Raw genomic sequence first — 72,089 nt, 5'->3', positions numbered from 1 at the left:
TTAATCTGTGCTTCCATTTTGCAACTTACTTGATCATATTTTCTAACCTTCCTATAAAGAAGGGAATATCTATCAGTATGTAAGGGATCTGAAAAGCTGGGAAACATAATCCTAATGACAGTGTGTATTGGGAGTAGTATAAACCGAACGTCACAACCTGAATTTCACTATCCAAAATTGTTTCTTTTCTGCTTTCAGGGGAGAAAGCTATATTTTTATATGTCAGTAACAGCCCTTATGGATTCTGACCAATGACCAGTGAGAATGGTCTGCTTCCTACCTGCTTACAACCTTTTTCATTCTGCTAATTCCTGGGGCACATGGAAAGTTCTAGTAAAGGGATACTGGCGATGCTGATGCCGATGCCGATGTGCTATTTCTGCAGGCATAACGTTGTCCACATTAAGAGTTATATGCCTAGGTATACATTTGCTATGCAAATGGATTTGGAATAAAGTATATATTTATATTTTATAGATCTGCCTGTGCATAGTTGTTTACTCTTTATTGATTTAAACAGATTTTTTTTCTCTCTCTCTCGTTTGTGCCTCACAAGATCAAGACAGGTTTGAAAAGGGAACATCACCTTATTTGTATGTTGTCAAAATACCTGTTAATTTCTAGTTACATAGCCACATGCTTGCCTGTACTACCATAACTCATTAAAATTACCAAGATGGTCTGCATAGAATTGTTCCTGTTGTGGAGGATACACTAGTCTGAAAGAAATTTAAATAATCAGTCTGTCATTTAGAGATGTAACCCACTGGATTTCACCTGAAGAAATGGAGTGAACAATGGTGACTCTACAATGACACTTCTAAAGCTAAATATTTGCATTTCTTAACTGCTTCATCCATTTCACTTTTTTGTTTTCCTGTTACACTTCAACATTCTACTAAGTAAATCAGAAGAATTAAGAGTCTGAACAATTTTAGAAAGGTCTCATCCCCCTTTTATTCTTTTTTTTTTTTTTTTCCCTAGGAATAGCTTCTTGCCAGCCACTGGGATCTGTAAAGCAAGAATAAAACAATGTACATTTCCATAATAATTATAGTAGCTTTTAAGCAAGCAACAGAAATGTAGCAATTTTAATGCAACAAAGGGAAAGCTCCAGAAACTCTCTGGATTTCATCATGGCTTTCTCTTTTTAATCCATGTTTTACATGGGAATTGTTGAAAGCCAATAGAGTTTGGCACAAGTCTAGAATCCTGTAGAAATGATCAAATTTGAGTGACTATTGACCAACCCCAGAATTAGATAAGTAGCTGGCAATAGTTTCTGGTGTGTAATTGCATGACCCCTTACCTCCTTTATTACCCTTAGTTTTAAATAGAACATAACATAACAAAATAAACTAACTATCCATTAAAATTAGTAATGTTTATGCTGTTACAGACCATCTGCTTTAGAGATTATTTCTTCTATGCAACTAGTTCAGCTGCATATCATAATCTGTTATCTCCTACAACTTGTACTTTCATGATTAAAACCATTTTCAAAACCCCACAAAAACTGCAACACAGGAAAATAAGATGTTTGGATTTCTGACAAAAGTGTATAAAAAGTAAGAGAGTGTATTATGTGAAAACACTGTGATATTGAATAGAGTGTGATTTATGTTATAAATAGAGAAATACAGTGAATGTATGATGGAATGCTATGTAGACTGTTTATGACTCGTAAAATGAATGTTTTTGTTAACTTAAATTTTATTTAAGCTTATTGTCAATTTCTCTGATACGTGTTTGAATCAATCCTACTAACCTACTATAAATTACCAGAAAGTTGAATATGCTGAATGTATGAAGCATCTGAGCCTCTGAATGTTTTTATAAACTCATGTGGGAAAATATATTTTGTTCATCACTGACACATGGAAGAAATTAAAATTGTCCATTTTTATATTGTGTTACTTAGAGTAAATTGAAAAGATAGATCATATCTCAATGAAAATGTTTTCGCTCTCCTGGAACTGCCATACCTATTCACTGCATGTGGGATTCTCCAGCTTATAATGTCTCTTTAAAGTTTTGAGTGGTTATGACTATGAAAAAAATAATAATCATGAAAGCTGGTGAAAGTAGTTATGTCCACAGGAAAATGGAAAATCACTAACAGTTGTGTCACTTTTCAACAATACAGTGATAAAATACTATCATGTTGGAGTACATTGATATGATTTATATTTCATCTGGAAGTTGCAGTAGGCCTGTCATGCACACAGAGAAAGAGAGAGAAACAGATAAACAGATAGATGGAAAAAAAGAAAATATCACAGCTAAGCTCCTCTCTGCCCTGGTCAAAGCACCTAGGAAATGAATGCATGTTTAGAGGCCAAAAATCTTTCTGAACCTTTTGTGCAGCATTTAATCAGATGAACTTCCAATAACCACGGAAAAAGACTTCATCTAAACCACAGATCTCAGTGTTCAGATCTCCCTTGGACAGAGTTTTTGGAATGATGTTTTTTACCAAATCTGGTCTGCACTTAACCTTCTCACATGTCTATATATGGTCTATAGGCATTTTTTTGCAACTACTGTGTTGCAAAATCAATCTAGCAGTCTAATCCAGAACAGGTGTCCTACGAACGTCTTTGCAAGATTAAGATAGAGAGCATAGCCTTATGGTCTATTTTCGAAACTATGATTAGCATTAAGAAGCAAATCCCCCTCCATATTCACGGTGTGAAAGGATCCCATTTCAACACGTGTGCTGTTTCCCCACACAAGAAAGAGGACAGGGTGTGGGGTCAGGCTGAAGTGGCAAGGCTAAACTAGAGATTGAGGGATCAATGTGCTGCAGTGCAGAAGTAGGAGGGGGCAGCAGTCAGCAGGAAAAAAAATCTGTAACTTCATAAATTCTCCATTTAACATACCCCAGTAAAACTCCACGTGTAACACAGAGGGCAATACCCAGAAATCAAGAAATGTCAATGTTTTCATTTCCTGGCCTTGACACATCCTTTCTTTTGTTTTGCGTTTTTTTTTTTTTTTAATTTTACTTCAATTTAATATTAAAATGGTGCAAAACCAGTCTTGTCTTGAAGAACAGAAATAAAATGTCACCAAATTAAGACTCTTTTCAGTCTTTTTATCATTGTATATGTAGGCAAATATTAAAATATTTTTCTTGATTTAAAAAATCTTCCAGGTTTTAATGAGAAGGAAATCAGTTTCCAAATAGATTGGTTAACAAGATCAAAAGTAATAACAACTACAGTTAAGTGTTACCAATGCTGTTAAAATTAATTATAACTGTATTCTGGATTTCCAACGTGTTTTTTACTATGAATATTTTGGTTTGTATTAAATTGTTTGTATAAAAAGGTGGGTTTTTTTTATAAACTCATTTTATAGTTTCAATCAACATATGCCACTTTTGCTCACATGTAACCCTTGAAGGTGTAACCCAAATATTTACTACAATTAAACTGCATTTATCAAAACTTCATTTCACAAATGATCATACCTAACTGTGGTCATAACCTGTTCTCATGGGAACTAAATACTGCCATAAACCTCATAGCCTTCCTGCCTAGTGCCAGCTGCAATGCTTTAGGTTTCTCTAGCATAACAAAAACCATAGAATCATTGGAACAAAGATCTAAAAGATCATCTAGTCCAACCATTAACCCTAGTTCACCACTAAGCTACATCCTCAAGCACAGCATCTACACAGCTTTTAAACACATCCGGGGATGGTGACTCAACCACCAACTTGGGCAGCCCATTTTAACATCTGACAACCTTTTCAGTGGTATTTTTTTTTCCCCTAATCTCCAGCCTGAACCTCTCCTGGTGCAGCTTGAGGCTGTTCCCTGTTGTTCTGTCACTAGTTACTTGGGAGAAAAGACTGATGTCCACCTCAGGACAACCTCCTTTCAGGTAGGTGTGGAGAGCAGTAAGGTTTCCCTTCAGCCTCCTTTTCTTCAGACTAAACAGCCCCAGTTCCTTTCGCCACTCCTCATAAAACTTCTTCTCTAGGCCCTTCACTAGTTTAGTTGCTGTGTCTGATAGCATATAAATGTCTTTGTTAAACAATAGCATTGCTTATACACAGTTTTAAATAAAACCCCTATACTAATGGAGCAATCTTTTCTAGGGCATGTCACATTAAACCCCAATATTTCAGAGAATGTTATATATCCCTGAACACTCCCTGTTAGATTCAGGAGTTTAGTTTAGCTTAAAAATGTAAACCCTTTCATAGTAAGACATTTTTCTCAGTGGCTGATACAGTATAAGGCAATCTAAGAGCAAATGTTAATTCTTCCAAGCTCCACTTTACACTAAAGATTAAAAGTAAGTTGAAGTTTAGTATATCCATTACTTGAAAATGGCAAATTACCACTAAGTAATGCAAATACTCCCTCTGAATTAACTGGAAAGCCTTGTAAAGTTTTGCTGTAATGCACTTATATACAAACAAGATGGAAAATGACAAATACATGGCCCAAAGCACTGGACTTCAGACAAAACATATCCATCAGTGCTCAAGAGATGGTCTTTCTGCTACAACCATTAATGAAAAGAAACATGAGAAAACAAAGGGAAATGTGATTACTGAGATAAACAAAGAACCTCACTTTCCAGTGCTGCCTCATTACTCACGAATTAAGGAACATTATTAGCTGCATCTTGGGTGGCAGGTGTTAGTTAGAAACTTTTTTAGGATGTCCAAGGCATTAATCATTATTTCTGCTGAGTGTATGTCAGCTGATCATTTGATTGCTAGTACTGATATATTATGCTTCTGAAACACGTAAACAACATGTAACTCAATTTTATCCCAAATCAGCAATCAGAGTACACTTAATTTCTTTAAAAGAATATGTTGAATTATTGAGGTCTTAACTCTTGCACATGAATATATCAGTCTCCTTGCTGCAAAATGCAAATGTATAGAATCATAGAATCATAGAATCAGTCAGGGTTGGAAGGGACCACAAGGATCATCCAGTTCCAACCCCCCTGCCATGGCCAGGGACACCTCACACTACATCAGGCTGGCCAGAGCCTCATCCAGCCTGGCTGCAAACACCTCCAGGGATGGGGCCTCAACCACCTCCCTGGACAACCCATTCCAGGCTCTCACCACTCTCATGGGGAAGAACTTCTTCCTCACATCCAGTCTGAATCTCCCCACTTCCATCTTGATTCCATTCCCCCTAGTCCTATCACTACCTGATAGCCTAAAAAGTCCCTCCCCAGCTTTCTTGTAGGCCCCCTGCAGATACTGGAAGGCCACAATAAGGTCACCTCGGAGCCTTGTCTTCTCCAGACTGAACAGCCCCAACTCTTTCAGTCTGTCCTGAGGTGCTAGGAGAGGTGCTCCAGCCCTCTGATCATCCTGGTGGCCCTTCTCTGGACACGTTCCAGCACCTCCATATCCCTCTTGTAACAGGGGCTCCAGAACTGGATGCAGTATGAAATGGATGGAATAGAATTGTCATAAGGTGAACATATCATAATTTCTTAAACTGCTTTGAAATAATTTCTGGTTAATTCAAATTTGGTTGATCAGATTGGATCCTATGGTAACATACCATTTCCTGCTATTTGGGATAGAAATAAACTGCATCCCAACAAATAGGCTTCATTTAGTGTAACAAAGGTCCTGAGAGAGCCTGACAATGGAACAGTTGCAACAGTTAGTACTGAAGATGGTTTTCTTAAAATAACTTCAGGTCTAACTTTAGAGTAACGTTCCATGATGTTTGGTCTCGTAAGCTTATGCTGCTTCTCAGTGGAGTTCTATGTCCTGTTCTCAATAACTCACATGCTCCTGGTATTTAAAGCTCTGTTTCAGTCATGGCTTACATCAGCAATGTTTAAGAGTATAAGAACATGAGAACAGTTAGTGGTGATCACCAGCAAAACAAGGGAGAACTTCAAGACCAAAGCAAGAAGATAGGATATTTCTGATTTATACTATTTGAGTACTGGGACTTCCAGAGCCAGATGTATACATTATGTTCCATATTTAGTAATCTTTAGTAGATTTATTTCACAGGAAAATATCTCCCTGAAACCACTAAAGTCCACAGAACCTTTTGACAAATAGTCCAACAGCTGCAATACAGCAGCATCCTTTTGGGTCTTGTTATGAGCCTGAGTCACCTTTGGTTGATGCTACCTCATTCTTGTGAAGCAAAACAAAGAATGAACAACAAATATATCAGTCTCTATACCCCATGTATTTTCCATTCTCTATTACATTCTTTCTTAGTTGCCTCTTCTGCTGAATGAGGACTCTTACCTTAACTAATTATCCTCTGATATAAGTAGTTCCATATTATCATAGAATTATCATAGAATCATCATAGAATTATCATAGAATCATCATAGAATCAAACAGGTTGGAAGAGACCTCCAAGATCATCCAGTCCAACCTATCACCCAGTGCTATCCAATCAACTTAGACCATGGGCACTAAGTGCCTCATCCCGTCTTTTCTTGAACATCTTCAGGGACAGCAACTCCACCACCTCCCTGGGCAGCCCATTCCAATGGGCAATCACTCTCTCTGTGAAGAACTTCCTTCTAATATCCAGCCTATACCTCCCCTGGCACTGTGTCCCCTCATTCTGCTGCTGGTTACCTGGGAGAAGAGACCAACCCCCACCTGGCTACAACCTCCCTTCATGTAGTTGTAGACAGCAATGAGGCCACCCCATTATATTCCTCGGCACCCTTCACTGAAACCTTTGCAGAGGTATTTATTTTGACATGAAGTCAAGAGAGCTACAAATAATAGAATCATAGAATCACAGAATACTCATGATACAGATGCACCACAGATTTATACAGTGGAATATTCCTGTGATTTTTCATGTTCTCTCTTTCGTTGTTATCCCTAACCTTTTATTACCTTTTTGAGCATTACTGAGTGTTAAGTTAATGCTTTCATTGAACATTCCCTAAGGTCTTGGGGCAAATGTTAATCGTCTGCTCACCACTTTGGAGGTGAAATTATTATTGTTTTCTTTCACACTGTGGGAAACTCCATCATTGTACACTTATCAACACTCAATTTAATTTGACATTTTACTTCCCAGTTGCTCAGGTTTTAAGGCATTTTTGAAAATCTGCATGAGATACTCTCTTGAAAATTTTCTTATTGATAAAGTTTGTCAGCTTACTGCTCCCTTATTCCCCACCTCTTTCAGGTCATTTACAAACATATTCAATGGCACAGGTAGAGCAACAGCACAGGCAGTTACCTGTATTCACAGTTACCACAGACATTCTGCTACTCAGACATTCAAAATCATGGCTCTGCTTGCCAAGCTTTCTGTCTCTTTCACAATCTTTCTGACAGTAGGAAAGGAATACTATTAAAAAATAAATAAATGATGTGACAGAAAAAAATAGAGTATCACTTGCTTCCTTTATTTCTTAGCAATCATCTCTATCACTGGCTACATCATGTTCTTAAACCAGAGAGACAATATGGATCAGAGAGTCAGCATTTTAAAGAGGATGGCTAAATAAGATTTAAAATGCAGTTGAAGTTCAGAGACAGCTGATGTGGTACTCAGAATATTTGGCTTCCATGCAAACCCTACGTTTTATCACTTACCTATGATACCAAAATAATTTTTACACTACCTATGGGGGGAAAAAACCCAAACAGTTAAATAAACCCCAAACTATACAGAATCACAGAATCACAGAATATTAGGAGCTAAAAGGGACCTCGAAAGATCATCTAGTCCAACCTCCCTGCCAGAGCAGGATCACCTATACCAGATCACAAAGGAGTGGATCCAGGTAGATGTTGAATATCTCCAGAGATAATATTTCACAGTTTACATGTATTCACTGTAGATGTATCAAGCATTATTTTGTCCTGATTATTTCAATAAGCTATGACTTAAAATTATACTTGGGACTGGTCCTGTTTTGTCATTTTCTTATAGCAGAATATCATTTTCACTGTGTCTTGAAATCTTTCATGAACAGATTTAGCAGCTAGCTAAGCTGCTGTACTGAAAGTGAATGAGAGCAAGTTAGGACTACATATTTTTAATTATACTGAAGATCTTTTTTGATATTTATTTAGAGTTTATGTGTAGCAGTCATGTATCTTCAGAAGACAATATAGAAAGCAAGGCAGAGAAAAGAGAAATCATTATCACAAGCAAAACAGGAAAGCTCATTTGAATAATTTTCCTTATCAAGTGAGATAATTTGATAATATCTTACATATTCTGATAATGCTGTCTCCCCATTTTCATGCTGCAATTTATTCTGTGGTATGCCAGGTAGATCACCAGCAATTTGAGTTACGTGTACAGTAAGAAATGTCTTCTAGGCAGTGTGTGGAATCTATAAAGGGAAAAGGAAGGTCCAGGAAATTCATGACTGCAACACTCAATGTGAACTCCATCAGTGGCTATTAAACACAATTAATCAATCCATGCACATCAGCCCATAGAGGATTCTTCATTTTATGTCTTCGATGAGCTGTCGGCTGAAACATACCAGTCCACAGGGATTTCTTACCTTTACTTCTGATTGTTCTGCACTAGGGCAAGACAGAAGAATGGTAAATGGATCAAACTGAGCATGAATGCTTTTTCAGGCATGTAGGTAAACCAGCAAGACATTTTAAAATCTGATGAAATGATGTGAAGTATTTGGCTGGGGGAGAATATGGCAGTGGCCTCAAAAGAGATTTGTGATTCAGCAATGTCAGTGGCTTTTTCAGGTAGATCAGGGTTGTCATCCCACCAAATATTTTTGGAGTCTCAGACACCTAAAATAAAGCTTGTCAGCAAAGTCTGTGGAAGTCTTTACAAGAACGTGATGGAGGGTTCTCCTGCTACACAGGGTAGCTGGCTCCCTCAGAAACTGACTCCACAGTTTCTGCTAAGCAGCAATATTGCTATCACGTGGTTCACCAGTGGGTTAGGATATTTGTCAATAAGAATGGTGCTGCTACTTATTCCAGAAATACTGAAAAGAAGGAAATCATTGACCAATTTGTTGAGAGATGTAAGGGCAGGTCTAGAATTGCTGATACAGAAATGTGTTCCACATCTCCAGATATATAAGGAAAAAAAAAAACACAAAACAAAACAAAAGTGAGCCAGAGGATGAAGTTATGTTCCACCTTTTTTTTCAAAGTCATCTTGAATGGATTTTTTTTCAGTGAACACAACCACACCCTGGGCACTGTGGATGCTGAAGATTCTGTAGACTAGAGTAGGTCCATAAAAGAAGTCATCCTCTACTTGCTTCTCTTGAATGTCATCATAACCTCAGCCTGAGGTACTTCTGCATCCCTTCCTATTAAGCCACATGTTCTAGGAGTGAAATGTTCACAGGGAATTCGAGACAGATATTGGACCCCAGCTGCTTGCCAGAGGTAGATGGAAGAAATGGGGAGCATTTCAGGAGCCGGGACAGTATTTCTCATTCTCTTTAGAAAAGGACATAAGAAGAGAGTGAAAATGAGTTTGAAAGATGTAAGAAGTTGCACGTTTTGCCCTCCTGAACAGCACGTCAAATTCAGCTCCTCAGCCTGCCTAAAAATGACATTTATTGTCATATAAGAATTCCTTAACATATTAGTTTATTATAGAATAATTCTTTCCAACAGCTACTGAGCCAAACCATGATTCAATGGAGAGAGTGGGTGGAAAGAACACAAGACTATCTTAAAGTGTTCCCCAGTTAAGGATCTCACAAGATAAGTAATAGCAGAAGCAGTGCCCTCTTCAGAGCTACACTCAGGCAAATCCTGCCAACTGGATTTTCTTGAGGAAGAAACAATGGGCTTCACAGGGCCATGTTGAAAAGTTTTGGAGAGGGTCTCCCCAGTTAGAAAGGTTCTAGGGTTGTAGTTCTTATTTGCTAGTTCTTATTTGCTAGTTCTAATACTAAGGTCTGACCCTCTTTGAAAATTCAGAAAAAGTCTTATGGAATAAAAGAGCAGGGAAAGTTAAATGTAAGAAGTTATCTTTTTCCTTCTCCATGAATTCTGTCTCAGTCTCCACTCTGGAGTTGTTGCTGGGGGCAGTATGGGAACTTATCCCAACACCTGAGTGACCTTTTTCTGGGACACATCAAATAAAAGATTATTTTGATGTAACATTATCAAGTAAGATGCTATCTCCTTCATTTATTGGTTTAAGGGCATTAGCTCTCCTTCACAGAGCAAAAAATAATCCTTCTAGGCATTCCTTCAAGTCTGATTGGAATTATCAAGCCTTTCAAGGGCAATAATGTCCTCATCCTCAGCATTTGGACCACTGGTGGCAATGACAAAGAATCCCCTTCTCCTTCTCCTTCTCCTTCTCCTTCTCCTTCTCCTTCTCCTTCTCCTTCTCCTTCTCCTTCTCCTTCTCCTTCTCCTTCTCCTTCTCCTTCTCCTTCTCCTTCTCCTTCTCCTTCTCCTTCTCCTTCTCCTTCTCCTTCTCCTTCTCCTTCTCCTTCTCTTCCTCTCCTTGGTTTCCACCCAGACAAATTTTATGGTCAGTGTTTTGTCAATGGCTTTTGTCAGTAGTGATTTCATGTGGCATTGTTTACATACCAAAGGGATAAAGCAGAAAGAAAAGCCTGCCTCTTGAAACTGGACAAATGAGGGAGGTCAAAACTCATGAGGCTTTCATCATGCAAGACTGAGACTAACAACATCCAAAAATTCCAAGGGGGATCAGTCACCCTGTAAGAGGACAGCTAAAATTTCCTTCTTTCCCTGAAAGGCTCTCCTCAGTGGAAGTGTTTTGAGAATGTAAAAAGCATAAGGGAAGGGGAAGACATCTCTTCATATGGTGACTGAACCATGCTGTGCAGACACTGAGGTTGTAGCTGTGGTTCACATAGACTTAGGATCCAACAACATCTGGGTAACAGTGTCAGAAAGAAGAGCAGGATGACAGCAGTGGCATCTGCAGTTGTAATGTGGTACTGAATGCTGCTTTGAAGTTCTAGGTCTTTTTAGTGCAGAGAGATAATGTGGGTAGGAAAAAAAAAGTTTATCTGGTGCTTTTTCCTTATTTGGGTAGTGAGGAACCATTGAGTGAAGGTCAGGATGTTACAAGGAGCAAATGTTTGGTTATTATAATCTATCAGGGATGTAAAAATCTGTGGCATAAAGAGACAGGGACTGCTTAATTAAATATCTTAATTTATTTAACTTTTAAAAAGTCTTTGATGAGGTCATGCTAGAAGCTATGGCAAGTTGTGGAAGATCTTTAGCTCTCCAGAACTGTAAACGGTTTTCAATATTGTGAGAGATTTAGAAGATGACACTGATTTGTATTTCAGATTTTAATTCAAAATTAAGATTTAAATGACAAAAATTGACAAAATCAAGACATATCTATCTTGCAGAGAGCTATCAGTCTTTCCCCAAGCAGTGGGGAGCCAAAAGGAGGAAGTAGTCTCTTCTCAGAGGTGTTTAGTGACTGAAGTCAATGTCACTAACTGAAATAATCACTTGAAAAAAATCCTAAATCATTTAAGCATTGTGAAAAGCACTGGAACAGCTTGCCAGTTTGGGATTGAAAGACGTTTTGGAGACTATTGCTGATATGCTACCAACATTTTCAACCAGACCTAACATGATAAATGTTACACCAGAGAAGTTGTGATATCTCAGTCTTTGGAGATACTTGAAGCATGACTGGTGTTAGATGACTCTGCTCTGAGCGGGAGTTGTTAGGCAGCCTCCAGACATTTGTTTCTTCCTCAGCGACATTGTGATTCTGGAGAAATTTTCAACATATTGCAGAAAAATATTATTAACAAGCAAAGAAATCTCATTTCCTGTCTTAAGAGGAAAGTAGATTCACTTAAGTTTTGCTGATTCGGAAATATGCTTTTCTGATTGTAAATATGTTCATCTGATAGCCCTGTCTGCTCTTTCTCTAACAGTCATTCAGATTGTATAGACACATGCAGAAACAATAGTATGATCATTCTGCCTGCAGGACCAATATAAAAATAAGATGTGTGTCTCAAGCTAATGACTGGGGGAACTTGTTTGGGTAATGGCTCAGGACGCATTGATTTTTAGTGTATTGATATAAATCTTGAGTGATCAATAGTACAGCCAGTTGTAGGAAATGAATGACTGATCTTTAGACCTAAAATAATTTCAATCTAATGAGGACAAGCTATAGCCATAGTGTTATAGGGCATAATTATGCACTTTATCAAAGTGAGATTATCACGATGAGTGAGGAAATTGAAGTAAACATAATGGTGGGGAGGAAGGGGAAGGAAAGAAAGAGGTCTCTCTATATAGCAGAAAAATATTTTTAAGACCAGAGCAGAATATGGCTTAGGTGTACATGTCTACATTTTCTGCTGAGGACAAGCTTGGGCAGGTCCAGGTTGTGATGTACCCAGAGTATGTCCTCAGGATCATATGTAATAGTAAACATAAGGACTGTTTTCTTCTAAGTTTTCACTGCCAGATTGCTCACCTTCAGTCTGTCCAAGGGACAAGTCACAGGGCAGTCAGGCAGAAGGAGACTTGGAGGGAACAATGGAGTGTTTCATATTTCTCATTGCTCTAAACCAATCATCCAGGATGACAGAAGAAGGTTGTTAATGGCATGTTTTTTTTTTTTTTTTTTTTTTGCGTGTCCATATTTTAAAAAGCTTAAGATAAATTGAAAAGGGTATACAAAGACATCCAAGATTGATTTGGAAAGCTAAAAGAATGCATTATAATGAGAGATTAATGAAGTTCAGCACATTTTGCTTGATCAAACAGATGTTATGAAGATGAAGCATAGCTTCCCTGACTCTTTTTTTCACAGTTGGTGGTTCCTAAATCTAGTAAGAAAAAGGTGCAGTAATAACAAGAAAGTTGAAAATGAAGATCAAAAAAGTGAGAAGAGAAACATTTTTAATGTGACTATAATGAGCATATAGCAGTAGAAGCAGTAGAATAATTCATCTGAAAATATGATTAATTCCATGTCACTAGGACATCTAGCTATACTGACAGTCCAAGTAAGGAATGTAGGCTTTCTCTTTAGCATATGGGGAATGCATATTAATTTTTAGAGTGTAATTATGTAATTATAATATATATAGTTGAGAACACAGGGAGAAGAGAATGCTTGGTTAAAACTCAACTTTAAATTTAGATTACTAAAACTGGGAGAGGTAAATTGACCCTTGTCATCTTGGAAGTTAATATCCAGCATAGTATCAAGGGACACAATAATTTCTAACTAAATTTCATGACCTGTATTAAATATCAAGTTATAATTGATCATCATCTTAATAAATGTCTGGTCTGCTAAAATCTTTAAAAAAAACCCTGTGTGTGTGCTCTAACAGCCCACCACAGTAGTATATTTTTGAAGCTAATGAAGATGTCCTTCATGACATCCTGGTCACCAAATGGAAAAGCATGGACTTGAGGACTGGACCACTCACTGGACAAGGAATTCATTGCATGGCCCACTCAGAGAATCGTGGGCAACAGCTCAGGGTCAGTATGGGGACCAGTGATGCTTAACATCTTTGTCAGGGATATAGGCACTGAGATTAAGTGCACCCTCAGCAAGTTTGCAGATGACACCAAGATATATGGCCTGGCTGACGTTGCTGGAGGGAAGGGATGTCATCTTGAGGGGCCTGGACAAGCTTGAGAGGCAGGCCCAAGCTTTGTATTGCCCTGACTCAGATACAAGTCCTTCCACTTGGCTTTGTTGCATTTCATGAGGTTGGCATTGGCCCACCTCCCAAGCCTGTTTAGGTCTCCCTGGATGGCATCCCTTCTCTCCAGCGTGCTGACCATATACACTGCTTGGTGTCGTTGGCAGACTGTATGAGGGTGTGCTCAATCCTACTGTCCTTATTGCCAACAGAATGATAAATATATACATAGTTAAAATCTTCAAAATGCCTTTTACTGACTTCATCTATGGTGCTGGGCTAGAGAGCCAACTGTAGGGGCCAGGCTCACTTATGGCACATTCCTTGAGTGATTTAGATGGCCATGAACTATCTGTTGAGGGAGGCTCTGTCTTGGACCTGCTCCTTGTAATAGGAAGTACAAGAAATCTTATCAAAAGACCAGAGTTCTTGACAGTCTTAAGGAAGACCACCCCAGGAAAACTAAGAATGATATGCTTCCTTCACACTGCTCTGACCTTTTAAACCCAGTCTAAGCATACTAGAGTCAGGATCTTAACCACCTTACAGGTCCTAGTCTAAGAAAAGTATTGTACATGTGACAAGACCTCTAAATTGAAGGAGTTAGTATTTAAATTATTTTCAAGCATACAGAATATAGAGAATAACACCAGGCAGAAAAAAAAAATCAAACAAAAAAAAAAGGTACCATTTAGGCCATCAGAATCTTAAAACATTCTTTTAACAGAGGGCTCTGTCTTAGCTCCCTGTTTCACTCTGCATTGTGACACTGTCATGGGGCTGACTTTTAACTTGAGATGTGCTGCATCACACAGTTTACCCCTTGACCTTCAGCTCCTTCTTCCACTTTAATATATATATATATATATGTTGCTCTCCCAACCTAACATAACAAATTATAATCAGTTCAACCACTGAAAATGCTTTAAGTTAAGGCATAATTCCCCACAGTGCCTCAAATGAAATGATGTTTTTCTCTGCCATCTCATTAATAACAGTATAAAACTAAAACTTGTGTTTAATTTTATATATAATTTTGCCTCCAGCTCTGCCTTCAGCTTTACTATCCCACTCTAGAAAGTAAACCAGAATTAAAACAGATTTTCAGGTCATAAAGGTAAGTATAGCCATCAAGGAAAAAGAAAATTATTATACAGCCTCTGAAACAGTTTGAATGCCTAGCATAACCTCCACTTAAAAAGTCTGTTATTATGTCCTATGACAAATAGCCTATGATAATAGGTAATGGACATGTGATCATTAAACTGTACAAATAAAAAGGGCTACTTTATTCAAATAATGGAAATCCAGAATGCATAATATGAATTTCAGCATGGGTCTGGCACAACGTTGAAAATAAGATCCACATCAGTAAATGTGGACCTGACCTAAATTGTCTGTAATATAATGCTCTGGAGAATCATTTCAATTAGATAGTAATAATGAAAAGCTCTTTCTTTATATTAATGACACTTTCTTTTTTTTTTTTTTTGCATTTGTATTTGAAAATTCAGAGAACAGTGCTTCACACTTCCACATTTTTTCTGAAGGCAGACACCTGGCCTTAAGATGTGGTAAAAATAGAACAGTGACAAATGTAATTGGACAAAGTATAATCTGGAACATTAGAGGCCAGTGTGTAAATATTTCAGTATTTTCGTACTTCCCCTTCAGTCTGTGACCCACTTTCCTCTATAAAATGACTTTATTGTCACAGATTGAAGGCACTCCAACGAAAAATAGTCTATAACACACCTGATATTTTCTGTGTTGCATTTTATTTTTTAATAATATACTTAAATTTCTATGCAACAAAGCTTATATTTTCATGTATTGCATTGACATTAATCAGTATGGACTGTCACAGGAGCTGCATCAAAGTGTCGTAGTCACACTAGCACAGTATCACAGTATATCAGAGGTTGGAAGGGACCTCAAGAGATCACCAGGTCTAACCCCACTGCCAGAGCAGGATCACTTAGGGTAGTCCACACAGAAACTCATCCAGGAGGGTTTTGAAAGTCTCTAGAGAAGGAGCTCCACAACTCCCCTGGGCAGCCTGTTCCAGTGCTCCTACACCCTCACTGTAAAGAAGTTTCTCCTCATGTTGAGGTGAAATCTTCTATGTTCTAGTTTGAACCCATTGTTCCTTGTCTTATCACTGTGAACCACCAAAAAGAGCCTCAAATGCAATGGTGTTCTACAACGAGAGGTCTTCTTGCAAACAGCTACACAAAGCAATAAAGAAAAAGCCTGACTGTGCTTTATGAGTTTTTGTAAGTCTTGCACCAGTTTAAGCTTCAGAGCTGAAAATTCTATTTCAGCTTTGCTAAAGCTTTCTGTGTTTTCTGTTTCTACAGCCTTCAAAAGCCACTTTATTAGAGACATTTTTTCAAACATACACTTTCTATGTAGACAGCACTAAGAGTCATTTAGTGACGTCTGCATCTAAAATGACATCTGCATTGGCAACAATAGTACTCTACAAAATGTTTTTGAAACAAACAATGCATTTAAAAAATTATAGCTTTGGACTCAGAAAAAATAATAATATATTTTGGATTCCAATCCACATGTAGCAAAAGTTATATTGCATTTACCCAGTCTAAAATATTGGACTGCTTTCTAAAACATATTGATTTAAAGAATTAAGATTAAAAAAATAAAACAACCCCCAAAAAAACCTTATTCCTTTGGAAAGTAAAGAAATATTGCTTGTGCTTTTAAGATAGTTCTTAATTAAAGATAAAACAGTTGCAGAGAGTGTATGTATTTTAATGAGTAAGACTCCTTTATGCTTTGCAGATTTTGCTGCATTAAGCATTTTTGTGGAACTTCTGTAGATTTTAAGAAAAACGATGCATGAAACCAGAGCAAATTGGGCCCTAAGTGTGTGGGTGGGTGAAATAGAGGATTTAAAGGGATTAACACTTACTGGAATATCTCATATAAAAGATTTTAACCGTGTAATAATGCAAATCTCGAGGAAATAACCAAACCAAACCAAACAAACAGGTGTGGGGACACATTAGAAGCGGGATATGTAATTTTGATATTAAAAGAAAGTTAGACACTCAGTCATAAACCTAAAACTTCAAAATCTTTCTGTAAATTACGTATCATCAGCTTGTTTTTCTGATGACATTTAAATATGATATTCAAAATCTGTTAGAGAGTTAATCCATGCAGCTGGGCTGGCCATGGAGAGCTTTATCCAAAATTCCTGCATTACTTAGTATACATTAGAATAATAGCTACATAATGACAAAAGATGTCTTGTTACAGAGATTAGATATCATTCCACAGGATGCCTGCTTGAAAGCTGTGCTAACTGCCAGCAATTGGCAGGATCCTTTTCTGAATGCATTAGCTACTGAAAGGCATGGAACAAAGGAGGGGTAATCTGGAGATCAGAAAAAGGCTGGAAGACCTCCCATTTCTAGCAGCCCACTCAATGGGCACAGAATTGCAGGGCTCTGGGAGATGCTCTGTGCCCATCCAGCCACACAGAAAATGTCCTTAATGAACTCCTAATACCCATGACAAATACAGATGTCCTATGCTACCTTGAGGAGAAAAACCTGGTGCAAATGAATTTTGTTGTTGAATTCAATGGAAAAAAAGCTATTACTTGCAATGTAAAATCTGCTCCTGGCTAGCCTTGCTTTACAGCTAGGAAGATAATAGTAAGGACAGGGTGAAAGATGCAGTTTCTATTAGGAAACTATGTACATTCCTACTCAACCCATCCAACATTTGTTTTATAGGATGTTTTCCACAATGTGACAGAGAAGGGTTCTACTCCACAAAATCTGAGACATGAAGTAATGTTAATAAGAAAAGATCAACCAAAAAAAAAAATCTTTTTCTCCCTTTTTCATGTTTCCTTAGCTGAACTTAAAGCCAACATTACAATAAGCAGCTAGGTGAAAACCAAACCAAACCAAACCAAACAAGCTACCTCACAAAACCCCCTTCAAACCACAAGTAGAAAATAGACATAACTGATGTCTTTAAGCATTTATATGCCATATATATATATATGATATATCTTTCTTCTAAAGATATATACAAAAATTTCGTTACTAAAATTATTAGTAGTAAAAGTAGAAAAAAATGTTAAGATTTTTTTTAAGAGAGGAATAGAAAGGCACACAAAGGATATTCCAAACAATGAACACAATTAGCAAGTCAATCTGAGTAGTCTCTGAGGAAAAAGGGACCACATGGTTTCTGATTTTTAATCAGCCTAAGCAATTCCTCTTACATGGTGAAATTAGTTAAACAAATGATAAAACTACATATGTTGTCACTTTTAACCTTCATTCTAAATTATTAATTGCATTATGGAAGCCTCCAGAAATGTTCAAATTAGTCCTGGAAGTTTTACATAGGTGTACAAAGTGACAATCCACTCACTAGACATTGATTAAACCAAAGAGATGCAGAGAGATTTAAAAAATTGCCTAAATTCACACAAGATTCCTTGTTTGGTAGCATACACTGAACTCTTGCAGGGAAATCTCATGCTGTATAATCTTTGTAACTGATTCCTAGCACCCTTCTAGAGGAAAAGCAAAGGGTTTGTACAAATTCTTTCAAGATAAATACCTAAATCAACTACATAAATACATATAAATACTTGAAATGTGGTCATATTTGTTGTTTAAAGTTTACATGTATATTATAATGTAATATAAAGGGTCATATATGAGAATGAATTTTTAGAAGGAAACTTTAAGATCAGTACAATCTTGACAATGAGAAATATCATCTATTGGATAGTTTCTCAAGAAAAGCAATTGAAGCAAAAGTGATGGAGTTTTTTAGTCACCACTTTGATTACTTTCCAGCATCTTAAAATTTCATGCAAATGGAATATTGAAGGAGAAGATATCTGAAATTATGATGAATGAACTGACTAGAAACTCATAATTTTTTTCATCTTTTGAAAAATGCCATTCAATTAACTTATGTCTATTTTTAGCAATCTGTATAGATCTTTCTTCATTAAAGATATAAACTGTGTGTTTATAGAGGAGGACATAGCTGAAATGCTAAAATAAAGCCAAATAAAATACTGCAGTATGAAGCAGATAACTAACAAATGTCACACCAGTCTTACAAAAACAAAACAAATCCTCCCAAGGCCTTTTTTAATTAGAGATGAAGTGAACAATTTCATTATTGTTACAAACTCTGATAAACAAAATTCTCAAAACTTCTAATCTTTAGATACCACTATGGGAGTCTGCTGCAAACCTGAATGAATTCCCTTAGGTCCACACTGAAGATTGAACCTAAAACGTTCTGACAATTGCACCAAGCCAGCAGGAAATTTATTCTGCATTTGGGTGTTCAAACAAGTTGATCCTCTGAATTTACCAGCCAGCATTCAGAGAAGGAGTATTTTGTTAGGGTATTGCTCTATGTGTACTTTTTATATGGTTTATATAGGTGTTTGCTAAGTATGCTAGAGGTTGAAGTTGACTGTGCTGATTAGACAAGAGAGAGGAAATTGAAGAGTGTAGGTGTGACTTGAATGATAAGAAAATCTGCAGAAGTAAGAAGCACATATTAAAAACAAAGCAATGTCGTGGCATGAGAAAAAAGGAACACCCCAACTTAATGTTTAAAGGTTGGTGTCTTGCCCTATGTCCAAATAAGTGAATCAAGTAAAACACAAAAATATGTGTGAATGTAAATCTAACAGACTACTTAAAAGTAAATTTTTTAAAGCTTGATTATAAAAAATAAGTGAGCAGGCTATAGTAGAGAAAGGAAAAAACAGCAATACAGGAAAGAGAGAAGAAAGGCATTTAACATTGAAGAAAATTGTTTCTTTTTTCTTCAGGTTTAGTAAATGTTAAAATATCAGGTTTAAATTATGTATTTTCAGAATAGTCTTAATTCATCTACTTAGTTCATCTACTTTTAATTTAGTAATGGGTCAATGTGGTGGTTTGGCCCTGGATAGGGGCCAAATGCCCTCCAAAGCTGCTCTATCACTCCCCTTCTTAAATGCACAGGGGGGAGGACAAAATATAACAAAAGCCAGTAATAAGACAGAAGCAATTTAATAATAATTACAAGCAAAGCAATAGACTGCATGGAAGCAAAAGCAGAGGGAGATAGTCTCTAACTCCCTAGCAGTAAGATGATGGTCAGTCTCTCTATGCTTAGTAGTTCCTCTGGAGGACAGACACCATGGATGAATCCCCCCCCCCCTTTCCTTCTTTCACTTCGTTCTTATACCTGAGCTGACATCATATGGCATGGAAAACCCCTCTGACCAGTTTGGCTCAGCTGGCTTGGTTGTGACCCTTTAGCGTGTACTCTTGGGGCAGGGAAATGTTGGAAAAGCACAGACTGGGTGCTCAGTTCAGCAGTAACCAAAACAGTGGTGTGTTATCAACACTCGGCTACAGCACTTCAAAGCAAAGCACTAGAAAGATGCTATGAGGAGAATTAACTCCAGCTCAGCCCAAACCCAATGCAGTCAGTAATAGGTTGAGGTTCAAGGTTATAACATTACTCTGTTCTTTGGAAAGAGGTACCACAAAATGACTAAGTCCTGATTTCACATGGATGTAAGCTTGGTTGCTTGCTCGTTTCCATACCATTTGAAATTCCTGTGCTGTAAACTGTTTTGTAAGTACTTGCAAAATACAGTTTGACATTCAGAAAATCATATGCTTTTGGACTGAATCTTTTCTCCTAAAGTTCTGCACAAGCATTTTGCTTAAATTTAAAAGGAAAATTCAAATTTTCTTCTTTAAGTTGGTTGTATGAGAACAGACTCAAATGTCTGAAAATAGCTGAAAGAGTAACAGCAAAGGAGCAGTGAGAAGGAGGAGTAATGTTTATTCTTTCTTGACATTTGATAGATTCTGCCTTCATCTGAGGATTTCGCAAATAGATATTCACTCTAAAGGATATTTACATTGAAGAACAAAAACGTTGGCATTGAAGCTGAAATTTAGGGGGCTTATTATTCAGGAAACAAAAACCATAAGGACATTTATGTTGTTGGCTGGGTTGTACAGTATCATACAACATCTGCTATATATTTAACTGTTTTTGTTTATTTTTTTACCACTTCTAGTTTTTGTCTGAGCTACATATTTTTCTGTTTTTGTTTTCCAGTTTAAGCTGAACTTAATTCCGTAAGGATTCCTCCTTGGGGCTTTTCTTTCTTATTGTCTTCCTGTTTTCCCCTACTTCTTTTCTTTCAAAGTTGCTCAACCAGTATCTTCAGTGGGTAGTTACGATCACATTTATCATTAATTTGCCATTAACCAAGGCTCTGCTCTGTCTACGAAAAGGCAACATTTTTGCCCACTCCTGCTAAATGTCCTTTATGCATCTCAGCACCCTGACTCTGAGAAACACAGTTCTACATTGGAGAACCAATTTATTTTTCTTATTATTTCTCCCTCCTGCAGCTGACTTACTCATTCAAAGTGTACAACTATACTGAAGCCTTATGGGAGATAGGGTGTTTGTACTCTTTACTTGCCAGTGTGTGATCAAAAGTGAAACAATAGATGTATCTATGTCCTATTATTCTTCCCACTGTCATCTAGTGATTTCATAGAATCATAAAATCAAAGCAGTTAGGGTTGGAAGGGACCACAAGGATCATCTAGTTCCAACCCGCCTGCTATGGGCAGGGACAGCTCACACTAGATCAGGCTGGCCAGAGCCTCATTCACATGTATGCATTCAAACCCAACCTGCTTATGTCCTGACTAGGTTCTTATAGCTCACAAGACCTAGGTGAGAGTCATTATCTATGAAAGCTTATATATTTCTTTAGACTGTCAGCTGATTAAAATTTTCAGTTTGCATAGTATAAGAAATATATGGACTTTAGTTTGTAACCATTACATGATATATGTGCTCCTTATACTGAGATTTGGGTGAATATATTTCAGGCCCACATGATGCAATTTTCTTAACTGATCTCAAGTTCAATTTGAGAATCAAGGAGAATTCAATTCTTCTACATATTTTTTTTTTTCATTCTGCTGTTTTTTCAATGCTGGCTATATGTTGTAATGTAGATACAGAAGTTCCTGAAGTTTAAGGCAAAAATGTTGACAGTGATAGATAGCAACATGATCAAAGCATACTAGGTTCTGGAAATTTTCACAAAGAAGCAGTTTCTCTGATAGTCTTCATAGCCAATGCAGCATTCATGCAGCCTTAGGACTAGGTCACAGATCCATCACTTCTCTCTAGCTCACACAAGCTGTATTAATGCCTCCCTTTTTAGTTCTTTGAATTGTCTACTTAACATATTCTTTTGCAACAATATTATACCATTATTGTTTGAAATACACAAGAAAAGAAGCTATCAGTACTAATATACTATTCTCTTGCATAAGGTACCAAAGTATTTTTATTAATATACACTTTGAAATAGATCTCACTTGACATTTTTGATCAAATGATTTTTATCATTATGCACTTTATTAATAATTTTGTTGTTAATTTGTGGATTTCTTTGCTTGGGATTTTTTTGGGGGGAGGGTAGGGATTTTTGCTTGCAGGAAAATCTAAAATGACAGAGTACATTTTCCCCATACTTTAGATTAACTGGAATGCAAAGTACACTAGAGAATTGTGCAAGGGGGAAAAAAAGCAAAAAAACCCAAACAAAACAACCCAAACAAAGCAACCCAACAAAACAAACAAACAAACAAAAAGATCTATAAATTCAAAAGAAGCATGAATGTAAATGTACACAAAAGCTCCTTACATATGCACACACACACTTTGCTGTATGTATCTAAAAAATCTGGAAAGCACTTTGGCAAATTCTGGTTATGAAAAGCAATCATTAATAAAAAATGAAGAGTAATTTGTAAGAGCACTCTTAGCAATGTTTTTTTGTATTATTATATGGCCTCAAGCAAGTCACTGGAGTTCTCCTTACGTCAGTGAATCTCTATGCAAAACAGACACAGTACCCACTGCCTCACTGAAAAGCGGAACATATATTAATTATATGCGAACAAAGGTGGTTAGATAGCTTGCACACATGGATAAATACTGAACCTGAGTCACTAAAATGCTTGAAACCAGGCAAGGACTTCTACATTTATAGACACAGAATGCCGTATTTACTATCAATGCTGGGAACATTTATGCTTTATCACAAAATTATGTAAAGCAAAACTGTTTGTGTTCAACAATTTAACATCATTTGTTGTGAAGGAAAAAGGTAACTACCAAGTCAGTCTGAGGTCAGAGATAAAGGATGGCTTGAAATGCAGCAAGTGAAAATAGGCCTTTTCAGTTGAGGTTAAATTACTGGTAAAGTAAACCACCCATGAGGCATCCAGCTGGGAAGTGACTAACAGAAGCTTCAAGGTGAAACATCTTCCTTCACACTTACTGAACTGCTATTTATATTGTTGCAGCATCCGAAGACTTCTATCAGCATTTATAAGGGAAAAAAAATATGAAAAAAATCATATAGATGACAGTGGTTTACCATTTAAAGATTACCTCATAAATAATTTAACACCTTACTTTGACAGATATTTTGAGACATATTTACTTAGAAGACGTTTAGCAGAAAATACACATAGGTTTATGAAAATGCTTTGAATTATTGATATTTCAATTGTTTAAATGTAATTATTATTTTCTGCATGCTTACCAATTAAACACAGACTAATATAAACAATATAATATATTTCTATTCATGAATGAAAACTATTAATCAGTTATGTTTCCTTTGAGAGTGTTCTTAGTTATTATTTTTTCCTTTCTGTCTTAATGCTGGGTTTTGTTGGTACTTCCCTCAAGAAATGCCTGCATAATAGTAGGGAGAATTTCCTAAAACATTTTTCTGTCCTACTTGTCCTAATGCCTCATTGTTATACTGTGATGCAACAAACACACAGCTTGCTAAATCCTTCTTTTGATATTTTACACACTAAGTAAAATGACAGCTAATCAGCAATTCCATTTGTATATCTGTGATCTTAAACTTATGTACAATAAATTAGTGCTGACTCTGATTTTACATCTTCATTAAGAACAAATCATCTTGTTCTGGGATGGAATCTGACCACTAACATCTATCAACCTAAAGAACAGGCCTTTCTTTTTCAGGATTCGAATGAAAATTCTGTGAGACTGAAATGGTTTGGAGAAAGAGATGTAATTCATTCCTCTTTAATGTGATGGCTTTGTAGAAGCTTTGTTCACTTCACATTCATACTTACGATGTTTGAATTGTTGCTTCAAATAACAACACCCAAAATAGCAGATGAGAGAATTTTTGTATTGTTATAAATCACAATGAAGTGTTCAGTCCCTTGCATCAGTGCTGTGTTTATAGTCATTACAAACCCCTTGTGAAAACAAATCTTCATTCTCTTTCTACGTGTATGTTCTATGCGTATCTCAGGCTCATTATTTCTTATTTAATGCACCCAATTTGTAAGGATATTCAGATAAGTTCTCTGTTAAACAGGATATAGGACAGAGGAGTTTTATTTTTGCACAGACACTTTTAATCTCTCTTATTCATAAAAGTTCTAAAGTGCGTGCATTGCAACTGGATTTAAAGTATCTGAACTGTAATTACTGTCATTAGTGCTGTACCATCTGCATCTTTCAGGAACCAGCAGATTGAACTAATCACCAATAATTGTTTTCAAGATGTTTAGCACATCTTAAATTTAAACATCAAAACAAAAGCTTATATTTGGCACCGATTTCTGCCAAAGTCGTCTTTTTTTTCCTAGCCTCCTATGTCTACACTAGTTTGATATGCTGGAGGAAGCCCTGCATGAGCTTCTGCCCTAGCTAAAGCCTCCTACATAGTTTTGGAAAGTGCTGGTTTCTGATTTGTACTTTCCCCACAGCAGCCCACATTACAGAGCCATCGTACATCATTGCAAGAAATCAGAACTCTTGCTGGGACCATAGCATGGAAAATTAATTACTTTCCAATACAAACACGCTGATTCCTTCTTAAATCAACTCATAGTCCCTAAAGAAATGTCTGGGGAAAGTTTTGTCTGTGTAAATCTATCACACCTGACACAAAAAGGAACAGATCACTTCAGATTTAACAGAAGCTAGTGCCATAATCTAAGATAAAAATATTTTTAGTTAAAGTGTAGGTATAACCTTTGAATAATTTTACTCTAACAGCCTCCTTTCTCTTTAAGGTTCCTGAAAATATTTGACAATCCTCATGTGCAAATGACTGTAACATTATACTTTCTTTCAAAAACAAACACACTTAATTCCGCTATTCAATATTTCCATATAAGAAAATTGAAAAGAAAATGGTTTAATGAAATCAATTTTAATTATGTTTAACACATTAATAATAATAATAATATTTTATGCAGGCTTCTTAGTGTTTTGGGTTGGCTTTTTTCTCTATTATTTCTCATTATTAAACTTTGGTTGTACAGGCTGCACTGTGTATCTGATGACAGTTCATACATAGAGCTTCTTGCAGGAAAAAAGACTTTAGACTCTGAACTTCTTAAGGCAAATGTGTTATGACACCAATTTTATTTCCAAGCCTCAACACAACCTACTGATATATCACCCCCAGTGTCTTGGTGATATTGTGCAATCTTGCACCAAGTTCTGCTGACAGAGAGTAGATAAGAGAAGGTTATGCCTCCTTCAGCTCTTTAATTTTACACCATGGCTAAAAAAGTATTCTGAAATGTTAAACTGCAAAGATAAATGCATGATATCCAATGGAATTACCTCAGATACTTATGAAATATTCTGCCAAAGCAAAACCTGAACTGTTCTGATTTGCTCATTCAAGCTGTCCTACACACACCTATGTTGAATTTCACGTGTTGAATTCACAGCGCTTTCACCTGGTGAATGGAAGAGTCAGATGTTGACTTTAACAAAGAAGTAGTCCCAGCTCAGTATTTGTTCTGTAGTACTTAGGAGAACATTTAAATTATGAATCAGAGGATAACAAGTAATTACCAGCTCTTTATCTCCTAATTCAGCACTAGTATTTTACTTCTCATCAGTGTTGTGGTCGAGGGGAGGAATATTTATTAATTACCCTCACAACAATAAATAATAAACAATATGGCAAAGGTGTATTAATAAAAATAGTAACCCTTTATTAATATGAAATATGCCAAAACTCATTAAAAGGATCATTGGATGGTCTGAAGATATATTTACAGTGGAACTATGCAGTCTTAGGGCAAATACAAACTATTCTATGCAAATTAGGAGGCAACAACTTGGAAAGAGAAAGTCCCCAAGAGCAGATAGCGCTCTGTTACAGTGGGGGGAGGCTCAACAAGAACCTTTAAACCCAAAGGGCAATGAATTAGTTACTCACAGCTAGTTCTGCCCACATAGGGATGCTGCTGCTGCTGCTGTGTTAGCTTTGGGGCGCTCTTGTAAGGCACGGCATGGCAGATTGTTGGTGGGAAAGGTTTCCTGTGTGGTCCCAGGCTGGTCTGGCTTCAGCGGATGGCAGGCAGTTAACGACGCTCTTGGCGACAGGTGCTTGCTTGGTTCCTGGGTAAACTGAGGCACGGTATAATTCTGGTGGCAAGGGGAAGCAGGCTAGGCTTGTGGCTTCTCCGGCTTGCATGTGTATGGCTCGTGGCTTATCCCAGGCTCTGGACCAGGCACTCGAGGCAGGGCAGGGCAGCTTGAGGTGGCAAGGCTTGAGGTGAGGTGAGGTGAGGCAAGCAAGGCAAGGCAAGGATGACTACCAAGTCACTTGTATATATCACCCTTCTAGAGTTTTCTTAATGCAGTGCAGGATGCTATTGGCTGCCTTTGATATGAAGGTGTGTTACTGGTTCATGTCCAGTTTGTTGTCCATCAGGGCCTTCTCTGCCAGGTTGTTTTCCAGATAGTTGGCCCCCAGCATTTTCTGCTGCGTAGAGTTGCTCTTCCTCATGTTCAAGACTTTATTTTCATCTGTTGAATTTAATGAGATTCATCTCAGCCCAGTTCTCTAGCCTGTCAAATTTGCTCACATCTCTCTGATGTATCAGCCACTTCTCCCAGTTTTGCAACATCTGTGAACCTCCTGAGAGTGTACTCTGTTCCATGTCCAGGTCATAAATCAAGATGTTAAACAGCACTGGACCCAGTATTGGTGCCTGGGTACACTAGTGGCTGGCTTCCAAGTGGACTTTATTCCACCAATAACTACACTTGGGAGCCAGCTGTTCAGCCAGTTTTTTGTCTAACTCTAGGCACTTATTTAACTTCTACTTTTTCAGCTCGTTTATGAGGCTATTACAACAGAAAGTGTCAAAAGCCATACTAAAGTTAAGATAATCAACAACTGCTGCTCTCTCCTCATCCACCAAGGTTGACACATGATTGTAGAAGGTTTTGAGGCTGGTTTAGCTCAGTTTTCCTATTGCAAATCCACACTGACTGCTACTGATCACCCTTCTGTCCTTAGGTGTTTGCAAATTCTTTCATTGAGAATTTTATTCATCAGCTTCCAAGAGACTAACGTGAAGCTGACTTGCCTGTAGTTCCCCCAGTCTCTCCTCTTGCCTTTCCTGAAGATAGCAATATCATTTCTTCTAGCCTTTTGAGCCTCTCCCATTTGCATCAGCTGTTAATTGAGTGGCCTTACAGCAACATCAGCCATCCCGCTCAGCAGTCATAAGTGCAACCCATCAGGCCTTCACGGACTTCTGTGTATCCAGTTTGTTGAAGAGCTCCCTAACTTGGACATCCTCTGTCAAAGGCAGGTCTTCCTAACTTCATATTTTCTCTCATCTGAGATACCTAAAGGGCAGTTTCACTGGTAAAGACTGAGGCAAATAAGGCATTAGGAACTCCAGTCTTTTCCATGTCATCTGTCATCAGCAGCTCTGTTCAGCAGGACGATATTTTCCCTAGTCTTCTTTCTGCTGTTTAAGTATTTGTACAATCTTTTTTTCTGAATTCTTTCCCATTATGACATTTGCCTTGTCATACAAGCAAGTAATATTAAATCCATCCATTGGGGGTGTTGTTTAACAGATACAGTCTTACGAAAGAAGTACTTCTTGTTTTTCAACAGCTCAAAGGTTCTTGCAGAGAAATGTTGCATTATACACAATCTACTTTAAAGCATTTTATCAATTAGTACACATGTGGTATACTGATTTCCTTTGAATAATGACTCAACTAAATCAACCCAACTTCTTTGAGATATAAGGTTAGTTAATTAAATAGAAGATGTTTTGAATTTTCTTTGTAAGGTAATTTGTTATTCAACCATGAATAAGCACTATTTTTTTGCCTTGGATTAAATTTAAAGATTTTATTGTATTTATCATAGCTGCAAGATTTTTTTTATTATTATCCCCTCCCCCCTAGATATCTTACATGATTTGTTTCCAAGGGGCAGTGGTTGCAGAGCATGAAACAGACACTGCTATCTTTCAGCTTAACCTTAGTTTTTTAAGATTGATGAACACTAAATTACATATTCTGAATGTCTTTTAAATATATCTAGTAATAGGTAAATATAGTAATTTATATATCTGTGTGCACATCATATATGTACAATCCCCACAGAAAAATACACAGATAAGCTTTGTAGCATAATCAGGGATAAGCCTGGGATCTTTCCATTTCTTAAGTAGTAATGAAACCTTGAGTCCTAAAAAGGAAAGGAGACAAGAAATGTGTTTGTGTATTGTAAAGCTACTGCATACAAAGCCTAAGACCTTAACTCTGAAAACAGTGTTTTTCAATTTACAGATTCAGAAAAACAGCAAAGTTTTTTGTCTTTAACAGGCAGAAAGATAAACATCAGTCAAAAACTGTATTTGAGCAACCAGTTCAACTTTACAGATCAATAAAGAGAAGTAGGATGTCATTTTATAGCAAAATTATTATAAAATGAAAGGAGGATATTCATATAGTTTGATAAGGACTTTTCATTCTTATGCATGTTATACCATCTTCTAAGACTATAATTTTTTAAGACACAAATTTCATTTTCTTTCACTGAGGAATGCTAGAATCTAATGTGCATTTCACCCTGAGGACCTCAAACAAGAACAGTAGCCTGTCCTACCTATATGGATTACTTACAGTGTTTACAGGTAAAACATGTGGAAACAACACCTCTATTATAAAAGATTTTTTTTTTCCACTGATCCTCAAAATGATCACTGGATGAAGGATGTTCACAAAGGATCAAGTTTGTTCACAAAATATTCAGGTGAGGGAATGCTAAAGAGTACTAAAGGCATCCCTATCCTGTGCCACTGTCACAACATAAAATTTAGAAGTACACGTTAGCTCAAACCTCATGTGGGCAAATGTTTGGAATTTAGATATATCTCACAATAATATATGTCATCTTTTCCATTTCTGTTGATTGTATCATGACTATCCCTCCACCTTATTTTTATTTACTGATAAATTTACTTTAGAACAAGGAAAGCATACACTTTTTTGGAAAGTATTACATGCATTGTCACATATTGTGCATTGTCACGCATTGTGCATTGTTAGAGGATTTAAAGACAACAAATTTAAGCACATGCTGATTCACAAATGGGGAATATATTATACCTGAAAAGATTTAACATGGAAAATAATATATTGAAATACTAAAGTTTTTCTGTTCCAAAGTAACTGCATATGACAGGAAAGTTTTGAAATAGTGAGAAAGCATCACAATTTCAGAGGTCACGTATTTTTTTCCAGTAGGGAAAATAGCTTAACATACCCACAAACACTCATGGGAGAAAATCATTACAAATATAGTTCAGCTGTATAACTAGTGAAGAATAAAACAACTAAACAATTCCTCCAGGCTATAACTTCAGTACTTTGCCCTCCAAATTAGTTGCACCATGACTGCAATCCATCTCCAGTACTTAGCTTCCAAAATTATACCTGATTAGATACATAGATATGATCTCTACATCTCTTTTTCTTTTTTTTTTTCATTTTAGATGAAACTAAGACTCACATATGTATAAATATTTCAGATCCATTCAAAACAAATGGAAAGACAGCTGTCAGCTATGTGGTGTATGAAGTCAGCACTGGCTCTTTAATTATTCAAACAGAATAAATAAAGGAAGTGTATCTTCTAATAAAGTTTACATCTTGTCTTTAACATATATACAATTGCATTCATTTTGTTTATATGCATGCTTGGGTTGAATTCCCTACTAAAGAAAAAATTCTGTAGGAAAAAACTTCAATTGTCATGCAAGTTCATCTATGCAGGGGATTTTAAGCAATCACATTGGCAGCTTGCATCTGTCAATCTTCTAATGAGCAAAGAGCATCATTCGTGTCTGACTTTGGTGATCAGACAAAGCACAGATATTTAGATGAAGATAGCAAAAGTCCAACGCATAAAATGAAGCTTTCTTGAAGAAGTAATATTAGAATATATTTCCACAAACACTTTATCAAGTAACCTTACTCAACATAAAATAAAGTGAAAAGTGTCAATAGTTTAACTTTGACTGAAAGGCTATTTTTCATCCTCTACAGAATACTACTGAAATTTTCTCAAGTATTTATTATTTATAGATTCATTCTATGATTATTGGTGTGGGGGAAAAAAAGTTTCTAAATATCTGAAATTGTAGGAAAACCTGGGTAGATTCTTAACTGAAGCCAAATTTTAGACATATAAATTGTAAAACAATTACAACAACAAAACTCAACCAACCAACCAAACCAAAACCAAAGCAAAACCCCACACTAGTAATAGTTCTCGGTTGATTACCATACTATTTTTCATGTACAGATAAACAATATGAGGGAAATGAATAATTTATATTGCATGCTGACTCAACAGAATAAATCAGGAAAAGAAATAATCATTTCTCTTAGTTCATTCTTGGGGCTAACACAGTTACTAAGGGATCTTGGCTTTATGATTTGCTAGGATCTTATATTTCTTTTTGCGTACATATATTAGAACAAAAATTGACAAATGTGGGGTTTGTCATCAGTCACTGTTGCAGAGCAGTGTGCTACTGGCAAAACCATTTTTTGAGCAGTTCACTGGTAGTTATCAGAGGCTTCAAAATCATCTTCTTCCAAGAAAAAAGAAAATTCACTATGAATAATATCTGTATTACAACAATAATTTCATTTACAGGATAGTTAGCAGCAGATTACCATCTTGAGAGTTGCAAACATCAGGACAAAGTGTGGAGTATTGTCATGGAGAGGGGGAATAGGGATGGAGGATGATGCCTTCACTACAAGTATTTAAATAAATAGTTACTGTGGATCACAAAAAAAAAAAGTTGCAACTATATAGTCTATATATACTATAGCAACTATATATACTATACAGTAGCTATAGTCAGATAATCCTACTTTTGTATGAATTAACATATTATATATGTATTACAGTCATGAAAATGATCACTGACAACTCTAAAAGGCTGAATCCACATTGAAGGTTTGACTCAGCTTCTTTTTGTTGTTGTTGGGTTTCCTGTTAAAAAGAACACTCAACCCTTTGAAGTTTCAATTTCTTTTATTTTAATAAAGTGATTTTATTGGCCTTAGTCTAGGGTGAAGTGACAGATGCTTCAGCGCTGGAACCTTAAATAGCATAGTTGGAGCAGTTCTTCAAACCTGACATTCATTCCTTTCGTTCTTTCCAAATGTTTCTAACATTTCATAATTTTGTGTTTTCTATAACTAATTTGTGCTCTTGGTTTCAAGCAGTAGTTAAAAGGAATGGGCAGAAGAAGCTCAGAGAAAAGCAGAGGAGAAGGTTTTGAAATTCATGGCTGGCTGGGATGATAGGCCATAATGGAGCTGTTACTGTGGCTCGTGTCAATGCGTACTCAGAGTGTAATCCCTGGATTACAAACACAATGGACCATAGCAGATCCTGCTGCATGAACGGCTGCTGCTATGTGTAAAAACCTATCATTCTTCTGATAATTATTTTGTCTAAATTTAGAATGTGAACTGCTGACACTACCAAAGGTACTTTCAGTTGGATATCAGAGCAGAAGATGTTACAGGATTTAGCATGTGTTAGCATTAATTGACTATTATGTCTGTCAAGCAAATAAACCTCCACATAATCGAATTAAGCAGGGCACTAGAATGAGAGCTGAGCTGAATGCAACCACAAGAAAATGTAGCTGGAATGTGGGTATTTATAAAGACACTTCTGTATAAATTTCCTTCATGAACTATGGTATGAGGTCATGTTTCAGCCTACTTTTTTTTTAATCTGCATTTTGGATGCTTTGTGTGCAGTAAGCTTCTAAGGAAAAGCTTTCTGAAAAGAGCATTAGTTTTCCTAAATTAGTCTAAAATGCCTGCATCTTGCCATTTTAGTTTTGATGGTGGCTTTACAATGATAAATTAAATTGCTACAGGAGTGGCTTTGTGTGTGCAAAAGGCCATTTCATTTATTATAGTGTTAGATTGTAATAATTTCTTAAACATTTTTAATGAATGTTTCATTAATTGATTTCCCATCAAGATATTTTGAGGAACAAGGATTTTGTTTGTTTGTTTGTTTGGGGTTTTTGTTTGTTTGCTTGTTTTATTTGTTTTATTTTTGTGGGGTTTTTTTAAGGTTGGGAAAAAAAAAAACACACACAAAAAACCCAAAATCAAAATAGTAGTAACCTTATAACTACATTTCTGCAGCATAGAAACTTAACTATTTACCTTAGTGTTAACTTCAGCAGTAAAACTTAGGTCAGTTGGGCAAACAGATAGTTACAGAGAATATCTGACTTCTTGCCATAAGACTCAGCACGTAACAATAAATGCCAATAATAGTTGCTGCTGTTGCTCACTGAAAAGACAGAAAATTGTGTTGTTTAAAGGGGACCTTGAGGAATAAGGACACTAGTGGGTTAGCAAATGAAAACTTGTGAAGGAAGTCATCAAAAAGATCAAAATAGAAAGAAGTTCTTAGCACAGTGTCAGAAGATCATTTTCACAGACAAGTACTTTCTTAAAATAAAACATGGAGCTATGAAATTTACTGAGAATAAACTTATTTTTTGATAACTCATACATCTTAGAGTGCTAAACTGGAGAATATTAGAGAAAAGTAAGGAATTTATTTAAATTGATATGAAAATGCAATAACATATTCCTTTAATTACACTCTGTTCATTAGGAAAAGGCTTTGTAATTAGACACAATTATTACAACAGCATTGTAATTTTTCCCCTTGTGTAGGTTAGTAAGTTACAGGAAATCTTTACAGCCTCCATTATACAGATGGATCTTCTCCATCTTTAATGGTAATATGTACTGCTTGCACAGATGCAGAATGAACACGAAAAAAGAAAAGAAAAATCAGAAACATTTGCCTGGAGAAGCAGAGTGAATTACTTGAACAGTCTGTTTAGCTTTAGTCATTAGCAGAAGCGATGGTTTTGAACCATTATGTTTGAGGAATCTGAAATTCAAGTAGTTGGAGAGTTTTTCATCAATTGCATGATGTATAATGATTCATCTTTGGGCAGGCCTTTGAAACAAATAGTACATGCTGAACGTGCTCAGGACTTTAGTGGGTACATTAACATAGCCATTCTGGTCTGTGAGGAACATTATTTGTTCTCATTAATGCCATGTCCAACTATGCTTTCTGTCTTTGCAGAATCACTTGCACATCCTTCTTGCCCTAATATTTAATTCCAACAATATGCCATGGCCTGGGCTAGAATATCGACTGCTACAGCTCAATTTCTTATTAATTTTTGTCATAAAGTACATGGATTTTTACAAGTACTAGAGACATGGTATTTGATTCACCAATGTTTAGTGGCTTCTGCTGTAAGCTACACAATTTCAAAAGTAATATTTAAGTGTACGTAACAGTGTGAGAGCTGAAATCCCCGTCCCACACCGACAATAACCAGGCTAGCTCAGTCTGGAAGCAAATGAAAGCTGTATTTACAAGCAAATCTACAATCTATGATGAAATGCAATGAATACGTGCAAATATACACTAGTCACAACATTTACAAATATGTACAATCAGCAGAAAAGCACAACCAAAGCCCCCTTTGCTTCCCCCAAGGTGCCTTCCCAAGGCGTCTCCCCCAGAGACCAGAAGGAATCCCCCCAGACCCCCGTGGCAGAAGACAGAGAGTCAAGAAGCAGAGAGGCTGTTAGACTTAGCTTGTAGAGGTTAGTGTGTTATTTTTAACCAGAAGAGAAGCAGCCAGACAGAATCTGAGCAAGCCGAGTCCCAGACTGCCCAACTCCCCAACCTTGTTTTGAGAAGAGATTCTTAAACATTTCTATCTCTTCAATAGAAGTGGTTAGAATAATCATTATTTTGCTTTCTTACACCCAATAGTGATTTATGTACATCCTTTCACTTCCTCTGCTGGAAGTTTGTGAAGAAAAATTTAAAAGACAGTCTTAAAACCATCACAGTGTAAAGGAGGTTCTCCCCCCCACCTGAAGTCTTAATCATTAATGCTTTAATTGCAGCAAAAACGATTTTGATTCCATGGATGAAATGTATGTCCTGTTTGTTTTAACTGGTAACACAACCAGAAGGAAAAAGGTTTCATTTTTCTTTAATTCAGTTAGTACTCCAAACTGTAACATAGCAGCAGTTTAATGCTTATCACACTTGTGCTTAATGAAAGCATAACATCTGATTCACATGTTTATCTTTCTGAAAATCTGAATTTACAGAAATGAAATGTGAAGGAATTCCCAGAAATGTATTACTCAAAACAAATCTTTGTGCTATTCAGAGATGTGTTAGCTGTAATTATGTATTTATCTCTAGAAAACTGACAAAATTTCAGTGGTGGGTGAGACACAGCACTATCTATCCTTTACAAAACTGTCTGCATGTCGATGTGATGCTGAAATACAACAGTTAGATAGACTGTCCCTGTTTTCTGTAAATCCACACATCTTCTCCCCTACCAAGAAAACATGTACCTTTGAATAAAGGAAGAGTAGATTCAAATATAGACTGAAATTTATATTGGAAAAACTTCAAAGTATTTGGTCAGGCTATCAACTATTTCTTACCCAAAAACTGTGTATATTAATTTTTTTTTTAACTTTCATTGTTATTAAAGTTACTTTTTTTTGTTTTTATTTTTTGTTTCAGCATTGACTCTTTGGAATGAAATATATTCTCCACTTCAGCTCATCTAAATGTTTGCTTTTTGGAGTTCCCAAATGTTCATAAACAAAGGATATGCTTAACAAAATTTAAGCATAAAATATAGACCACTCCAAATGCAATTGCAGGAGTTCACTAGCAAACAACTCTTAAATAAGTCTTTCTGAAATTGTTTATTATTTTTTTTATCATAGCAAAGATATATAATGACAGCACAGTGTTTGATTTGTGTCGCATATTAGAGTGTATCAATGAAGGTATCCCACAGAAGGATGCCTTCAGTGACTGAGTAATTGACATTTGGTCTAGGACAGTTCAAAGGACAAAGGAACTTCTCGGGGGCACCTGGAAAGTCATCTCTTTGAGCTGGGTTCAAGAGAGAGAAGAAATCTAGCAGACATCACTGCATTCTTTTCAATCCTAAGAATGACTTTTTTTAAAGGGTCTTTAAGAGTGTCTTACAGGGCTTCTGACCTGAAAAATCAGTATGGTTATATTTATATTATAAAAGTAAGATTTTCAGGAAAGTTATTAAGTAGTGAAAGTGTGATTTATTCTTTTGGGGGGTTGTTTTGTTTTGTTTTGTTGGTTTGGTTTTGTTTTGTTTGGTTTGGTTTGGTCGGTTGTGGGTTTTTTTTTTTTTTGGTTGGTTGGTTTGGTTGGTTGGTTTGTTTTGCTTTTAATATTAAAAAAAGCATTTCTAGGCCCAAGTACTGTATTATGTTTAAGGTATTATACATTTCTGGGATGTTGCTAAACGTGAGACCACAGCTACAATAAAAAATACACAGATTTGGAAGAAGGGCTAAAAAAAAAGAAAAGAAAAGAAAAGAAAAGAAAAGAAAAGAAAAGAAAAGAAAAGAAAAGAAAAGAAAAGAAAAGAAAAGAAAAGAAAAGAAAAGAAAAGAAAAGAAAAGAAAAGAAAAGAAAAGATATGAAAAGAAAAGAAAATGATAAGTAGAATAGAAAAAAAAAGAAAAAAAAAGAATGAAAAAAAATGAAAAAAAAGAAAAGAAAAAAAAGAAAAAAAAGAAAAGAAAGAAAATAGAAAAAAAAGACAAGAAAAGATAAAAAAGAAAAGAAAAGAAAAGAAACGAAAAAGAAAAGAAAGAAAAGAAAAAGAGAAGAATAAAAAGAAAATAGAAAAAAAAGGAAAAGAAAAAGAAAAAAAATAAAAAAAAGAAAAGAAAAAAAAGAATAGAAAAAAATGAAAAAAAAGAATAGATAAAAAAAGAAAAAAAAGAATGAAAAGTAAAGAAAAGAAAAGAAAAAGGGCAAAGAAAAGAAAAAAATAGAAAGAAAAGTAAAAGAAAAAAAAAAATGAAATAGAAATGAAAATAGAAAAAAAAAAAATAAAGAAAAAAAAGATTTGAAAAAAGAAAAAGAAGAAAAGAAAAGAAAAGAAAGAAAAGATTAGAAAAGAAAAGAAAAGAAAAAAAAGAAAAAAAGAATAGAAAGATAAGAAAAGAAAAGAAAAGAAAAGAAAAGAAAAGAAAAGAAAAGAAAAGAAAAGAAAAAGAAACCCCCTATACGTGCACGAATTTGATGCAAATATCCTCATAATTTGACAATTTACAAGCAAAGTAATTATGAACATTTACATCAATTAAGAGTCTTAATGGTAATTAATACTAAACACTACTTGTCCCAAGGTGAGTGCAATCTAAACAGGACTGGTGAACTGTTCTGCCTTTGAATCATTTCTCTGGTGTGCTGCAAATGTCTTCTTCCATATGTAGTACATTGAATGGTTGTCTGCTGCTCATGTTGAAAATAACAGAATGATTCATTACAGCACAAATAAGATATTTTGATCTAGAAAAGCTGTTATAGATCAGAAGAACATAATTTCCTCTAAAAATAAAATCATATGTAGCATGAGAAAAATTGTATTTCATTCTATGTCAAAACCAGACCATATCAAACTCTGAGAAGGTGTATTATGCATCTTTATGATAATATAATATGGAAGGTATAAAAAGAATTACTTGGAACTGCTGTGTCACGAAATAAAATGAGAACATCAATTAATAGAAAGTGTAATGCAGTGCATATGTACATGATATTGTATTTTTGCAAAACTGGTTGGGAACTTTTGATAAAAATTGTAATATTTTCTTCTTCAAAAATATTTGTTATCTGAAATAGCTTAATAAATAAAGTGCAGGCATCCATAGAATTACCTTATTAGCTTTTGCCTGCCAAGTTAGAATTAGAACGTGATAACTGTAGATGTACAAAGAGAGTAAAGATGTATAAAGTGAGTAAAGATGTACAAAAGGAGTAAAGAACTAAGAGAGTCTTAGGCAAAACTATTGACATGATTTGAACTAGGGGCCATAAAAAAGAGTCATATAGTTGGAATCAGAGCTCTGCAATCTTGGAATAAAATCACAGCAAAGCTCACACCTCCATTGACATTGTATGCGCGGAGTAATTCCCGTGAGACTTTTCATTACGTTCACAGATGACCTCTATTACTGTGCTCTTTCTTGACAATTCTGCAGGGAAAGGACATTCCAGAATGCTATGAAATTGCAAGCAGACAAACATAAAAAAAGGAAGTTGAAAGTTATACTCACAGCTCCACAGCACCAGTGGTCAAATGGTCAATTATCTGTCAGCAAACTGCTTTTGGAAATCTCCCGCCTGGCAGCAGAGCCCATCAGGAAAAAATTCTCAGTTACAAATATGGGAAAGCCTATCACAATATAACAGATTTAAAGGATTATGAGAAAAATTGCACAGGAAGATTTTTAATTCTAGTTTAGCATGGGGTTTTATTCCAGCTTTTAAATCACAATTTTCATGAAAAGACAATGCCTACACAATGAAGGGAAGGGGAAGGGGAAGGGGAAGGGGAAGGGGAAGGGGAAGGGGAAGGGGAAGGGGAAGGGGAAGGGGGAAGGGGAAGGGGAAGGGGAAGGGGAAGGGGAAGGGGGAAGGGGAAGGGAAGGGAAGGGAAGGGAAGGGAAGGGAAGGGAAGGGAAGGGAAGGGAAGGGAAGGGAAGGGAAGGGAAAGGAAAGGAATCTGAATAACACAAACATCTTAGCTCATTTGTAAAGAGAAAGTTGTATTCTGACGTGCTAGATAACAAATAGTTTAGCATCATTGTACTAAATACATTTAGATAGGATTCAGTTTTATCAGGAAAAAAAACCTTTGATGCTATTTAATATCTTCATAGGGGGCAAATCACGTTGAATGAAATCTCCTTCTTAACTTAAAGTGGTTTATTCCAACTGTATGTTCATCCCTGCTGAGGAATGGTTGGCAAAAATGCCCTTTTTCCTACTCCAGCTCTGTTCACACATTCTAGTTTCCCATATTGCAAAACCCCCTAAAAGTGTATCTGGCCTTTTCCTTTCTAGGAAAAGACAAAGTTTTGTTAAAATTTTCTGAGGAAAAAGAGAGAATCATTATATTTATGACATAAGAAAAGTTATTGAACAATAATCACATTGTCTAAATTTAGACTGGTGAAATACCAGGTTACATTGACTACACTGCTTTCAATTTATTTATTTATTTTATATTCACTGGAAAAACTGAATTTGCTTTACAAAAAAATTCAGAGACACAGCCCACTAAGGAAAAAGACCACCTGTAATGTAAATAAAATTGTACAGAAAAATATTGTCCTTTTGAGTTGATAATATGAGTTACAAAAGCACTAATCAAGGATGGTCAGAATTAAATTCTGGCAAGGGAAACATGCCTTCTCTGGGAAGAAGTAATAATGTTACTTTGCACAGTGCATCATGGCTGGAAATAGAAAGAAGAGAAACTATTTTTTTCAGAGAAACAATTATGTTCATGCAGATCCCTGGCTGTACTAATATAAGCATATACCCATTGGCAATAGCAGTTTTAATCTTCCTTTAGGCCTGATCTGGATTGTACATGAGTTGCCTACTGCTACTGGAATTTTAGTTCAAACTGAGGAGAGTCAAGGCTTTTTGGTCAGTGCCTGTGATTGAGATAAAGCACACAGCTGAGAACAGTGCTGAGAGTACAATTTCTTTGTACAGTTCTATATCCCTAATCAGCACTCCAAGCCCCACACACTCTTCCACATAGTGACAGAAAGAAAAAGAAAACCATCAGGCCATTCTCATTTCCTTAGATTCCTTCTAGGTAAGATGTCAGTGACAGAAGGGCTTCTCCTGAAGGTGCCATTTCTCACAGCTGTAGACTCAAATAGTTTATGAGTTGAGTCCACAAACTGAAAATATTTTTTTTTTAAAGTCAATTTACTTCTGAACTCATCTTTTTATTACACACTTAGAATTATCTACTTCATTTTATTAGTTAGATATTATCTCTTTTCCTTACACTGGCAAACATTCAAGGGCAAGCAGCCTGACATACTAAAAACAACCAACAAAAAACAACTGACTGACATACTACAAATCTGCAACTCAGCTGGCAAAAATAGAGAATATGAACTGAAACTCACCCTGTGAAGAAAATCTTGACCCAACACAGTGAGGGAAAAAAAGCAAGCCAAGCAATTTTAAAATTAAGGGATCAAGGTGAACTTGATCATTTGATCATTTTCCTTGAAGCAGTGCCAAATATTTGAAGGCAAATTGGATTTGCAGGAAGGAACTTCAGCACATCAGGTAGAATATGAGCCTGACTTGAAGAAAAAAAATCTATGAAGAGGTGGAAAGACATCAGATGAGATCTTCATATTTGATAACATTTCTTTGAACACCTCAGATTTCTCAGAGGAACTGTTAAATTATTCTGACTAAGCACCTGAACACCTCTTCAGCAAGGAATAGGTAAAGTAGCTGCTTAGCTACATGGATATATTAGCTGTCTTAAGGGACTGTACAGCACACACACATCATTTACTGGGTATTTTGCCTGAGTCATCAATAGCATTCCAAATAATATTTTAATCTTACCACCTACAGTAACTAAAATAGCACTAGTATCTGCTAGTGAAAAGAAGGTGACACACCAATAACATCACTTTTCCGGTTTATTCTGCCTCTAAACACCCTAACTAGATTTGGGGGGGTTATTGATTAGGGGATTTTTGTTTTTGTTTTTTTTTGTGTGTGTGAAAGGAAAAGTAGTGAATATATGAAGGAAATTTCAGCACTGCACTGCTTATGTTCTCCTTTTTTCTTTTCTTTTCTTTGTCTTTCACCCTGGGATTTCATGTGAAAGAACATACCACAACAATGCATCTGCCAAAGTCTGCTCGATGTTGAAATGCAGATGAAATATCTTATTTTAATTGTTCAGCTAGCTCAGATCCCAATCAATAAAGACAATTTAGATGAGAATACTAAAATGGGAATCACATAATATTTAGTTATTTTTCTATGCACAAAGAAGTAGTTATTTAATTGAACTCTATGGCAACAAGGTATTTCCGTGACTAACTGAGGATTCTATCAAAGTCTAATTTGCCATGCATTTTGTACACAGCTTCTATCAGCAAAATCTCATGATATCACTGTGTCTTTTTAGACTAACAGAGATTTAGAAGGATTTAGTCTTCTCCACTGAAAGCAGCAAAACCAGGCACACAGAAATCCTACTGTGGAATGACTTTTTTTTAGTTCTGAATGAACTTTGTACTACTTCGTTTGCCTATATTGAACATTACAGTATTCAAACATCTAAGGAAGGAAAAAAAAATGGAAAGTGATCTAGATTTTTCAGAAAGAGGTAAAATATTCTGTGCTGCAAACATGAAGTTATGAGCAATTGCTCCCTTATGATCCAAGGGACTCAGGCCCCATGGTCTGCTTAAGGTACATCTGCTGCCTCTGTGAAGTTGTTCTGCTTGCTTGTGTTGCAAGAACAAGGATGCATTACTCAGACGACACACCACTGGAAAAGATGTGGAGTACCTTAGGAAATACAGACAGGAGATGAAGTCATATGGAATTATGCAACAGTGTCTTGCAAGCTGCTTTCAGAAAGGTCACTTAATTATCAGCAAGGAAAATAAGTGATTGTCAACATCATTGTATCTATGATAACTGTTCCTAAGTAGAATTCAACTCACCTGCTTTCTATACGGAGTTTCACAGTGAGAATTCATAAATGTTCGGCATAGGAGAGTTAAATGTTCCTGGGTACTTCCTGTAAATAGCCTCAGGTTTCCCAAATAATGCTCTTAGGGCAAATCAGACTATTTGATCTCTCACCTCTTTCTGGAGCACTTCTGCCTCTTTACATACCTCTTCCTTGGAAATTGACTATATTTCCTTAAGCTAAATAATTTTGCATGTTGTTGACTAGCTCCGCACACACAATAACTTTGAGATAGAAAGGAATCAAAAAGAGGAAGAGGAAGCAACATCTTGGCCAGAGGTTGCTACCTTTTCGATCTGGATTTAATGAGACAATGACTTTATTTCTGTGAATACCTCACTGTGCTAAGTACATAAATTGGAAACTTTCATGAGTAGGACTAGATGAAGGAGGAGGAACAAGCTGTGATGAATGAGAGCCTCATCTGATGTTTTTCCACTGGTCTGGTTTCCAAAGACTGCCCCTGAATTCAGGAGCATGGGCACAGCCAACCCTGCCTAGCCAGATACTCTTGTTGCCTGTTAGCCATTCCTACTGGACATTACACTCACTCCTGTGCCAGACATACCAGTCTCACATTGCAGTCCATCATTTCCAAGCTCCTAATTGAAAGGCTCTATTGGACAGTAGCCTGCCATGTTACTCAGTATGGTTGCAGGTTTGGCCACTTCTTGCTGGAAATCTGATTTGATTTATGGTTATCCAACACTGTCTTCTCCTTTCCAGAGGGTCAAAAAAAAAAAAAAAAAAAGAGAGAGAGAGAGAATAATACATTTTGGACTGTACATTGTGTGATGCATGAGGGATGGAGGAAATATCACAACAGATGGATTTATACACTTATTTCCTCATTTGCCATCCAAAGTTGGAAATTTGTTCTGTTACCTATTTTATAATCTTACAAACACAATAAACTGAGAAATGAAAAACATTTTGTGTTGATGTGTATTTGTGTATTCTTTTTTTATTTTTTTAATACCAATGATTGAACTGCTTTCAAAGTCTCTTCATATTATTTAGAATTTTCACTGAAGAAAAGAAATAAAAATGAAGCACATGGATACTGTGAACACCATCATGACTGTAGTACTCACCCAAAGAATAATCTCACTCTGAATAATTCTTATGCTATACCCTTGAAATTCCTTTTGGTAGGGCTAAATTTTTGTGCTTGAGATACTCATCTCTATCTTTAAACAGCTGAAGAAAGAACCAAAAAATCAGCAAGAGATTTAACATCAAAATGGTAATGTTACCAAAACTGTCTAGTAATACTTCAATATTTCTGTTAAGTAGTTTTAAGAAAAGATGAAAAGAGTGCTTCTATCAAAAGAACTTTTCTTTATAGGAATTCATATAGTAAGAAAATAGGAAATTCAATCAAGTAGAACAAAGATAAGAGATAAATATAAAAGATAAAGAGTGAATGAAAAGAAGAAATTTAGCTTGAATTAGTGATCTAGATAACTTTCATAACCTGAAAGAGACAAATACTTTTACAGGTCATGATTCCTTACATTAATTTCCTTCATGATGGACTGTCATCTTCAAGCACCTATGACAGAATTTAATTAGATCTCTAATTTCACATGGTTTAAGTTAGCTATGATACATCTCACCCCAAACCAAAGAGATGCCTGCATGAACCCCTCTTCTGAATGTTTTTGTCTGGGCATGATATCTAACCTACATAGACTCTTAGTGCTACTGTTTGAAACAGGTTAAATATGTATTATTAAAATCTCCTGTAGAAGAGACACTACCAATGTAAACCTTAGTAGTTAGCAGCAGCAGCAGCAAATTTACACAGCAGTACCAGAAATAAATTTTCCATGGGCATTTTTCTCTTGGTGGCAATAATACATGGCCATTATTGTATATGTCTGATGATACTAATTTGGACCTCCTAGTTGACCTGTCTCAAAAGATTGCACTGTTATTCGGTAGCAAATCTTTTGATAAAATGAGAGATTCAAGGCAGGTTTCATCTCTTGAGAAAATATATAACACGTGGAATACAAAGATTAGAGGATATAAATTTTTTCTGTCTGTTGATATCTTCTTTTAGAACCTTCTAAATTAAGATAAACTATCCAGGGACATCTAAAACACCATGAAATGTCTTCTTGAATAGAAGGAAAAATGAAGCTATGGAATCAGAATGAAAAAAAAAAACAACAACTTGGCAAATATGTGATAGATGCATTTGACATTACTCTGGGTGTGAATTAATTCCCTTCTCACATGAAGATCAAATCTAGGAAACATCCTGGGAAAGGAACAGAGATTTGTATAATAGTTTTATGATCCTCGTGTATCTAGAAAGGAAGATTAACTGAAATTCTGAGAAAGCACTGGATCCAAATAATTTTTTTTCCACATATTTCTTAGGTTTGAGAGAACAAGAGACATGGACGAGTCGTTTCCCAAGGTTTTGATCGTTCACTGAGAAGCTAATATAAGAGATGCATGATGGTAGAACATTGATATGACAAGTCACAAAAATGAAAAATACAGAGAGATGGAAACATCAGTACAATACCACAGGATGTATCATAAACAGAGAGACACATTCAACCTTCAGAGATGAATCTCAGCTCGCAATGAAGATGGTTGTCATGGATGTCTCAGGAGCAGAATACAATCTGGAAGCTGACAGAGGAATTGAAACTCAAATCCCTCCCCCCCCGCCCCCAACAACAAACAAATGCAAAAAAACCCAACAAATACCCCTCCACAAACCCCCAAACCAAACCAAAACCAAACAAACACCCAGAAAAGTCTATTACACACAATTATCTGCTCTTGCTATTGATTGACTTATAAAAACAAGAAATAAGAATTAGACTAGTTGTTATCAGGATTAGAAAACTACTTTCCTTGTGACCACCCCAAAAAAAGAAAAAAAGTTAATTTATACAATTACAAATCTCACTAACACAAAATGATTAGAATATGATGAATATTCAAGATAAAAGAGAACAAAAGACAAGAGAACAAAAGATAAAAGACAAAGAATTAAGTTTAAAACTGTATAGAGGTTTTCTGAATTTTTGTTGACAGTATATACTAAAAACGCAGGAGGGCTCACAGTGGGCAGAGAAGTAGAATGTGATGAGAACTAGCAAATTCTCTCAACTTTAAGTCTGTTTTGTTTTGTGAACTTTGCTAAAATATTTAACCTTCCAAAAATCTCTCTTTTCCAGTCTATAAGAACAGGCTATCTGATCCTCATGAGTATTGAGAGGCCTAATTTAATTTTGTCAAATCCTTTTAAGTTCCTGGATGAAAAACATTACATGTGAGTACTGCCAACTTTATTTTCTTTTAATGACTATTAACAATATTTTTTTTTCCTTAAGTTCAGCTTTCGGAGTCATGAGCTTATCTGAAAATGAGAAAATTAATCAGAAGTAATTGTTATATTTCCCTAGAAAGGTAACTATCCTTTGGTTTGTGGGTTCCTTGTTTTTGTTTTGTGAGTTTTTTGGGTTTGATTTTTTTTTTCCTACTGGCCCACAAATAGCTCAACATTGTGCACACTGTGGAGCATTTTTAAAGTGCTTGTGAGCAGTGCTTAAAATTTTCTCATTGATTGTAGGAGATGCTGTTACGAACCAGGTTTTCCTGTTTCCTCAGTATTAGCAGTTGTATAAGATACTCAGTTTGGAGTTTTTTGGTTTGTTTCTTTTATTTGGCTTTTAACTGTTGATGAATTTTTGGTGACTCTTATTTTAGAACAGAAGAAGTTGTTCCTCAGAGTATTTGAGATGCTATATATTGTGTGAGTGGAAGCAGTTGCCCAGAGCTGAAATGCTATAGATTCAGTGATGGGAAAAATCCTAGTTATACATTTGCATTCACTGTTCCCTATTTATTAGCTCTAAGCAGCAGAATGTAGATTCTTTTATGTGCTTTTCTGTAGTGCTTACCTCTCTTCATGCATTTTACATTGAGTTTTGGCTATTTTCTCTAAGCTGCGAATATTCTCTTGGGAAACAGGTGTTGAGAAGGTGCTTATGAGAATATCTGAATTAGACACAGTAAGCCACATATCTGATTTCTTTTGAAAGATCCCATATAGTCTCTATTGATTCAAGAATGATAAAGAGGGGAAAGGAAATTACCATTACTGTAAATAGCAAAAATCAGATTAATTCTTTAACACATATCCTGCTATATTCAAAGCCAGATGCCTATGCATTTCAGGGGTCAAAAATTTGCCTGAGGAAAACAAACAAACAAACAAACCCCAAAATGTTTGTAGCATAATCTAAGGGCAGTATTAGGTAGAAGTACTCAGATGAAACTAAGTACTGCAAAATCCTGTATGTATACCAGGAGAAACAGCTGGGTAGGTCTTGAGAAGAACTGGAAAAGGGTGATTTAAAAGTATACTAGACAAATTATTCAGCTACAGTATAGACAAAAAAAGCAGTTCTAGCATAAAAATATACCAGATGATCTCACCTGTGCCTTTGCACACTAATGGCTGTGATTCTTACAGTCAAGGATAATATAAAACAAAATCAACAAAGAAATGCTAGCCTGTACAAATGGAGTATTAAAAAAATAATTAAGCTTTCTCATATACTTCAAGCCTTGCAGTTTTAATGCTAGAGTAGACCAAATAAGAATCAGAGAGCAACTGTCTCAATTTTTCCAGCAAGATGATTATAATTTTTCATTACACTCTTTAATCGGATCTACTGTAAATTGCAAAGAAATGTGGAGATTTAATGCTGGTTAAATCAGAAAAATGCTAAGTAAAGATCCATAAGAGAGAAGCAAAATGCAGGATTTTTTCTTTTCTTTTACCAAGCCAGAGAAGGACAAAAGCTCTGTCAGCATGAACAGCAATAGAAAAAGTGAATTAGAAATGTTGTAAGAAGAAAGATACTGAAAGCATATGGGAAACGTCAGTCAGAATTTTTTAGCAAGAAGGGAAGCAAAATACCTATTCTTACACAAAAGATGAGGATGGGTAAAGAGGGTATTAGAGAGGTGGTTGACCACAGCAGAGACTATTACACTTTAAGCAAAAAAAAAGAAATGAAGAAATGACATTAAGTATTACAGTAGCTGTCAGGTAATAGAGTGATGTCTGTTGCGCATTCCTGTGAGCTGCAGTGCTGTAACCTGACGAGATACCTCCATCACACAGCAAGGGAGTTTTGAAACTCAGACACACACTGTTTTTTAGTTTTTCTTTCTTTTTCCAAGTCAAAAATTTTAAATTGAGTGGAGAGGAAAAGAAAAATCTTCCTCATTGCAGTTCAAGTCATAAAAGGTAATGAATCCATCCTCTTCTCCCCCAAGAAAATCAGTGAAGGTTCAGGATCTTTAACTGCACCATGTAAATATGCATATGTGCACACAGCATTTGCATAGGTCATGTAAGAATGGCCTTCCAGGTGCAGAAGGAACACAATTTGCTTACACTAGGCAATGGATGGATAACTTCCATGACATAAACTAGTAGAAATATCTAACTAATTTAACCAAATATATTAATCAAAGCTACTTTGGTCAATTGGCCAAAGTTTTACAGAGAGCACAAAATATAATCAATGCAGCTGAAATAAAAAACCCGGAGGAATCAAAAACTAGCTTCACTTTGTGTCCATTTTATCCCTAGTGATTTACCTCCAAGATTCATATTACTTTAGAACTTCTGCATTTATTTTGTTTAAATCATTATCATTATTTTATATTGGAGAAAGAAATACGAACTTGCTTGAATTGCCTGTTTACTTAAATTTAGAATAGCTCCCTACAATTATCAAATGACTTAAATAATTCCTTTTAACTATACTGTTTGTTTTTTTTTTTACCTTACAGTGGCATTAAAAAATTTTATCATTTTTGAGGGAAGGGGGAGCTCTATTTTTCACAACAGAAAAATCCACAGATTTTGCACACAAAGAAAAGCTAGGCTGATGAGATTATTTAGAAAACAAAAAAATCACAATTGGTATAATTGAATGAAAGATTCTATTGCAAGAGTATCTTGACGAAAATTCTTGCCTTCTGTCCCAGAATTATTTTCTTTCTAGATGGTGAGAAATTATTTTTACCAAAGGTTCTTTTTCCCTAGACTCTTCCAAAAAAATAGATATAATTGCACTTGTTTTCATTCTTGCTATTATATAAAAGCTTTTTAATGAAACCAGTGATTTGTAGACAGTCTAGACTCAGTAGATAAATACATGTAGTTGACAATAGAAAAGTGCAAGTTGTAAGATACTTGTTTTCAGCAAGGATCATTGGAGGTTACTAAGTGTACCAAGGCAAGAAGTGCTTTTCAAATCTCTTAATTCTAGATGAGTGCCCTCTCCTTTTATTCATTCAATTTAGTGCTGTCATAGGAGCATCTGAAAAAACTAAAAGCAGTTCCAAAGTGTGGGCATGACTCACAGACAATACCTCTCCCCCTCCCCAGATACGTATAAACAAGGAATAAATAGTTATAGTATCATATATTGGATTAATGCCAGTGGCAGTGTAAGTGAATGTGAATTCATGATTAGTACTGTGGCCACAAGAACTATTGAGCTGACAAATGTGTTGCCTAATTGAGATTGCTTTATTATTAAGTATATTATCTGTTATATTGTAATTCAATTGCTGCTGGATCTTTCACAGGCTCCATTCTGTTAAATCTTAACCTGATTTAGAGTGGCATTTAAGTTAAGGTAGAGTTGAAAGCTGAAATTTTAATTTCAAAAGAGATAATATCCTGTTGTTCTTCACTGTGAGAAAAACAACTAACAAAACCATAAATATTCAGTGTGTCAAAACACTTATTTGTTTCTTTTCAGTTTAAATATCTGTTTCTCGGGGAAAAATAAAAAAGAAATAGCAAAAGCAAAATATTTTTTTCTGGATTTTGTCTTTCAACGGTATTCCAGCTGCTTATTCTGTGTTTCTGTGTTTACCTTAAAGTATAAAATAAATTACTTTTAGAGGAATATAAAGGGAGTTTTATTTGTTTGGGGTTTTGTCTTTCTATGTTTACTGGAGGAATAAAATAGTATAGGTGGATAAATAATTTTCTTAAAATATGTGAAAAAGGGAAAATATTTTCTTGTGCATTTAACTGTATGAAGTGTATAGTAAATGTTGTTGGAACAAATGTGATATTTTCAATTTAATATAACGTGTTCACTGATTTCTTAGAATTAAAATTGGGTAGCGATTAGTTTATAAAATTAATCAGAATTTAGAGTTTAAAAAATACATGAAATGATGAAATTACAAAGAAAGAGAAACATGGAAAGAAATATAAAATAATGTATGATAAAGGTGAGACAGAGTGATAAAGACAATTTTCTGATACCACTAGGAGCTGGGGGGAAAACAAAACAAAACAAAAACCAACCAACCAACTGAAAAAAAAAAAACAAACCAAGAGGTAGATATTTTGACATTTTCTATGTGCAATGTACAGCAAAGTCTTTTGGGACATCATAATAAAATAGAATAAGCAGTCATGAAAAGGTTTGTGACTCTATGAGCACATCTTCAACAGGCAGAGAATATTCCATAGATCATTAATCAGTCATTAATGCAATAGATTGAAATATCTTCATTTTAACAGATGGCAGAATAGATGAGGGAAGAAGTCTTGTCTGATGAGTCAGCTAAGTGTCATTGCTTTGATTCTTCTGAGTGCATCTTATATCCTTCAAGGCTTATTAACTGTCTCATCATGAACTGAAACAGTTTCTAATGCTCTAGCATGATTTGTGCTGCCTAAAACACAACTCTGAGTTGTGATGTCCATTGAAATGTGCATTAGAATGGAACTAGAACTCAATGAACCCCCTGAAAGCCTTTCCTTTGATTTCTGTATGCTTTAGACTGGGTACATGCTTATTTCTGTGTATGAACAGACAACACAATAGCATCATTACCATAAAAGAAGAACGGCTCAGAAGTTAGAGAATAAACTTAGGCTTTGATCACTTTAACTTCTAGTATTTCCATCACATTTTTGTGTCATTCAGTCGTTTTTTTTTTTTTTTTTCCAGCAAAGGAGAAGGTGACTTTTTCCAGCAAAGGAGAAGGTGACTCTTTCCAGCACACTGTAACTACTGTTTCTGGAGCTCCATGGCTGCTTGATAGGGACACTAACTTTTTCCCATGGCAAAATTAACATAGTCTGTGTATTTGTGCTTGTACTACCACAGGTTAAAACCCAGCTGGAGATTAAATGCCTGAATCACTTACATTGCCTAAGTAGTAGACATCTTTTCAAATGGAAAGGCTCAAGAAGCCTGTTACACAGAGTCTTGATCATACAACCAGCAGTGCATTTGACAAGCAATTAGAATGCAACTTTTGCCTGTAATGACTGAAATGAGATGGCTTCTGTCATATAAAAAAATGTACCTATACCTTACATAATTCCAACAGACATACACATTCATATTCTCTGGGCTGATGTCTCTGTAGCTGAAGGCAGATGTACTTCCAAACTGCCTTTCTGGATGTACTTTGTGGCAAGGAATGAGGCAGGAGCTGAATGTCCAATTTGCTGGCTTTTCTGACTCCAATTCTCTCAAGCCCTTAACTCTATCCTTGGCTTTGAATAGGCAACCATAGTATTCCTAAAAGAGTCCTCAGTCTTACAGCAGTAATGTAATGGCTTTAATAATCTCTTACTTTACAGGTATTCACTTAGGCAATGTAAGGTGACTAAATTAAATCTATACTTAATCAATTTAGCAGATAAATTTTTATTCTTAAAATTTAAAGTTTGGCTTCCAAGTGTTAAGGAAAAAAGTAAAAAGCCTCCAAATAAGTGTTCAAATGAGCTTGTGAGAGACATAGGTATAACTTCTGTTACCACTGATTAGTTCTAACATACACTACACATACAGAGCTCTGCGTATTAACCTCTAAGGTACTCACTCTACACTTATTACTTCTGAAAGATGAAGCAGATACACAGAAAAAAAAAATAGCTTCATTATTCCATTAGAAACTGCCAAAGCCTGATAGTGACATTTAATCTCACTTAACAGGAAAAATCAAAAGGTTTCATATGTGTAACATGTAAGCAAGTCTCTTCAGCACCTAAATTGAGCTGTTTAAGCTTCTGCTGACAGATACATTCTTATCATAGCTATCATTTTTAATGCAATGAAGAAATCCAGTTTCAAACTGTTTGACAGGAAAATAGATCTGTTAGAGTAGTTGGATAGCAAACTCTTCAAATATAGTTCAAAATCAAGCTTACACTTTAGCTGATTTGTCAATAATTACTAAATTACTGATCAGTATAAGATGTGGGCTGGGTTGTCCTGTTGCCTGAGTACTTGGTATAAAAAAAAAAAAAAGTACAAATACACTCACAAAAAAGCAGGTTTTTTAAATATCCATCATATTTTTGATAGCTTAGCTGTATGAAAGGTTCGTACAGGAAGAGCTTTTTATGATTACAAGCAGCAAAACACTGAAATGTAATTATAGAATAGATGAAATAATTTGTGCAATGGCAACCATGCTCCACAAGATCATCCTTGTCAGTTTCTTAAAGACCCACAGCAGTTTATAAAACAACAGACTAGATTACTTATTAAGCATTGTTGTTGCTGATATTGTATTTAACAGTATAGCATTATGCCACATCTCATTTCCTTTCAAATCACTGGATTATTTGAATTCATTTCAATGGAATTTAAGTCGTTCCTTTACTAAAGGAGATGACTAATGTGATCAGTGTTATGGACACCAATTCTAATTCCTCCTCAGCTGGTTATGACAAATGTTTTCATAATTAAATTGACCAGAATGTCTGAAGTAATGTCAATAAGAGAATCATGGAATTACAGAATCACAGAATGGTTTGAATTGGAAGAGATGTTAAAGATCATCTAGTTCCAATCGCCCTGCTACAGAGACTTTCCAGTAGATTCGATTTTTCAAAGCCCTGTCCAACGTTGCTTTGAATTCCTCCAGGGAGGGGGCATCTACAACTTGTGCTGGCAACCTGTTCCAGTGCCTTATCACCCTCACTGAGAATCTCTTCCTAATACTCATTAAAAAAGCCCCAAACAAAACTTCCTAAGGGATTGAAGCAGCTTCCAACTTCTTTATTTAAAGAGTCTAATAACAATACATCATTGATCTTGAGAGCTCAGAGCCCCACTATTGTGATTACCTGAAACTTCTTTGTTAGGATTGCCACTGAATGCATACTATTTCCTTTTTTGTCCTTTGAATAATCTAACATACTGACTGCACATGTGTTTATCCATACCCAGCAAAGCTTTGTAGTCTCTCATTCTTTATGCTGAACAGTGGCATTTTCTGATCCCTGTGTACACTATCAATTTACATTTGCTGTAAAATGATCGGAGCTTATATCCAGGGGAGATAAGCAAAACAAAAGTGTTACCCTGCACATATGGGAGTAAGGTACTTTTTTTGTATGGTATAGATGTTTCCATTATAATTCATTAATTTCTGTAAAGAAAGTTTTCAGCTGTGAAGGGAATGTGCATTCTGTCTGCTGAGCCTTAATTTAATCTCTGTACACACAAATATCCAATGTATCCATGCATGCATGTGTGCTTAAATATTCATGCCTCTGAGTATAGATATAAACATATATTTTGCTATTTAAAAGCCAGCAAATAACTATGGATATAAATACATACACTTAAAATGTAGTATTTGATCATAAAATACTTAAAGCTTTAACAAACTCCATTAACAGCTGCCTGAGATCTCAGTTTTTATTGCAATGAATAATATTATGTTGTTCTTACAGTTATGGACAAATGCCTTAAAATGGGCACCTAAATATTTCAGACACCATAGCAGAAAGGGAAATAAAAAAGAAAATCTACCCAAACTCCAAAACATCATTTTCATAAAGTTAACATATTATGATCTAATGCCATGGCTGGGTGAAGATCTAATGCTGTGACTGAGTGAAGATCTAATACTATGAGTGAGGGTCTAATGTTATGACTGAGGAATAGGTGACTAATGATTTTTCAGCCTTTAAGTCAGTGATACTGGCAATCACTGGAGAGGAAATGACATCATTCACTTCATGGGCAAACTGCAGGAAAGCTGTGATACAACCTAGTATTAATAATAGACTATATTTCACTTCCCCAACCCATCGATATGATAAGAAACAATAATGCAAAAATCAAATACACCATGATTTGATAACAGGGGCCAAATTCCAAGGGGCACTGGGTAAACTAGTTTTTGCAGAAGTATACATGAGTCAGAGCAAAGCCAAGCTTGTGTTTTGCTTACATTTTCCATGTAATCCTTGGCTAGTAGCTGAACTCCTGCTCAGACACTCACTGATTTCCTCCTCCCTTTTTGGAAGAACAGCAGAGAATAAATAAGAACAGAAATTAGAAAGTTCATGGGTTGAAATAAAGACAGAGAGTTTGTTTACCAGTTATTTCCAGTGGTGAAATTGAGTCAATGTGGCAAAAACTGATATATTGCCAGTTAAAATATTTTTTTTAATTATTGACTAAATAATAACAGATATAACAGTCTATAGGAAGCCCACACTGGAGCAGAGGAAAAGAGAGATGTGAGGAAGTGGTGGCAGAGAGAAACTGCTGCTAGTGGCCACAATCTCCCCATTTTTGTTTCCACTTACCCAAATCAATCACTAATGAAAATTAAGGTTTTTAAGAGTTTACCCTGTTCTGTTTAGCATCCCATGGTACATTATCACTGGCACTAGCATAAATGAGTACCAGCACAATATTTTACTGCTTTAGGGGAATATTTCTAATGAAAATTATAGTAGTGCCTATTCCTGCTCGGATCAAAGAGAACTACAGAGTACAAAGAATTCCAGTGGGTCACAGCTTCTCCTGCACAAGCCATCACTGCAGGAGCGTGGCTCAGTACATTTCAGTGGTTAATGCCTAGCTTGATCATTTGTGAAATAGAGTCAGCAGCAAATCCAGAAAACGAGATTTATAATTAGCTGCTTTTGCGGTCCATCTACAGTTACAGTGTGTGAATGTCAAATATCTATAGGAATTTTTTTCTTAAGGAAAGCGTTAAGGAATTCTTAATAAGGGTTATGATAATTAATCACGACCGCAGATGTTACGTTTAAACTTTCAGGTTTTGTCCCTTCTCTTTTGCAAATGCCAACCCACTCAGGATTCAGGGCTGTAATACAGGGCTACTTTTAATCATTAAAAATTAAATAAGAAATGTAAGGGGAAAAAAACTCTCAATATGTAATTATTCTTTCTAGAAAATGTTTTCATAAGTGCATAAGTTTGACTTAAGTAATTTTAATATAAAAAATAAAAGGGCAAAGCTCTGGAGGGTATAATACAGTTGTCATAATAAAATAGCTTTATAATCATAGAGTCATAGAATCAACCAGGTTGGAAGAGACCTCCAAGATCATCCAGTCCAACCAATCACCCAGCCTTATCCAGTGCCTTACCCAGTCTTCTCTTGAACGTCTCCAGTGATGGTGACTCCACCACCTCCCTGGGCAGCCCATTCCAATGGGCAATCACCCTCTCTCTGAAGAACTTCTTCCTAATATCCAGCCTATACCTCCCTGGCATAACTTCAGACTTGTTCTGCTGCTGGTTGCATGGGAGAAGAGACCAACCCCCACCTGCCTACAACCTCCCTTCAGGCAGTTGTAGACAGCAATGAGGCCACCCCTGAGCCTCCGCTTCTCCAGGCTAAACACCCCCAGCTCCCTCAGCCTCTCCTCATAGAGTTTGTGTTCCCAGCCCCTCATGAGCTTCATTGCCCTTCTCTGGACACGTTCCAGTATCTCAACATCTCTCTTGAATTGAGGAGCCCAGTGGATTTTGCTTTACCAAACTAGTGGATTTTGCTTTACAAAGTAAATGCAAAATATTTGCACACAAGCTATTGCTACCTATTTGCTGTTTACAATTATTTAGTCTATATAGACTCAGGTCCCTGGGGACCTCATATATGTTGTGGAAGCCCTTTCTTTCTGCATAAACTGTAGTATAACTTGCTTTAATTAGAAGTCAATTACTCTCACCAGTCTAATGGCAACAATAACTGGTATAAAGCAACTAACTTACACCAACTCTCAAGTCATTTCGCTTTTAAATTTGGCCTTGATGCCATCTCACTATCACTGATAAATACTCAGTAAAGCAGAGGGCTTTTTGAAATAAAAGTTTCTCAGCAAATTGGTAGAGACGGCTCTATCAGAACCTAATTAAGACTGTGGAGCCAGAAAATAGATTGCATTTCCCATACATTATTAATGCTCCTCAAGTCCTCATTTGTCATGTTGAAGGTTATGTAGAGATGACATTCAAGGAACCCAAACTCCTTGCTAAAATAATTTTGACAATCCAAGCACTTTATAACCATCTTAAGCAGTCAGATGGTATTAAAACTGTAACACCGTTCTCATGGAATTGTACAGAAACCATAACATTGTAAGGAAATCATTGATGATAAAAATTAAGAAATCTTTTCATTAATAGGCTTTCACTTATATAATAATTATCAAATCTGTGCATAAAGAAAGAATTAATTTTCTAGGAGCAGCTGATGTCTGCTACATGAACACGTAAGCAGTTAGGAACATTAAGACATGACATAATCCAGAAACATATGCCTGGAAGGTGATATAATTGCACATTGATTCAGAATATTTTTAATAGATATCACAGTTCAATTGGTAATCATAAAATATATGTCTGATTTTTTACTGCTAAATGTATATAAAACCTAAAACCACATTGTGTGTATTGACTTATTTACTTGGAGTCCTCCCAAAGATGTAAGATAAGCTCTGTATGGGTAAAATAAGTCTTAGACTTTCAGTATCTTGACATTTCTTCCAACACTTCAAAAATAACTTTTAATATAAAAGTCAAATGAAATTACGTGAAATCCTCATACTATCCAGCTTCTACTTATTTTGGTGATGCATCAAACAATATTGGAGAAATTTGTGATGCTTCAGACTTTTTATTATATCTTAGTCTTTCAGTACAGAAAGGTACTCTTCTTTTTTTTCTACCTAAGTAAACAACAATTCCTAATGGGAAAAAAAAAAGAGTATTCACAGTTTTCTGTAACAAAGGATTAACAAAAAATGCAGCAGCCAAAATTTCCATTATTTCTAATACACTGTCCATTTACAGCCCAAAGTCCCACTCAGTTACTAAGGTTTGCAGGCTGAAGCTCATTTAGTTATTTCCAGCCTACATTTCACATCTTAGTTTTTTAGGTCTTTTTGTAGTTTTCATTTTGCACTGTTTGCAAAACATCTTAATTAAGCATAATCTGAAAACATAATTAAGGCACTGTTTTCCAGTTCATTAATAAAAAAACATATCATGATTTTTTTCAATCCACTGAAGCATAAATAACTGAAGTAATCAATATTGAAATTACACTAAACATTAGAATACCTGTTGTAAAGATTCATCTGAAACTTTAAATGTTTGAAAGGAAAAGGAGGAATTAACTAACTAACTAACTATACAGTATCCTTCAAATGCTAAATGATGTGATGAGTCTAGCACCTTTACAAAGGAAATGTATCTGCCTGTTTTAGTTTTATATCTCAAATGGATAGTGATTAAAGTTTATATATTGCAATAAATCTTTGCATCCCTGTGCAGTGTTAGGGAGGATAGCTCAATATTGAAGGGAAGGAGCACAAGATGAGAGTATAAATTAGTTGCTACAACCAAGTTAGACATGTAGTTTGAAGTACTTCAGTACATGCAACTTGGTTCTTTCTACTGACCTGTGTAGAGTCAGGTGCAGTGCCATTTCAGTCTCTCAACCACACCACTTCACAGGCTAAATTTGGACACTTTACTGGTTGGATATATCAGTGATGTAATACTCACAAAGACACAGGTCCAGTCTTCATGGTAGTCTCCAGGTCTTAACTTGGAAGTAATTTGAAGATTCTAATATTTTCTTTCCTGTAAGCCTTAATGCTGATTTTCTTTTTCTTTCCTTTTTTTTTTTTTTTTCATTATTCAAATTCTATATGGACATTCCTTGTATTCTTAATGATTGTATCTTGCCTTTTGTGGCCACAACCAAAATTTACTGTTATTGAAACTACAAAAAGCCTAAAAAAATGGGTTTTTTTTGCTTTTGTCTTCAGCTGAACTGCCATTTTTCAAGGAAAAGTTAGAACATGAGGGCTCAGACTAATGGATTGTCTGACCCAGTACCTTGTCTATAATGATAGCTATTTTTTTCTGTACAAGTGTTGGAAGCTATACTTTCCTACATAATCCTCTCTTAATCCTCAACTGTTTTCTTACCAGGAAATACCTGATTCTGTGTTTCTTTTATATGAACTTTCTTCTCCTCAGTACATTCCCTCATTCTTGTCAAGGAATTGCACAGGTCTGCCTCATCTTCTGAAGAACTGCTGCCTCCTTTTATGTATGCACAGATTCACAGATTGCATAGGGTTGGAAGGAACCCTCAAAGGTCATCTTGTCCAACCGCTCTAGAGTGAGCAGGGACATCTCCAGCTAGATCATGTTGCCTAGAGCCACACTGAGTCTGATCTTGAATGTCTCCAGGGACAACATGCCTCAAACACATCCCTGGGCAGCCTTTTCCACTACTGAATGGAGATCTGAACAATTTGGTATTCTGAGTTTTCTAGTGACTGTAGTATAAGATGCAGTGAACTGGGTCCACTTTTATGCAATATCTTCATTAATGACCTGGATGAGGGGACAGAGTGTACCCTCAGCATGTTTGCTGATGATACAAAACTGGGAGGGGTTGCTAACACACCTGAAGGTTGTGCTGCTATTCAATGAGATCTGGACAGGCTGGAGAGCTGGACAAAGGTGAACCTCATGAAGTTCAGTAAGGACGAGTGTAGAGTCCTGCACCTGGGGAGAAATAACACCAGGCAACAGTGCGGGTTAGGGGTCATCCTGCTGGAAAGCAGCTCCAAAGAGAAAGACCTTGGAGTCCTAGTGGACAGTAAGTTATCTATGGGACAGCAATGTGCCCTTGTGACCAAGAAGGTCAGTGGTATCCTAGGGTGCATTAGTAAAAAGTGTCCCCAACAGGTCTAGGGAGGTTCTCCTCCCCCTCTGTCAAATCTCCTTGTTGACGTTTTTGATGTTCTTAAAACTCTATACAATATTTTTGAGACAAGAGGCCCAGAACTAAAAACAATATTCAAAATGTGGCTGAATCATACATTTATTCAGTGAAAGGATGATTTTCCTCTGTAATCAAACATCTTGTTAGCTTGCCCCTGAACCTTGAGCCTACGGTTTTGTAGAAGTATTTGTCATAACCCAAGATCCTTCTTCTGATAGAGAACAGTCAGTTCAGAGGCATTTGTTTTGATTTGTGTGCTGTCTGTGTGTGTGTATGTGTGAACATGAGACAACCATTGAACTTTTAAGTACATTGATTTTAATCTGAAATTTTATTTCAATGTATTTTTTTCCCTTTTGAACATTCCTATTGAAATGACTGTGATACTCCATAGTTTATAGAGTTAAATAGCTCCCTATATAGTCCAGTTTTTGTCAGTGGAGTAGAAAGTAGTGGACAATATCCATTTTGAGTTAAAATAAATACATTTAATTGAATTCTGTTAGCTATTCTGATCTCTATTGTATCTCAGGAGATAATCCATGTGTGTTTCTCCTCCTGGACTGAATCATACACTCGGCCTTCCATGGAAGCTTTGCTGAAGTTTGTAGTGTTTGCAATATTTCAATTAATTAATGTAGTTAAACTCTTGAAAGTAGAGATGTTAGTATTTAAATGTAAATACTTAGAAAAAACTAACAAACTTTCAAGATAATCATATTCTTTCCAGCAATGTACTTTTTAGAGAGATGTTGTCAAGTGAACAGTTCTAGTACTGTTTGTGTCATTGTGTCAGGTTCTTTACAGATAGATCACACTGCCTTACTCTAGCCAATAAAAATTATAATATTTATACCAGAAACACAGAACGTTAAAATATAAACCTAAAAATTACGGTAATTTAGCATAATTTTGAGAAATTTATCATTTACTATAACATTTTTATAACCTGAACTATCCTATTTCTCTCGCTTCCATTTCCACATCTCCCTCCCTGGCCTCCTCACCTACAGTAGTTTATCTTTTCCTTCCTCCCCTTGCAATATTTTTCTATATATGTGGCTAAATAAACTATGAGTACCTCAACCTTTTTTCATAAACCTGCTAAGGTTTTTAGCCAAAACACATGCCATATTGCAAAACATGCTCTGAAACAGGGTTACAAGAGCAGTCAATACAAATTTTGTGAAAACAGTAAGCATCAAAAAGAAAAAGGTTATTCTAGTACTCATTTCTAACCCATGGTAGTCTGGCTTCTCTGATATTATAAGGGAATGTCAAAATATAATATAAATTTGACATTTATTTATTGTCATTTTCTACAGGATATTTGCTGGATGGCAACATATAAATGCTCTTGTTTTATAAATAAAATAGTCTATGTCCCAACGCCCACTTGGAAAACAAATACACTGTGTCATTGTCCTGGAAGAGGCATTCATGAACCAGCTAAACTGTTTGGCCACTGCCCTTTCTCCTCCCTCCCCATTTCAGGGTCTAGTTTTGAGGTCGAGGAGCCAATAGGCAGGCACCCTTGAGGCTGCCTGGAGGGGATGGAAGCTGGACCCCGTGCCTCACGTTTCACATAGACAACTGCATGAGTCAGAGGCTGTGTACAGTTTGCCTCCCATACAGCACTTTGAACTGATTGGAGATATTTGAAAAGGTAATCTGCCATTGGGCTGTTCAGTTTTCAAAAGGGGAATTTTTAGGGGATGATTTGAAAGCCCACACCCTCTTCATTAGTGAGATTGGAGGCAGTGACAAGCACCCACTTTGTGCCTGACTTCAGGGTGACTACCTGCTTATTGTCCTGGTGGCAGTGCGTTGGGTTCCGAGCCACAACACAGCAGCGTGCTCTCTCTCTCTCCCTCACTTCCTCCAGTTTGGGATTTGTCTTTGGATTATCCCTGCCCTTTGGACTACAAGTTGCAGCTCCGTGCATCTCTTCATTTGGCAAAGTTTTGGTGACTAGAAGCTCAGCGGTTCGTGAGTAACTAAAGTTAATTTACTTGGTTATTGCTAAAGTTCACAGACTGTTTCTCTGTGGCTTAACTCCACAGCGAGGCCGAGGGAGTCTGTCCTGCCTCCCAAGATGGCATAGCTGTTTGTTTTCATGTTATGAGAGTTTCCAGTCTGTTCCTCTGTATTCCAAGTTTCTGATTTTTCTAGACTGTTATTCCATTGTTCATTAACATCCTGTTGTGTGTAATCAACCTATCATCGACCAGGCAAACGAACCTGGATCAAATTAGCTCAGAAAAATAATTTTTGATATCTAATAAATCATATTCATAATTTATCAGATTTCCAGCTTATAAATGTGATCATAAATCATATCAGTCATAAGCACAAACAATCCCAGACTGAAAAGTCATGCACAGACTGAAGCCTTTGCTCTCTATAGATTGCAACACACTACATAAATGGGTCACAAAAGGAAGAACGATTGTAAAGGCCTTCTGAAAACAATACTCGGAAAACAAACAGTGAAAATAAACTCACACAGAAAAATGTTAAACTGCTCTCTCTCTAAAATTTATGTATTATTTTATTATTTGAAGAATTTCAAAGCAGGCCAGTGTGCTAAAGTGTCAGTTCCAATGCAAAGCTCTTTAGCTTATGGTTTGAAGGGCTATGAAGCCAGTTGGTTGTTGTGTCCATCTCCAGAATGTTTACCAAATGCCAGCTGTCACATAATGGATATATCTGAGGCCTTTGTAATAGAGAAATACAAACCCCTGGGGTGACCAGATGTCACAGATTTTCTCTGTGTCTGTTCCACCAAAAACATAACCAAAAAGAAGATAATAAAGACTGAGTGATATCAGATTTTGCCCTAAGATGCAGATATTGGCCTAGTTCCAAGAGGGAAGTGAAGTAATAGTTTTCATATAATGAATGTGTGGTTGCATAATTAAAAACATGTCTATATTATATTTTAGATCTGAAATTTTATATTTAATTACATTAATTATGAGCAATATTTATGGCAACTAATGAATAGATTCTTAAATTATTAAATAATGCAGAAGGTTTGGTACAAATCATTTAGGCATATATAGTATTTAACAAATCATTGTGCCTTAAGATGTTTGTTCTTTCAGGGACACATTTTTTTTAATATACTTGGGACATATATTGCAGCCTTTTCAGTAATGTTTCTGTTCTTGACAACAGGAAGCATTCCAGTCTGTATCACAAATCAGGCAAAAAACATTTTGTACAGGAGATTTAATATTCACCTTTCTCAGGTTAAGGGACATCCTCAAGCTTCGGTACTATTCTTTAGTAGAATTAGATTAATCTCTATTTCGATACTGTCAGAAAAAAATGTTGTGACCAAATTCTAGTGTCATATTCCCTCCTTTCTTCACAGTTTTTAGTTCTAAATCTTTGCCACTGAATTTTCTGTCATGCATTGCTTGGTACAAGTTAACATTGTTCATACAGCCTGCTTTCATCTTTGAAAAGCAGGAATCACAGATTCCTTTGAACTTGTGCCGCTTTCACTTTTTTCTACAAATCGTTTCTTGATACAACTGTAGCATTTAATACTAATTTAATTTAGGATGATATGTTGCCATGTAATGTTTAGCCTGTATGAATATATAAGAAACATGAAAGAGACTCATAGTGAGGGACTGACTGGCAAAGCAAAGAATATCAAATACGTAGCTGATGAATTGTTTTGCTATTGTACTCAGTGTACTTTCTTCTCCGCTGGAGAAACGATATGAAGTTGTAATGTCTTCTCCCCTTTTCATATTTCTGACTTCCTTAGGCAGCTGTAGAACTCAGATCCTTACCATCCTTACATCTATCTACCAGTAGCATATACCTAGCATATACTATGTTTTTTATATGCATGCAGTACTGTGTCCAGTTCTGGGCTCTTCAGTTTAAGAAGAATATTGAGACACTTGAACATGTCTAGAGAAGGGCAACGAGGCTGGTGAGAGGCCTTGAGCACAAGACCTGTGAGAAGAGGCTGAGGGAGCTGGGGTTGTTTAGCCTGGAGAAGAGGAGGCTCAGGGATGACCTTATTGCTCTCTACAACTACCTGAAAGGAGGTTGCAGACAGGAGGGGGTTGGTCTTTTCTCCCAGGCAACCAGCACCAGAACAAGAGAACACAGTCTCAAGCTGCACCAAGTGAAGTTTAGGCTCAAGGTGAGGAGAAAGATCTTCATAGAAAGAGTGATCTGCGATTGGAATGTGCTGCCCAGGGAGGTGGTGGAGTCACCGTCCCTGGAGGTATTCAAAAAAAGATTGGATGTGGCACTTGGAGCCATGGCTTAGTTAGTCATGAGGTGCTGGGTGATAGGTTGGGCTTGATGATCTCTGAGGTCTTTTCCAACCTTGTTGATTCTATGATTCTATGATTCTAAGATACACATTGCCTTAAGAAGTTAGCATGCTTCAAGGGTATTTAAGGACTTTAGAATGGTATCTTACCTCTGGATGTTAACATGATTGAATAGTGAGGAAACACTAGCAGAAAGGAAGGACTGGCAGTACAATGATGTAAGGTAGTGATTTCATCCATGTTTTTCCCACTCTGATTTTCTTATCTTCAAAAGCTTTTATCAGAACTAAGACCACTGGCTTCTGAGCTCAGACCACTGACTTCTAACTAGAAGGGCTACATTACAATAATATCCTTGCCTTTTTCCCAGGCCATTTTAAAAAAGATAAATGAAACTTTCCCTTGTGGAACAGTTGAAAGAAAGGTTCTTGCTTTCATTTCAATGCAAATACATGTGCAGGACGAAGAGCAGATTAAAGTAGGCCACCATGTTGGATATATGTATGTGTAGGAGTTGGCTATTTATCTTAAAATCTAGCTGTTTCTTAAAGCAAAGGATGAGTGAAAACATGATGAATACAGAAGGCTTTCGAGTGGGAAAAGAAAATGTGATGGCAAAGCATGAGGCAAAGGGGAAGTATTCCATTATACTACATTCCAAATGAATGAGTCAGTCATTTCTGAAAAGTATTAATGGTCTTGATTCCAGTGCTATATTTATTGGTTAGATTGTTCTTCATTTGCTTAAGTGCAAGTGAAACAGCACAGTCATGATCCATCTAAGTTAGGTCTCCATGAGATTTTCATACTGTCTGTTACTTTTATAACCGTTGCAGTAGAATCTGTTTCAGTATTGCTTTTATTACTTGGCTATGTATGTTGACTCCTGCTACACTGAACATTAGTTAAATTAAGTGCCTTTTATTTAATATTTTATGTGTACTGGAATATTTTGCTTCTGTTGAGTTTTATAGCTTCTTGATTATCATGGTACAATATCCATTAAGCTTGATAGAACAGATAGAATCTAAGAGTCTAAGTGGCTAGATGACTTAATCAGCATTTTTCTCAGTAATTTCCATCTGCTAAGAGGGAAATTTTTAAACAACTGAATTGTTCAAATGATACTAAGAAGCATGAAGAACAATTAAACATGTCAAGAAGTTTCTTTTTGTTGTTGTTTTTTGTGTTTTTTCTTGCTTGTTTGTTTGGGGTTTTTTCCTCAGCTTCCTTATTGCAATATTATAATTTATTTTTCTTGCCACTCACTACCACTACTGATTGATTTGACTACCTGTGACAAAATACAAGGAAAAGGCATTATCTAATTGTTCTATGAACCTTTTGGTCATGCCCAGAGGTAAATCTGAAGACTGTTATCTGCGAACAACTTAGAAACCTGAAGAAAATTATTTATTTCCCTGAAAGATATCACAAGAAGATTTCAAACATTTTGTGCTCCATCCCAGCAAAGATCAAGTCATCTGAGAAAAGCCTCACTTAAACTTTTTTTCCTCCACTGTCCATTGTAGAATAAAAGAATAGCACCTTATCTCCTGCTTCAGAATATCAATACACTTAATTTTCCAGTTAAACAAGTATAGATGTCAAGCTAATGTCATAAAATAAACACAGCTCAGGCCACTTTAATATACTGATACCATAACAAATACATTAGTGTTAGAGTTCATGGTAAGTGTTAAATTAAAGGGGAAAGAATATATTCCCTTAAATAAAGCTGAATATCATAATCCATAAAGCCAAATTCACAGAACTTGATCTAAGAGACTATAATAAAAAATTTCTTTCCTGTCCCTTCATGTCTTCTGCCTGACTTTGCAAAAAGTGCACTAAAATCCCTGGAATACTGGAAGTAGACTGATTCTGCTCAGCAAAAAAAGTGGTATCAGCTTATCTGAAAGACTGAATGAAATTTTATGGATTATATAATGAGCTATGTTAAATACTGACTTTACTGTATTTAAGTAATATTAGCAATTGCTATAGTTCTATCTTGTTTTTTTTTCCTGACTACAAGAATCAATTTCAATCTTAGTATGTGCTTCTCAAGCACAAACCCAACCCTAATACTCTGCTTCCTAGCTTGTTTGCTCACTTTCTGTCTTTCCTGCTTATTTTATGTGTGACTTTTAAATAAATATTTCTTAAATGATACAACCTTGAACAAATATTTAGTCTTTGTGTCCAAAAATGAGCACTCATATTCTGTTCTTTAATGTTCTGATCTCCTAAATGACTGAATACACAAAACTTGCAGACATACAATATGAATAATTCAATCTATATTTGCTGTTCTGTGAATCATCATGATAAAGAACAACCTTAAGTATTCACTGGATGATTGGTAGCTCTTAGGGAATGGAAAATCTTATTAATTTCTCCCATGAAATTATCTGGTACTAACAAATGAAAATACCTGGGTTTTTTGTTGTTATTGTTGGTGGTTGGTTGTACATGTTTTTTTGTGTTTGTTTGTTTATTTTTAATTATTTCAAACAATAAGCTAATTCTTTTATCATTATCATATCTGGAAAAAAAAAGAGAGATATTTCAATTTTTTTCTCCTACATTTAGGAGTTTATCTTAAAGGAAAAATTATAACATTATAATCCCTTTTGCCCTATTTTAGTTTCTTACATCCTCAGTACTGCTGAGAACTCAAAGGATTTTTTAGACACCTGTGATGTTCTATTCATTCTGGCAGTATATTTTTTGGCTGGTGTTGGTGAAAGTCGAAAAATTTACCATTCCAATGCACACTATAAATCTCCTCTTCACATCCTACTATTCCCTTTTTTTGTTCCCCATTTACCATCCCATTCCCTACCATCTACACTCTGGCCTGTCCACTTTTCTGAATGTTATGCTTAATTCACAGTTCAAGACTGAGTGGTGCTGATCCCTGTATTTGCTCCATCTTGTCCCATATTTACATTTTATTTTCTTCTATGGAATGTATTTTTTTGTCATAAGACCATAGATTGGAAATCTATGCACACCTGATGCAAGTAGGTACACTTTTAACTGCTCAAACTAGAACATAGAAGATTTCAGCTCAACATGAGGAGAAACTTCTTTACAAAGAAGGTGATGGAGCCCTGGAACAGGCTCCCCAGGGGAATTGTGGAATCTCCTTCTTTGGAGGCTTTCAAAACTCACCTGGATGCATTCCTGTGCAGACTATCCTAAGTGATCCTGCTCTGGCAGGTGAGTTGGACCTAATGATCTCTTGAGGTCCCTTCCAACCTCTGATATACTGTGATACTGTGAACTCACCTAATTATTCCTTAGAATATATGAAACAACGTTCAGTGTTTGGTATATTTCAGGTGAACACTTAGTAGTTAAAATATACTCAGGAGATTGCTACTTAAATGACAAGATAACTGCTTATTAAATGATGCATCTATTTTAAGACCAGAAGATTAGTGAATTTTATTTTATTTTTTAAACTTCTCTGAAAATTAAAGTGGTAGTTTTCTCCTTTCATAATTCAGGCTTTTAGGTTTTTTTTCCTATGGGATCAATATGAAAATAACAACATTTTCTGGACTAAAAATTCATCTCTGCTTTAGTGAAAATTTTATTTCTTTGCTTGAGTAATTTCTCTGACCTTTATATTCCATTTTTTATTTATATAGAATAAGATATTCATTATTTCTCAAACCAAATTACTTTTTATCCATGCAGGACAAATTAAAATGGAATTCTTAAGGGAATCATATCATCTTGATTACCATACTAAAATAGAGGCATATTCCACCCCTGTTGCTCAGTGACCTGTGTCTATGAGTTCTTACTTCAAATTCCAGCTTTGTAAGTGACTTTGGACTCTTAGTTGACCTCTGAGTATTTGATTTTCTCCCTATGAAAATTATCCATAATGTTGTTTTGACTTTTGAAAAATATCTGGTTTGTTTTGCAAACATAACCATGTTTGTTATTAAAATTATACCATATCTCATGTAATTGTATTTGTTGAACTATTGTAATTTTTCATTAAACATCTATGAAAGAGACAGTTGTAAGAGTTCTACCTTTAGGCTGTAAACTCAGAAAGACTTTAAAGGCTACCATGAGCAATGGGGGCTGGGCTCTTTTTCATCCTTGGCATCATGGCTCATAGTAACCAATCTGTTTCAGCAAAGCAGGATCACTTCAGCAAAGGTCTGGACAAAGAGTAAAAGTGGAAAAACAAACAGAAAAAAATTCCAGCCACCCCAGGAGACTAACATGAAGAATATCCTTGTCTTGTCTATTCACATTTTTACTTCTTCCCAGCTGCTGTTAAGTTCCTTTTCTTTTACTTCAAACACTGTACTCTATTACACAGCATTCAAGTCTGCTGCTGTTTGTAATGGGCTACAAATGTCATGAATGGATACCATTCACACAGGGAAAGCTATGATTTTCCCTTTGAATATGCAGTATATAAAGGTTGGATACATAGTTTTCTAGTCTTATATCAAGAAACAGCCCTGCCTGGACATTAAACAAAAATATTTGAACAAGGAGAAATAAAAGATCAGAGACTAAAAGGAGAAAAGGATCGGTGGCTACAAATAGATTTTACTATGTTGCTTACTATTCATAAATTTTATTTATCTACTACTTATTATAAAATCTAAACCCTAAATTTTGGATAGGGGTGCTCTCTAAGTTCTATTGCTCTTCATCACTAACAAGGAGAGCAACAGGGAAGAAGAGAAGAAGACGAAGACTTACTGGAGGGACTGAGCATACTCTATGAGCAAACACAGCAGCTCACATCTGCAGAACGAAGGAAATTTCACTCCTTGCTTCTCTTGATGCTTTCTTCCCTTGCTGCCTGCTGTAGATTTCCTGTACTGTTTCCTCATATGCTTCTCCCTCCTGTCACCAATACCTTTAAATGACACCTTCCTCCAGTATACTGCCTCTAGCTCTCTATTGAGCCACAGAATTAAGACAACTGAATTAAACACTACATGCTGGATTATTTTTCTACCTTTTTGATCAGATCAATTGACTATGAGATATGAGTCAGCCAGACTGCTCAATGGAATCAGTGAGACCATCACTTTCTGTCAGGTGTTGATTTGGTTCATGCTGTAGAAGAAGCCTTAGCCTTACATACTCGGAATAGGTTTCTGGAGGAGGCCTTAGAGGCAGCACTCTTTCAAACTCTGCAAACAATATAGCCAAAACAGAGGTCCATACAGCAAGAAATTACATGTATCAATCATGACATAAATACTATCAGATGTAGTGATTGTGATATAAACAATATTACCTCACCTTGAACCCAAACATAAGCATATGCTGTAGCTCTGAGATGAAACAGCCAGATGGAATAAGATGTAAGATTTTACATAAGCATGTGTGATATGTGACCACTAAAGGGGTAAAGAAGAACAGATGCAGTTGGTTTTAAGAGACCCTTAAGCCTAAAACATTAGGTAGAACTAGAGACATAAGATAGAGTAAGAGAATGCAAACAGAGGACCTCCTGCTATCAGAAGCAAGTGAGACTTTCCTTTTGGGAAGGGAGGCAATAGCATAAAAGCAACAAGTACAACAGCAAAAAAATCAAATAAGAGAGAGGACAGTGTGCTTCAGGTCTTACAGAAGAGGCTCAACCTCAACAACTAAAGATATGCAAGGGCAGTTCTTATCTGCACTAACTATACAGAATTGTATATCCATGAACAATTTGAGACACAGGTGCAAAGACCAGGAGTTTTGTGTCTGCAGAGAAGGTCCTTGATAAAAATATGGGTTTATCATTAGCATAATGTGTTCTATAATGAATAAATTTATTGAAATTTCATTCTACAGTTACATGTCCTGCTTGACACATCAGTCTTCTAAACATTCCTATCACAGCAATTTGCAATTGTTGATTTACATATATATATATACATACACATATATGTGTGTATATACATATGCATATACGTGTGTATATATATGTGTGTGTGTGTATATATATGCATATATATGTATATATATATATACACATGTGTGTGTATATATATACACACATACAAGCACATGCATATATATAAATTTTCAGTTACAACAAAGGAGTCTGGAAAGGCTTACTTCTAAGATAAATGTTTCAAGTTAGCAATGTGGTTTTTCTTATATGCTCTCAAATACAGAGCCAATCTGAGCATATGCTCCTGTTACTTTTTCACCTTCCTCTTTGGGATTTCATCTTATTTCTCCTTAGTTTACTGATTTCTTTTACCTTAGTAATACAAAGACTATCTGTATTCCAACCTTTACTTAACTGTGTAAGCCATTAGAGTGAGAGTCGGTTTCATGTCTCACAAGATGTACAGTTATTGATTGTGTGTGTGTGTGCCTGTTCTCAATTCTCTAAAAATATCAGCATCAAGGGAATTGTGAACAACTTAGACACCTTTATCTCTTTGTTTATTTGTTATTTTTGAAGATATATTTGTGCTCTTTGGTCATTAAGTTTTCATTCCATTCTTTAATACAGCAGAGGGTAGAACTCATTAATCATGCTAGGCTGGAGAACTATAGTTATAACTCTCAAGTTTCAGAGTAGAAAACAGAAAATGTTATCTTTAATATAGAAAGACATTTAGTCAGTCAATGAAAAACTATCATCATTATTTTCCATTAAATATCACTCTCTGCTTTTGATTCAGTATCTGATCTGATAGTTATTTCTATAGACTGCAATAATACCACAATTGTTGAAGTATTCAATTAGCAAAACATCTGCTTAGTGCCTAAAATTTACATTGTGCAAATAAGAATGCTTATTGTTCAACTTGAATTATGATTGGTGTTGTATTAGAAAGCAGAACTAGGAGAAATTTATGTGCATGAATTGTACATAATGGGTCATATTTTTAATATTTTTGATATGATAAAATAATGATTATGCATAGTCAAGCATAGACAAATATAGAACTTAAATATTACCTTGCAAAACCTGTACCCTCAGAGTGATCAAACGTTTGTAAATAAAGACAGGGTTTGATGTAAAGTTTGGAATAGCCATGTTGAAGATTTATATAATAGAAAATATATCTACCTTTGAACCAGGGAGAGATGTGTAGAGTTCCTCAATGCAGCATATACTCATTTAGAGTGAATTGGTTTTGGCTGGGATAGAATCAAATTTCTTCATAGCAGCTTTTATGGTCCTCTGTTTTGGATTTGTCACTACAGCAGTGTTAATGACACACTCATGTTTTAGTTAGTGCTGAGCTGACTCAAGACCTTTTCTGCTTCTCACAGTAACCTACTAGCGAATAGGCTGAGGGTGCACAAAGAGCTGGGAGGGGACACAGCTGGGACAGCTGACCCCACCTGACCAAAAGGACATCATGCTCAGCAATGAGAACTGCAGAAAAGTTTGACAGAGCTGCTCTTATTCATGCACTGTTTGGACATTGGTTGGAATTTCGGGGTTTGCATAACTTGCTTTTACTCGTTTCTTTTCTTTTTGAAGACAGAGGATTAAACCACAAGAAACACTCTAGATTCAGAGTGTCTCTCTGTTAAAAAAAAAAAAATCTTAAATTGGTAAGAAGGTAGTTCAGTTGTTTCATTGTTAGCAAAGTAAAAGAGGGAAGGAGGCCTCTGACATGTAACTAGATCAGTTTATGTAATCTTAATTAACCTGTGCACAAGCAGTGTTAGATGGTGAACAGAAAAAGTAGCCCCTTTGCCAATCAATAATATTTTTTTTACAATTAGCTACTTATTTATGTAAAGATTTCTTAAAAATTCATTTGAAGACTCTTGACTTCTTCCAACGCACTGTCTTATTATATTAGCTATTAACAGCAATGTGTCCTTGTAGCCAAGAAGTGTGCACTAAGAGTGTATCCAGCAGGTCAAAGAAAGTTCTCCACCCCCTCTACTCAGCAAGTGGCCTTGCTGAGACCACATCTGGAGTATTGTGTCCAGTTCTGGACTCCCCAGTGCAAGAAAGAGGGAAATACTGGAGAAAGCCCATAAAAGGGCAATGAGGATTAAGGGACTTGAAATATCTGAGAGACCTGGAGCTTTTTAGCTCAAAGAAGACTGAAAATTGATCATAATAATATTTATAAATATTTGAAGTGTGAGTGTCAAGAAGAAAGGGCCAGTCTCTTTTCAGTGGCACCCTGTGATAGGACAAGTGCAATGGGTGCAAACTGGAATACAGGAAGTTCCACGTCAACATAAGGTGGAACATGAAGAAAAACTTCTTTCCTGTGAGGGAGATGGAGCACTAGAACAGGGCTGACAGTCTTCATTAGAAACTTTCAAAACCTGCCTGGACATGTTCCTGTGTGGCCTGCCCTAAGTGGTCCTGCTTTGGCAGGGGAACTGGACTAGATGATCTCTAGAGGTCTCTTCCAAGCCCTACCATTCTACAATCCTGTGATTATATTTAAAGACTTTCTGATCAGAGATAGTTTGTCACATAGACTTCTGTTTATTGCATAGACTTTTTTTTTTGTTGTCATGCTGACTAATCTTTGACTTTTCACCTTCTCATCACTCCCTAGCCCAAACTTCTCAAGCTTGTTTCTCATTACAAGGCATACAAACATTGTTTTAGTTATCATAAACTGCTTTCTTTCTCAAGGGCTGTCATGCACTATTGCCAGATGATTTCTTACTTCTCTTTTCCTTATGATGTTAAGCCCCACATGTGGTTGCTTTCATGGGGACACTTCAGTACCTATGTATACATTGTTACACAGGATCTACAATAACCAGGTATTCAGAATTAGAAACATCTATCATCTAATTCACCATATTCTATGATTGAATATTAGTAAAATTCTCATTTACAAGAGACAGGAGAGATTACATTCAGAATGCTGAAGATGCTGAAATCCCATTCAAATGTGGACAGGAAATCACTTGGTGTGTGCTACAGTTTGTCTGGAAATAAAGCCTCCAGCAGGCGTAATACTAAACTTACATCAGGCTGAGATTCCCCACTATGACTTTGATGTCAGACAGACTCTGTCTTTGTACATCTATAGCAAAGACTAAATGAGGCAGGGCTAGTCTTTGATATTTTTATTTGAAGTCAATCACAGGCAAGGCTAAAGGGTTGGTGGCTAAAATCTGAAAGTCTCTGGAAAATATGTCTTTCATAATTACTATTTATTGAGGAAACTCTTAACCAGTGATTATAAATAGATCGTTAGCCTTGGCTCCAGTGTTGCCAGATGTCAAATGACACTGTGGAAAAAATCTATCTCTCTGTGACTAGCAGAGTGGTATCTATTTTTCTGAGGGATAGATCTTGCATGTCTCAGTAATCCTCACACTTATGACCTCCGAGTTGGAAATAAAAAGGCATCCTGCAAATGCTGCTCTTAGTTTAAGATGCAGCAGATAATCTTCTTAAACTTTCCAGGTTGCTGTGAACAAACCATCTTCACCTTTTTCACTTTATTCCAGCTTACCAGTGGGTATAAACAATATTTTTTTCAATGAGATCAATGTGGCATACTTGAGAATGTCTCACCTGAGGAAAATCCAAACAACTCCATTATGTAGTGAATAAAAAAAAAAACATTGCATCAGCAATAAGATCAAAGCTTTTTCATTAGTGGGATTTAGACTCAGTAACAATAACAGTACACCCTCATCAATGAACAACTATGGAATCCAAGAATATTCAAAGCTGTGTTCAAAATTTATATTACCTAATTGTCTTTCCAAGAGTGATTTGGCTACATTTCAATATGTGGATATCTATCTACCTATCTATATGTATATGTATCTCTCTACCTACATACCTATACATGTATGCATTCAATCAACACATGTGAGTGATTGCTTCTTCCTATCCAGTGAAAGAATAGATTCGTATTGCAATTTCAGGATTCATTTATAATAGGAGGAAGAACTGCCACAGCAAGTGGCTGAGTAGGAAAGGAAGTGTTGTACTGGGACAGGAACAGTGAGCAACAGCTTAAGGAGGTTTTGGGGGGTTTTGTCAACAGCAAGATAGCTGTGGGAGATTAAAGATAGGGAACTAGTAAGAAAAAAAGGAACTCTGGGGAATGGTTCTGTTTGTACTGCCTTACACATCATATGAAGATTTTACATCATATTTTAGATATAAAGCTCTGGCAATAGCCATGGGTTACAGGCCAAATCAAAGATATTTGTCTTTGACAAAGGAGAGCTTTAAACTAGAAACAACCAGGAAAGGAACTGATGACCAATAACCAAATGAAAAAGTGGTAGCCTGGGCTAGCAAGCTAAATGTGCAAAGTTATGTGCTTAGAGTACAACACCTGAAAGTTTGAAGATGATACAAAACTGGGAAGATGATACAACACTGGGTTGTGTTGCCACTAGAACCTTGATGGGCGGAAGAAACAGGGCAACTGGAATCTCACAAATTTCAGCAAAGAAAAATGCAAAATCCTGTACTTGGGGAAGAATAACCCTGAGCATCAGTTAGGGCTGGGTTCTGTCTCTCTGGAAAACACCTTGGCAGAACAGGACCTGGGTGGCCTGGGGGACAACAAACTGAACATGTGCCAGCAATGTGCCTTTGTGTTAAATAGCATCTTGTGCCATATCAGGAAGAGCATTCTCAGCAGGTCAGTTAGTATGATCCTTTCCTTCTACTCAGCACTGATAAGAAGCATACAGAATGCTGTGTCCATTTCTGGTCTCCTTGACAGATGACAGATGTGGAGTTTCTTGTATGAGACAAGTAAAGGATCACAATATGATAAGGGACTGGAGTATTTCTCATATGAGAAGACTCTGAGAGAGCTTGGACTGTTCAGTCTAGAGAAGAGAAGGTTCAGGGGTGATTCTATCAGCATGTATAAAT

Source organism: Indicator indicator, chromosome 2 (assembly GCF_027791375.1).
Source record: "Indicator indicator isolate 239-I01 chromosome 2, UM_Iind_1.1, whole genome shotgun sequence".
NCBI lineage: Eukaryota > Metazoa > Chordata > Aves > Piciformes > Indicatoridae > Indicator > Indicator indicator.
Note: the sequence above shows the minus strand (reverse complement) of the source record.